Raw genomic sequence first — 72,089 nt, 5'->3', positions numbered from 1 at the left:
GTATGAGAACAATGTAAGGTTCTTTGACCTTTTGGAGTCCCAAGCGTATTGTAACCTTCTAGTGTTCTAAGCCTAGTGTAACATAGTTAACCTTGGTGGGCTGAACTGAAAATGACATGGTCCTTGTTGCTCTGGTAATGACATCAATCATTGCTTTCACTGACATAATTTGTCAAAGACTGAGGCTGACTGACTGTTGAAGCTTCCCTTTATGAAGATGTCCTTGCCCTGTTGTCAGGGAAATGAAACACGGTTGTCAAGGAAATGAGACTGTGTGTGGTTGACTACGGTGTAAAGTTCGCCTTGGCAAGACTTTATTTTGATGCAAAAGTAGACCCACATGCTTGGATGCAGTGTGCAAAAGCCATCAGTATTCATTTGGAGATCCATTTTTCCCATTGTTATCTGATTATGCATGTGAATTAGTGGCTTTTGACATTTCCACTCTGTAATACAATTAACCATCTCTCTGTTGTTTTTTTGCTTCTGAATGCAAGAATAAGTGGGGTTAATCAGTTCCTTAAATGTGCTTTGTGTGTGACTGTGAGAAAAAGAGAGAGCGAATGAGAGACAGAGAAAGGGGGGAAAAAGAGAGGCTTTGTTGCAAATTAAGTTTGCTCAACCTTGGTTGCCTTGATGCTGTTGTCTGGGTTTCTATGTTTTTATATTAGAGGCATTTAAATGCTGTCAGAACCACTGCCAGGTAATCCACAGGTGGTTGAGAAAGGGAGAGAGCGAGGGGGAGAGATTTATGTTATTACAACTCATACAGTATGTACATACCTCAATCTTTCCATGACATCACTCCTACTGTAGGCATGGTTTTCATTCCAAACAAGCCCTACTTATGAGAGGTGATAAAATTAGGAGGAGGACTATAACAACTGTATTGAGGGTAATGTATGCTACTGCTCTGGTGTGTAAATGAATGCCATGAGAAGGATAACACCCGTTTCTAAAAAGGAGAAACTGCTAAATGGCACAGAACCCTCCAAATTAAAATCTGAATTTTGAAGCCAGTTCCACTGCTTTTTTCATTCTTCCCCTCTAATCAGGCACCGGGACACCAGGTGGGTGCAATTAATTATCAAGTAGAAGAGAGAACCAGCAGGCTCCGTACCTCGTAGGGTAAGATTTGAATACTCCAGGCATAGAATAATGGCTTTTTGTGTGCCATTTTCAAGTCAGCATCCTGTTTTTAATTAGACAGATCTGTGAAGCGAAAGAGTAAGTGAGCATGTGTGTGTTTTCGTAGTTATCTAACACCAGCCGGTAAGTGAACCAGTGAAGGTTCTGGACAATGGAGCTGTGGAATCCTGTGAAAGGAGGAAATTCCTGTGGCGTTCAGGCTGACCAAACCTCCATCCTCTGAGACTTGGCTGCTTTTAAAGTGAGCTTGGTTGCTCATTGATATACTATTGCCTATTTCCTGGAAAGATGTTTCATTGGGACACTCCATTGTGTCCTCCTCCCAGAGTGCAAAGAACCTTGGCGTGACCCTGGACAATACCCTGTCGTTCTCCGCTTACATCAAAGTGGTGACCTGATCCTGCAGGTTCATGCTCTATAACATTAGCATAGTACGACCCTACCTTACACAGAAAGCAGCACAGGTCCTAATCCAGGCACTTGTCATCTCCCGTCTGGATTACTGCAACTCGCTGTTGGCTGGGCTCCCTGCCTGTGCCATTAAACCCCTTCAACTTATCCAGAACGCTGCAGCCCGTCTGGTGTTCAACCTTCCCAAGTTCTCTCATGTCACCCTGCTCCTCCGCACACTCCACTGGCTTCCAGTTGAGGCTCGCATCTACTACAAGACCATGGTGCTTGCCTACGGAGCTGTGAGGGGAACGGCACCTCCTTACCTTCAGGCTCTGATCAGACCCTACACCCAAACGAGGGCACTACGTTCATCCACCTCTGGCCTGCTAGCTCCCCTACCTCTATGGAAGCACAGTTCCCGCTCAGCCCAGTCAAAACTATTCGCTGCTCTGGCACCCCAATGGTGGAACAAGTTCCCCCACGACGCCAGGACAGCGGAGTCACTGACCACCTTCCGGAGACACTTGAAACCCTACCTCTTTAAGGAATACCTGGAATAGTATAAAGTCCATAATCCTTCTTCCCCCACCCCCCATAAAAATAAATCATAAGTTGAATGCACCAATTTGTAAGTCGCTCTGGATAAGAGCGTCTGCTAAATGATGTAAATGTATCTTATCCTCTAGTGCAGGACTGCCCAACCCTGTTCCTGGAGAGCTACCGTCCTGTAGGTTTTTGCTCCAACCCTAATCTAGCACACCTGATTCTAATAATTAGCAGGTTAATAAGATGAATCAGGTTAGTAACACCTGGGGTTGGAGCAAAAACCTACAGGAGGGTAGCTCTCCAGGAACAGGGATGGGCAGTCCTGCTCTAGTGATTTAACAGCACCCAGTCAAGGTCATACCACTGAAATTAGTCATTACCGTGTTGATATGGGATACTACTAGAAGTAACACTTGGAGTGTACACTTCACACTTGTATGATTTTGGCTGAGAAACACTGAGGAAGGACATCTGGCAATGACTGGTGTTGAGGCGGAGGAGTAGGCTCGTGCCACCTCCATTCTCCAGCCCCACCACGGTCCTCAGTACACCAGACACACCCAGCTATAGGGAGTAGCCTCTCCTTTAGCTCAACTCTCTACCGCATTAGGAAACTCTCCACCAGGAAGGGTGCTGGTCGCTTCAGACATTCCTGACTGTGTGGTTTCTAGACTGAGTCCTTTTCGGTCACATTCCTTGGTACATGGTAGTGAATACAGGAGGAGCTTTTTAAAAAAAAAAACTGTAACCCTAGCTCTGCACATATGGGCTGCCCGCTGGCCCAGACAAGGGGTGCATTGAGATCTGTGCGAGACTCCGTGGCGACAGGAGACATAAAGTAGTGTAAGGCTCAAGACCTGCGAGGAAATCTGGATATATTTGTGTAGATACGAAACTCCATCCTAGCATCCGGATGTTCAGTGATAATTCACTGGCAGGCACAACGAAGGACACAGATGCAGACAAAAGAGGCTGTGCCCTAATCAACAATGATGACAGGACTCGTGCACATTGGGGATGGGGAGGAAAGGGGGATGCATTAGGCATTAGTCTTCTCCCGGCTCCATCCACATCCACTCCAGTGGTCCTCAGAGGAGGCATTCAGGGTAATGAGAGCTCCCTGTGGTCCCTGTGGTCACTGAGCTGCTCCTGCGTCACTCCTGCTGTCTGGTTGGTTGTTCTCCACAGCACAGCTGTAATTGAGAGCTTAACAGTGTGCGCTCTCTGCTACACTTAAGGCACATACAAAGTTGCCCTCTCCAACGTCGTCTTTTGGAGCTATTGTCATCAGCAGGAGATCACAATTACAGTAGGCTGATTCTGGTCCACCATTTCACAATTTCTCTATGTAATCCACTCATCCCCACAGTAGCTATGAGAGCCTAGGCTAAAGCCTCATCGGGGTGAGACTGGGAGACTGGGAGCCCTTGAGTGTTGACATGGATCCTCTTTGGGCGCTGTCATCTGTCCACCCCTGCTCCCTTAGCCCTGCTCTCTAGCCCAGCCCTCTGGCCCTGTCTGGAGGGTGTGTGTTGGAATAGACTCTCTGGTCTGGTCCTCAATGGCTGGGACTAGAGAACTGGAGTTGGGCCAAACAGCTGCTGCTAGCTTTGAGTGTTCTGGCTCTCTGGCAGACAGGGTGACCGACGATCACACCCTGCTGTCAAATCCCCTCCACACACGACACACCCACGTCACATAGTTTTTAAAGACTCCCATGCTGCATACACACATAAGCTGCCATTTACACACTCCTTTCAAACACACGCATATACACACACAAATCAATGCACTGACATGTTTGGCATCAACTGGAAGTAACTATTCTAAGCACTGAAATAAAGATAAAAACATATTCTTTAAAATATATATTTTTAGGGGTACCAATATTATTGACCCCACTACAACAAAGAAATGCTTAAAAATGTAATGTTGGCCTTGAGAATTACTGTAGAATTCCATTAATTCCTATGGAGGACTACTCCTTCTGGGGAGTGCCAATGTGGTGGCCGGAGGCCTCAAAGTCTCTCATTGGCCATTTACGTAGCATCCACAGTCCAGGATTTCTATACATCATTGGTTCAAATACTATTTAGGGTATTTCAATTACTTTCAAATACATTTCAAAGTAAGTATTGGAATATGTTTTTTCCTTTGAAAATATAAGTAGTTGAATATTGGCATGTATTTGAAAATACTAAAATACACAGACAAGTGTATTTTCAAATACAAATATTTAAATGCACTATGCAGAAATTGCTCCGCCATTTCCTGGTTGCTAAAATTCTAATAGCCTAATTTCAGTTTGAGACAAAACAAGCAGTCATTGTGTAGTGTATCATTGTACCATCTAATCCGCTGTGAAATATATTTTCCATAACCAAAAATATTGTATTTTCAGCTGTTTGAAGCTGTTGTTCAAAACCGAAAGTAAAAGACGCAAAAACTAAACTTAAGAACGGGGAGTATAGAAATAGCGCACATAGAACAGATCTACCGCTTCTTAGACTTACTTTCAATGAGAATGAAAGATCTGTAACTCTCATTCCTATGGGAATTTGGCCGGGTCGCCCAAAAAGTTACATATTGTAGCTTTAAACCCTGGACTGTTTGGTCCTAGGGTAATATGAAATAATGTATTTGGAGTATTTGAAAATAGTTTCAAATAGTAGGCTATTTATAGGCCTACTTCAAACAGAAGTGTTTGAATCGCTCAAAAATACTCAAATACACAGAAAATAAATATTTCAAATGCACATTTATTTGAACCCAGGTCTGCCTGGTGATAAAATGTTTTTTTTCCCTAGCGCTTTTCAAGCACCGAAAGACGCTTGTACGATAAGCCCACCTCTTCTCACGACAAGGCACCATTTAACTGATGTGAACTGTCTGTATATGTAAAGCCCCAGAACGAGGACAGATGTGGCCACCAGACCCACCCACAGGCAGCGTCTGCCTGACCCAGAGCCCAAAGACCCTCAGCTGCTGCTGCTCTGGAGGAATTACTGGAGGATTACATTTTTTGATTTGTGGTGAAGCTGTAATCCACTAGCCTGGCTAAACCAGACTGAAAACTACAGCGGCTGAGTGTAGTGGCGTCATAGACTTAGGAATTGGAATACTATAGTAATTTAATAGGATCTCAATGAGCGGCGTTCTGTCTGTTTTAACCAGGCTAGTAGGTCTAATCCACATGCAGTCTCTATTAGAGACTAAACCTCAGGACCGTCTGTGGAGAGGCTGTGGGGTGGCGGGGCAATGAGAATATGAGCTGTGTGTGTGGAACCTTTTCAAATGATGGGCCTTGTGCACTAGTACCTGGAATTAAATAGTATGGTGGGATGGATGAAGTCAGTCTGTGCACGGACTCACAGGGGGAATTTTTATCCTCTGATCTAAAAGCTTTAGTCTATTGTTACAGTAATGAACTGCTGCATCTGAACATTAGATTGGTCAGTCTTTACTGATTTGATATTTGTGAGGCTCAATGGATGCTTTGTGGTAACGGTTTGTGGGTGTGTTACCAAGTGTTGCAATAGTAATCAAGGGCTCTTCAATTATTGCGTAACAAACCCTTTGTTAATGTGATAAAGAAATCACATCTGTGAAAGACTGGCTGGCCTTAATTTGATATTGATTACAAACGATCTCACCACCCTGTTCTACAAACACTATATCTAGGAGAGAGGTTATTTAAAGAAATATAAATGGCCGCGGAAAGATGTGCATTTTTCTCCCCGCGCTGCTGACGGCTATTTTGGTTCACTCATACAGGAGTAATAAATACTTTGAGATTATTTATTTTTTCAATACATTTTTTATTTAATCCTGGTTAATCTGGGTGCTGCCTCAGCACCCCTACTTCCTGCGGCTATGGCAGTTTTATTTCCAGCTGTGGGTTTTAGTAGAGCTGGGCAATATGGACAAAAATCCATATCCCGATACATTTACTGAATTATCACGATAACGGTAAATTAAACGATAAGTTTATATTAATGTGCACCACAGTTAGTTTTTTATATTACTTTTTTATATGAGTAGTTATTGAAACTACTACTACTTTTAATGTATCTATCAATTGTCCCATTAACAATCACCCATATTAGGAAACTTATTTCATTTAAAACCTAATTGTTTCTCTAGAAGGGCCCTATATGTTATTTATCATAATCAACAAAATCAGCCAAATGCCCACGATAAGTGGTCGGTATCGATAATGTTCGGTTTATTGTACCAGCTCTAGGTTTTAGGTCAGCCTAAACTTAGTGTTAGTATGGTTTCAGTTTCCATGCACAGTAGGTTATGTTTAATGGTCCCAGAAGAGCATTTTTGTTCAATGCAACACTAAACATCATAGTTGGTCATAAACACAAAAAACATTCCAGTATTCTAGGACCGGAGTATAGTCATATATTATGAGCCTGGCTTCATGTTCAGGAGAGAGCAGATATAGGCCTAGACGTTACCCACACAATCAAAGTGCTGCTGCTATAGTATGCAGTGGACTCCTATATGCTTATGGAAAGTCCCGCTTGCCCAGTTTGCAGCTGTGTAAAAATAGTCTATACAGTAGAAAGCACATACTGTATGCATAATATTGATGTCAGGTATATTCGTTCATGTACTCTTAGTTCAGTTGTGACTGGTTCACTGACTTACTGACGTATATATGACTCATTCAACACTGTATAAAATAGTATATTGTCAGGTATGTTCATGTACTCTCAGTATTTGGCATTAATCATTTAGACTCTGAGGAAATAGGATATAAAATGCTTGCTGGAAAAGAGAGATGAGTTGTGACTGGTTCACTAACTGACTGACTCATATGAGTCATTGGAACATTTACAACAACCAGGTTATGACTGATCAGTGTTCAAAACATGGACCAGATGGCTATGTCAACTCCCTTAACTGTATGGCACTATGGAAAATGACCCTCATTAAGCCTAGCTGGTGCTGAAGCTGGTGTCTCCCTCCCTCCCTACAATACCTCAGTAGCAGAGGTCAACACTGTCTAGATGTCAAATCTACTTAAGTGATAATGCCAGAGAAGCCGGTGTTGTTGCAAACCGTGCCAATATATCCTCTAAAAACCGGCTTCGAGGCCATTATCACTTTTATACAAGGGTTACCAACATAATCAAATAATGATTGACTTATTTTCATTAACGTTATTTTGATGAATTTATTAATACTATTTATTTATTCATACAATGTTTGTCGGTTCAGTTGCCAGAGACGCAAGCCAGTCGTTAAGTCTTTTTGTTCTAAATGTTCCGTTGCCATGATGGCTGGCAACGTTCTTGTCGCTTGCTAGCTAGTCAACTTTGGCTAACACAGTCACGTCAAACAGTGCAGCCAGAATAAAGTAGCTGCATTTGCGTTTGTTTAAGCTGTTTTCTAGTGATTTTTTTTGGGGGGGGTACATCCATAACAATGAGCTAATGATGTGCGATTTCGCCTGGCATAGAACTTTTGCTCTGTTGCCAGGCCACTGTTCAGAAGAGATAGCCAACAACACAGCTAACACAATCACTTCAAACTGAAGCTGGAATGACACCAAACTAGCTGCATTTCGTGTTTTTCTATTGACGTTTCTTTGTATATATCCATAAAAACTATGCTGATTCATGATTTCGACTGGCTGAGAAAAGCTGCCTGTCTGTCTCGTCCCGACTCCTGACACGTTCATTACCATAGGACAGCTGGAGATTGTTTCGATATTGAAATTCAATGTTGCAAATGTCGGAGAGACAGACCGCAAGGTTATTACAAATCTCCGCTGTTGAAACTCAAATGCTAGTCTAAAAGAAATGGGAGATAATGTCTTGATGCTTTTTTACAATGTATATCTAGAATATAAATTGCCTGGCTGAGCTGATGAGACAGTGGATTGCACAGTCAGATGGAACAGAGTAAATAGGTGTTTCAACATCATAGATTTAGCCAGTGGTATCTTGTGGAATAGACACCGGCTGAAATGCGGTTTTAACCAATCAGCATCCAGAATTAGACCCACCCGTTGTATAATCTACGGTATTGTACTGCAATGCACTCTGCTCTACTCAGTTGGGATTATTTAAGGGTTTTGAGTGTGTAGTTCATAACAATATTTCTATTTCTATGATGTACTCACTGAGATTTCTCTGAGGCGGTGTCAGTAGTTCATTGGCTTGCGTACTGAGTGATCATTATGGCTCCATGATCTGTGCCGTGGTGGTGGAGGCAGGGCCAGGGAGGGCCATGAGAGAGGCCCAGAGCCAGACCCTAGAAGGCTGCTGTGATGGGAGGGCCTGGGTTGGGAGGTCCTGGGCTGGGGCACTTTGCCAGCTCGCCACGGCCTGGCCTGGCTCGGCTAACAGAGGGGTTATGAAACCAGAAATAGGGATGTGGTTGGCTGCACTGACTGGAAACAATGCTCTCTTCTTTCCTTTTCATATTCTTTCCTCCTCCAGTGTTTTCTTTTTGTCTCCATTTTAGAAAAATGCTTTACTCGCATGCACAGTGAGCTATAGATTATTCAGTATGGGAAGGAGGCACACTGTTATGATGTTGTATGTGCAGGCAGTGGTTCTCATCATGACCATAACCAGCTACTTCTTGAGAGAACAGGAAATGACCCAGTCTGATTGATTGAATCTAGATATTGGCTTTTCTGTGTCTGTTTTTTAAATTATTTATGTTCTATTAATATCACTGTCCAGGACCATTCATTGTGTTTGTGTCATGTAACAAAATGGATGGCTCCACTTGTGCCAATGTGACACAGCGTTTGTGGAAGTGAATGTGAAACACTTGTGTGTGACAAGGGCCCAGCTTCCGACCCACGCTTTCGATCTCGCCTGCACTTCCTGTGTTTATCATAAACAAGCTATGATAAAGTAAAGAGCTGAAAACAGCCTGAGATAACATCCTGTTAATGTCATTATCTTTCAGCAGCTCTCCCTGCTGCACCAAGTTAATTCAATACCACTGGATGATGCTACTGGGGGTGAGGGCGGAGAGAGGGGGGGGGGAGAGAGGGGAGATGGGGAGCCTGATCTAATTTGACAACAGTGCATTACTGTACATATTTCAGTCAGCTGTGAGACAGTGCAGACAGGGTCCTGTTGGGTGGTGAGTTGGTTGACTCTGGTAGTCTGGTTAAACGAGACTGAACACAGTGCCCTGAGTGAAATGCACTTATTTGCTTGATATACAGTGCCTTCAGAAAATATTCACACCCCTTGACTTATTCCACATTTTGTTGTGTTACAGCCTGAATTTAAAATGGATTAAATTGAGATTTTGTGTCATTGGCCTACACACAATACCCCATAATGTTAAAGTGGAATGATCTTTTTAGAAATTTGTACAATTTAATAAAATATGTAAAGCTGAAATGTCTTGAGTCAATAAGTATTCAACACTTTTGTTATGGAAAGCCTAAATAAATTGAGGAGTAAATATTTGCTTAACAATTTGCATAAGTTGCATGGACTCACTAGTAATAATAGTGTTTAACATGATTTTGTAATGACTACCTCATCTCTACCCCACACATACAATTACATGTAAGGTCCCTCAAAACAGATTCAATTACAAAGACCAGGGAGGTTTTCCAATGCCTCACAAAGAAGGGCACCTATTGGTAGATGGGTAAAAAAAGCAGACATTGAATATCACTTTGAGCATGGTGAAGTTATTAATTACACTTTGGATGGTGTATCAATACACCCAGTCGCTACAAAGATACAGGCGTCCTTCCTAACTCAGTTGCAGGAGAGGAAGGAAACCACTCAGGGATTTCACCATGAGGCCAATGATGACTTGAATACAGTTACAGAGTTTAATGGCTGTGATAGGAGGAAACTGTGGATGGATCAACAACATTGTAGTTACTCCTCCACTCCTCCTCCTTACACCTAATTGACAGAGTGAAAAGAAGGAAGCCTGTACAGAATACAATTTTCCAAAACGTGCATCCTGTTTGCAACAAGGCGCTAAAGTAATACTGCAAAAATAAATTGGCAAAGCAATTCACTTTTTGTCCTGAATACAAAGTGTTACGTTTGGGGCAAATCCAATAGAACACATTACTGAGTACCACTCTCCATATTTTCAAGCATAGTGGTGGCTGCATCATGTTATGGGTATGCTTGTAATCGTTAAGGACTGGGGATTTTTTTCAGGTAAAAAAGAAACGGAATGGAGCTAAGCACAGGCAAAATCCTAGAAAACCTGATTCAGTCTGCTTTCCAACAGATACTGGGAGATTAATTCACCTTTCAGCAGGACAATAACCTAAAACACAATGCCAAATATACACTGGAGTTGCAAACCAAGACGACATTGAATGTTCCTGAGTGGCATATTTAGTTTTGACTTAAATCGGCTTTAAAATCTATGGCAAGACTTGAAAATGGCTGTCTAGCAATGATCAACAACGAACTTGACAGAGTTTAGAGAATTTTATAAATATTGTACCATCCAGGTGTGGAAAGCTCTTAGAGACTTACCCCGAAAGACACAGCTGTAATCACTGCCAAATATGATTCTAACATGTATTGAGATAGATTTCTGTATTTCATTTTCAAGATTCTTCAAAGAGAATAAACAAAGAGAGAGTACATGACATGAAGCAAAAACAATCACACACAACATATTACAGAAGAGTCCAGGGCTAAATAGGGGTGGTGATGAGATGATGGTTTCCATTCCAGTGTTGCCGAGGTGGTGCGCTCAGACCGGTGGCTCAGTAGACCGGTGAATCAGAGCGCCGGAGGGGAGCAACGGGAGGATACGTGACGTCAGTTTCTTGCAGGGCAGGCGGAGAGGGAGGTTCTTTGTGGACAGCCAGACACGATCCCCAGGCTGGAATACAGGGGCCTCACTGCGGTGGCGGTCGGCTTGGTCCTTCTGCCGACTAATAGCTCTCTGGAGATGGACATGGGCGGCGTCCCAGACCTGTCCTGCCCTGTGGAACCACTCGTCGACAGCGGGCGCATCGGTCTGGCTGGGTGTCCAAGGGGCCAGGGCTGGCTGGTACCCCCAGGACACACAGGAAGGGAGTGAGCCCCGTGGAGGAGTGAACGAGGGAGTTCTGCGCATATTCTGCCCTGGGAAGAAACCTCGCCCACTCACCCTGCCGGTCCTGACAGTGGCAACCAAGAAACCTCCCCAGCTCCTGGTTCATGCGCTCCACCTGCCCATTCGACTGAGGCCTATACCCGGAAGTGAGGCTGGCCGTGGCGCCGATCTTCTCCAGGAAAGCCTTCCACACTCGGGAGGTGAATTGGGGGCCACGGTCCGAGACGATGTCCTCCGTAAGTCCATAATGCCGGAAGACCTGTTGGAACAGGACCTCAGCGACCTGGAGAGCAGAAGGAAGACCAGTTAATGGCAAAAAATGGCATGATTTGGAGAACCGATCTACGACCACCATGACTGTGGTGAATCCATCAGAACGTGGAAGGTCGGTGACAAAGTCAATGGACAGGTGTGACCAAGGTCGCGGAGGCACTGGGAGAGGAACTAGTTTGCCTGCTGGGGCGTTCCAAGGTGTCTTCGTTTGGGCACATACGGAACAGGAGTTGACATAGCGGGACACATCAGAAGCCACCAGTACTTTTGTGCTAGAGAATGCAGGGTGTGCGTAATACCGGAGTGCCCTGCCGTAAGGGTGGTCCCCGCCCAGATCAGCAAGTGTCCCGGACACTGGTGGGTACACACGCGCCCCGGAGAGCGTTGGCAGGCGCCGGGTACTCCTGAGCCGCCAGGCGGATGTCTTCGTCCACATCCCAAACGACAGGGGCAACGATGAGAGACGAGGGCAGGATAGGGCCTCCCAGATCCTTCCTTTCTCCGGTATGGTGCATCCTGGAGCGTGTGTCAGCTTTCACATTCTGGGATCCTGGGCGTTAGGACAGAATGAATTGAAATCGAGTAAGGAATTGGGCCCACCTGGCTTGACGAGAGTTCATCTGTTTCGCTGCCCGTATGTGCTCCAAATTCCTGTGGTCAGTAAGAATCCGGAATGGATGGACTGCGCACTCCAGCCAGTGTCTCCATTCCTCCAGAGCGAGGACCACCGCCAACAGCTCCCGGTCTCCAACTCCAAAGCTTTTTAGAGAAAAAGGCACAGGGATACATTTTTCTCTGGCTTACTGTGCCGCTGGGAGAGGACCGCACCCATGCCCTCCGATGCGTCCACCTCCAGGATGAAAGGACGAGAGGGATCTGGATGTTTTAGGATGGGCGCTGTGGTGAACCTCTCCTTCAGCCTCTTGAAGGCATCGTCAGCCTCAGGGTTCCAGGTCAGCTTCTGAGGCCCACCCTTAAGGAGAGAGGTGAGCGGGGCGGCTATGGAGCTGAAGGACCTGATGAAATGCCGGTAGAAATTGGCGAAGCCCAGGAAGTTCTGTAGGCCCTTGATGGTGGTGGGAACTGGCCATGACCTGACGGCGTCCGTCTTCACGCCTTCCATGAACACCCCCTGAGGACTGATCCTGTATCCTAGGAAGGAGATGGCCTGTTGGTAGAATTCGCATTTCTCCCCTTTCACCAACAGGCTGTGTTCCCGGAGGCGGAGTAGGACAGTTCGGACGTCCCTGACGTGCTCCTCGAACGTAGCCGAGTAGATCAGGATATCGTCGATGTACACCACCACCTGTCTACACAGCATGTCCCGGAACACGTCATTGACGAAGGACTGGAACACAGATGGTGCGTTGGCGAGGCCGTAGGGCATGACGCAGTATTCATAGTGGCCTGAGGTAGTGCTGAATGGCGTCTTCCACTCGTCTCCTTCCCGGATTCGGATCAGGTTGTAGGCACTCCTCAGGTCCAACTTGGTAAAGTACCGGGCCCCTCATAGCTGCTCGACGGCCGACGGAACCAGAGGGAGGGGGTACCGGTACTTGGTGGTGAATGTGTTCAGCCCCCTGTAGTCAATGCATGGTCTCAGTCCTCCGTCTTTTTTGGCCATGAAGAAGAAGCTGGTGGAGGCAGGAGAGGTAGAGCGTCTGATGAACCCCTGTGTCAGGGTCTCCACCACATACTTCTCCATGGCCTCCGCCATGGAAAGGGGGTAAATGCGACTCTTAGGGGGGTGTTGTCCCTCCAGCAGGTCAATGGCGCAGTCCCAGGGCCTGTGAGGAGGGAGACACGTAGCCTTAGATGAAGAGAAGACATCGGAAAGATCTGCGTACTCACATGGAATGTTGGGCTGGAGGGCGGACTCCGGACTCTCCACTGACAAGGAACAACAAACCACCGGCAGGCAGGTCTTCTGACATGAGGTAGTCCAGGCTGTGATCCTCTTGGTGATCCAATTGATGGTGGGGTTGTGTAGTCTGAGCCAGGGCAATCCCAAGACGATCCGGTGAAGGGGTGACGTGACGATGTGGAATGACAGCTCCTCGTGGTGCTCCGGTAGTGTGGGAATGGTGATGGTGATGGGAAGAGTGACGTGCGTAATGGTGCCTGACCCAAGGGGTTGATTGTCCAATGAGGTGACATGTAGCGAAGATGGCAGTGGCACGGTGGGCAACCCCATTCAGAAACCAGCTCCCTATCTATAAGGTTCCCCGCTGATCCGGAATCTATCATTGCAGTAGAAATGGAAGATGAGGAATAACCAGTAACCGTTATGGGAACTAAAAACAATGGTTTTGTGATAGATGACGTCACACTCACGGAGTGGCGACGGGAGTCATACCCCCTACATAGGGAGCCGCCAGGAGATCTGTGTGCCGCGGTGGTGCTGCCCACCTCCATGGGTGAGGACTCGGAATCAGGGTGGCTTCCATAGCTTAGATGGGGTGAGCGTCGAAGCTCCGGGAGGTGTTGGGAACGCCGTCTCTCTCGCAACATGTCGTCAAGACGGATGGATGTGGTGATAAGGGTATCAAGGTCCATCTCATCGTCCCGACATGCGAGTTCTGTCTTGATGTCCTCCCGTAAGCCTCTCCTGAAGGCCGTGCGCAGAGCACGCTCATTCCAGCCGGAAGACGCTGCCACCGTGCGAAAGCTCAGAGCATACTCGGACGCGGGCCCCTCTCCCTGTTGTAGATGGAGGAGACGCTCACCCCCATCCTTTCCCTCCGTGGGATGATCAAACACCGCCCTGAACCGAGCGAGGAAGGTGGGGTAGGGTTGTGCCACTGCCTCCTCTCCTTCCCAGACTGCCGTGGCCCAATCCAGCGCCTTCCCCTTAAGAAGCGAAATCACCAGCGCTATCCTGGCTTGGTCAGATGGATATGCCCCAGGCTGACGCGCCAGATAAAGTGACACTTGTAGCAGGAAGCCTCTACATTTAGTAGTTTTACCGTCAATGCGCTCCGGTAGGGTGAGGGTTCCCGCAGAAATGGGTGATAGCCCGGGGACAGGTGGATTGGAGGCACTCGCCGCTCCCTGAGGTAGAACCGGAGCGCTGGGCAGAGTTTGGAGTATGTTGGCGACTTCAACTGGGCAAGCTGGTGCTGGTCGAGGCACTGGGAAACTCCTGCTGCATCCATTTTCGTTTGGTGTGTGATTCTGTGACGAGTACTGAGGATACGAAGAGGCAGGACGCAGACGCAGGAATTAACAAGGTCAAGGTTTACTCAAACAATGATAGAGAATAAACAAAGAGAGAGTACATGACACGAAGCAAAAACAATCACACACAACATATTACAGAACAGTCCGGAGCTAAATAGGGGTGGTGATGAGATGCAGGTGCGCTGGAGGTGATTAGGGTGCGTTGGGTTTCCCTTCCAGTGTTGGAGAGGTGGTGCGCTCAGACCGGTGGCTCAGTAGACCGGCGAATCAGAGCGCCGGAGGGGAGCAACGGGAGGAGACGTGACATCACCAAACAGTCGATAGCGATCGACTGGGCCATCTCCAAGGCATTCCTAGTCGATCGTGAAACATTTCTATCGAGACACATTTCTATAAAAAACAACAATGATAAAGCCTTGCATTCCTACTTTTTTCTGTCTCGCGCCGTTGGCGTTAGGTGCGCAGGGTAGGCAAAGTTTTCCCATTTTGAACCATTTCATGTGTTTGCAAATTTCTAAAAACCTGTTTTAGTTTTGTCATTATGGGGTATTGTGTGTAGATTTCTGAGGATTTGTATTCATTTAATCCATTTTAGAAAAAGGCTGTAACGTAACAATGTGGAAAAAGTCAAGGGGTCTGAATAATCTCTGAAGGCACTGTATAACTCAAGTTTTGAAATATACTTTTTTAATGGTCTGAGAAGAACAACATTGGCAGGGCAATTCAAACAGCCAATATGCTGTGGTAATGTATTGGGCATATAGCCTACTACAAACCTCATTGCTACAGAACTTTTTAATAGGTTAATTTTGCATAGGCTTACGTCTTGTAAGTCATGTAAAAAAAATTAGCGGTAGATCTCGGTCTTCATTTAGACTCAGAAAGTGATCTCGGCTCAGAAAAGGTTGGGGACCACTGATGTAGCAGAATTTGCTTGGGTGAAGTGACATAGTCGACCACAAACCCTAATTTGGTTCTGGGAAGCAACAGATGGGGTTTTTGTATAGCACGTTTTAGTTAGTAGTCTGTTACAGAAGCACAAACTAAATCCAACAGTCACGTTATGAACTCTGCGTCAGTCTACTGTCTATAAACAGGTAGCCTATTCACTGATACACACCTGGTCACACAGAAGATACACGCACAAAAGTCTCTTATCTCCCAACAGACCATCTGGTATGTGTGTAATAAGCGGGTCTATAGATTCAGTTGTTTTCAGGGAAACATACATCCCTTGTTTCCTGTGCCCTTTTCACTTTTGTCCTACAGAGAAAGGTAACTCTACTGCAGATTTCACATATACACTACCAGTCAAACGTTTAGACACACCTACTCATTCAAGGGTTTTTCTTTATTTTTACTATTTTTTACATTGTAGAATAATAGTGAAGACATCAAAACTATGAAAAACACATGTGGAATGATGTAGTAAATCAAAATATATTTTATATTTGAGATTCTTCAAATAGCTGTCACGCCCTGGCTCTGGGGACACTGTTATGTTGAGCCAGGGTGTGGAGATCAATGTGTTTTGTTTCTATGGGTGCTATTTCTATGTTGGCCAGAGTGGCTCCCAATCAGAGGCAACGAGTGTCAGGTGTTGCTGGTTGTCTCTGATTGGGAGCCATATTTAAACAGTCTGTTTTTCATTCGTGTTTGTGGGATTTTGTTTCCAGTCGGTGTGTGTTAGACCGTGAACTGTCACGATATCGTTTTGTTGTTTTGGTCATTTGACGCTAAATAAAGAGTATGTTTGCCTGCAACGCTGCGCCTTGGTCCTCATCTGTTCCTGACGATCGTGACAATAGCCACCCTTTGCCTTGATGACAGCTTTGCACACTCTTGGCATTCTCTCAACCAGCTTCATGAGGTGGTCACATGGAATGCATTTCAATTAACAGGTGAGCCTTCATAAAAGTTAATTTGTGGTATTTCTTTCCTTCTTAATCAGTTGTGTTGTGACAAGGTAGGGGGTATACAGAAGATAGCCCTATTTGGTAAAAGACCAAGTCCATATTATGGCAAGAACAGCTCAAATTAGCAAAGAGAAACGACAGTCCATCATTACTTTAAGACATGAAGGTCAGTCAATACGGAACATTTCAAGACCTTTGAAAGTTTCAAGTGCAGTTTCAAGTGCAGTCGCAAAAACCATGAAGTGCTATGATGAAACTGGCTCTCATGAGGACCGCCACAGTTCTGGGAAGACCCAGAGTTACCTCTGCTGCAGAGTTACAGCTCCGTTATCAGTTTGGGTTTTTAGGTTATGATGAAACAGACATTATGGAAGTTCTTGTTTGTGAACTCATGACAACTGTTGTCAACTCGTAACACACTGGTAAATGGTTTTGTCTAATTTTCAAAAAACAACATTCATATGATTTGCTCGGTGTAAAAGGTCAGCCCTCATGAGCATCAACAATGTAATATCAAGAAAATAAGAGCATATCATTGAGTGAGGTGTTGACTTGAATACCTAATTAAGGACATCATGAGAGGATTATTCAGCTCCTAGCCTACCTAGCTCGTGTATGGAATAATCTAGAAAGCCTGTGGGTTGGACAGTTCAGCTGACCTTTCAACTCGTAACCATTAAGCCTAATATGGGCTTAGTCTGACCTGTGAATAGCAGTTATCTGCTTTCTTTGTTCTTTACCAGTCCCATTGTCCAACCATATGAATAACAACACAAAAACCATAGAATGACAGCCTAAAGGTAAAGACCTGCCTATTTACTCTCCATGAAAGCCTAAAATACCATGTTGGTTTGTTTAAGGCCTGATGGTGGACATTGTGTATTTACTGTAGATATTCACAAACAATGGTTCATTATTATGTCACTATTACACCACAGGGATGTGACTGCATTATAAACCTTGATGGTTCCTTCCAACATATTGTTCAACAGTTGAATGTTTGCAGGATGAATCACACCTGACTCATAAGGACTCTCCTTATTCTCTCTGTCACTCAGGTGTGGAAAGTAGCATCCACCATGTACAGCTGGGCAGTTCCATGGTAACAGAATTATGCTGAGACTCACATTTTAAAATGTATACCAAACAAAAAACATTGATTACAAAAAAATTGAACACACCATAGAACTCTATGCACAAGGACAACTTTTAACAATTTCCATTGAAAATATTACAAAAACACAGAATACAACTGAGGGAGATTTTACTTTAATTCTGTTACCAAACTTTGCATCTGCACAATTTTCCCAGTAAATGTTTAATTGTATTTTTTAACTGTGTAAATTGTTCAAAGTAGTTATTGTGCATAGAGTTGTATGGTTTGTTAAACTTTTGAAATCAATGGTTTTTGTTTGGCATATATTTAAACGTGAAAAATCATAGTCTTTGTGTAATTCCCTTACTATGGAATTGCCCAGCTGTGGCTTACTCGGCCTCATAAAAATGTAGTACGGATGGTAGTCTTCTTCACTACAATCCCACCAGGTCAAATATAGTTTGCTCCTCCTCAATTGTAGTGGCAACTTTTTCATTTCCTAACCCTCACCATGTCGAGAGGCCAAAGAGAAGACCACATCCAGTCCCTTGAACTTCACGTCCTCTATTATCTTGCATTAATGCACGTTGCCAGTTTGTGACAGCAGCCATGTGCGTTCCTGATCTCAGTGGCTGGGCTCTGGGTTGGCAATGACGACAGTAGTTTTGTGTTGCGGCTGCTCCAGGAGTCACATGACGCCAGTTTGCGAGGCCGTTGTGAGAATGCCTCGATTTGCCTCAGCTCTTTCAGAGAGAAAGGCCTCGCAGACAATGCAGTGCAGTTACTGCTATTCATCCTGTTCTTGAGAGACTCCAGCCTATTCAAGCCAGGCTGTTATTCCAGCACTGCTCCACATGACTCCACTCAGCAGCGGAGACAGACAGAGATCCGCTGGCTCGGTCCTTTGCCATGGCAACTTTAGAATTGGAACATAAAGCGGTTGTCGGGCTAGGAGCTGTAATATCAAGCCGTTGTCTCACAAACAAGCGCTCTATGGCGGTGTCAAATGGCTGCCTCGGGACAAAACATCCTGGAATGCTCAGTACTAGTATCCTACTGTCCGACTGAGACAGACCTATTCACTGATCGTTAACATCGAGGGGAACTGAGCCATCTGCCCTAGTATGAGGCTGCTCTCAAGATGTCTTCATTACTTCCTCACTGTCCTCCTAACATTGGAATGCACACATACAGTATGTCAGACAATGAAAGTGATCCAGGTTTAACTAACAGACCGAGTAAGACAAAGTAGGCTACAAAGCCACTGAAAAGCAAGAAAAAGCGATCGCGAAAGAGCATAGAAACTGTTTTATCACCACCCCCTTGTTGTGAGTTTCCTGGCTTAAGTGAATAGGAAGATGCGCCAATTGAAAGGAGAACCATCGTCCTGTGTTCCATTGATAAGCAGAAGTTCCCTGGAGCCTTCTAGATAAAAAGTCTCCCCTCACTGCTCTCTCAGAGATAGATACTGTCTCAGTGCCGTTTCACCGTCCCTTTGTCCCAGAACCATTCTCTAACAGTACCACTCTTAATGGTCTATTTGGACTTCCCTCACAGTTGTGGCTCATTGTCTATCTCCATCTGTCTATCTCTGCCTCTGTATATCTCACTGCGGACTCATAACTTACTCTCTAAGTCTCCCTGTTTAAGGGTGATAACACTGACCTACCGTGCTGCATTATCCAGGAGATGAGTAGCCATGACAAAATGGGACCTTTGGTCCTTTACTGTCTGCCATTGGTGTCTGGTCATCCTCACATTCATTCATCCTCCTCCCTATTGTTTACTCTGGTCGCATGCATGAGCAGTCATCTAGTCTATGGGTTGATTGGTCTGAAGGAGCTAAATCAGAGAAATTATCTCATATTTCGCAACATGTCTAATGTAAGGCATGTAGTGTTTTGTGTGAGTGTTCTTTTTGAAGGAGTAATTTCCTTCATCTGAACCGTGTGTATATCATAGATCTGAGAGGCCCTGACCTCTTCAGGGCCCCAGCTGTTTTCTAATAGAGAAGACGGATCCCCTACCAGTATGTGCCTTACCTCGTCCTCTGTTTAACTACCCCCCAACTCTGTCTGTTAGTCAGACTCTGCAGGATAGCCTGGGTCGTACAGGATGGGGGCTGGGTAAAGGGTTGTTGGTTGCTTGGCTGTAATAGTCTTGTAGTAATAAAAGGAACAGTTAAACAGCCAGGCTGTAAATCGCTGACTGGGCCTCCATCAACACACGGCCTGCTGTGACAGAGCAGGTTGTCATTATGACTGGAGCATCCTGACTGGTTGACTGGCTGGGACCCCATTCTCCTATTCACACAGCCCAACAGGTGTCCCTCCCTCTCTGGCCTTTAGGTACATAACCTCATCAGCCCCTATGTTATTTTATGGCACATAGCAACTGTTGCAGTTGCCATGCGAAAAGACAAACAGGCAACAATGCTTTATGCTGTTAGTACAAGTCCAGGAGTCAGGACTATTAGCAACTGCTGAGATTAGGTTTATATTAACTAACTATATGTGAGGTTCATTTCATATCGTTTCAACCTAGAAACATCTAGCCTCTCCCAAACACACCAGCCTGTTTATGAAGGCCAGAATGTAATCCCTTCTCCGAAATGACAATGAGAGGTGATATCATAATCAGGGTTTACGGTCACGCCCGTACTGTAGCTGTGCTGTTGTGTTGTGTGGTCTTATTATCAGGTGAGACAAAGACCAGTCGCTGGCCCCTCTTTAAACCAACCAGATAAGGATGCATAGTACTTCCTACTGCATGCTTGAGACGAGAGCCTCCTGAATTTATTTTCCATTCAGCCTTAGATTTGTAAATACAGCGTAGCCTCTGATTCACTGAGCAAACTTCCTGTGTGCCAGGGAGCCAGCCAGTGAGGGCAGGAAGACTAAGGGGAATCCAACTCCTCATATACTGACTGGCTTTAGTGGCCTCTGCTCTGTGCTTATTAAGACAGGAGCAAGGTACACACACTGCCCAGCCAGTGGATCCTAACAAAACATAGACCTGGTTTATTTTCCTACAGGTTAATACATCTTGATTTATTGATTTTTAATGTAACTCCTAAGGGGCTGCATTGATGTCCTTAATCATTAGCGATACTGCAGTTTCACGTAAAGAAGAACGGTTTGGCCGTATCCCAGTGTGGCAAATGCCGGAGATTTAAATAATGCTTCTTTCAGAATGGACCAGTTATTTCTGTCCATCTTTTAAATGTGTTACGTATTAAAGTGATGAATGACAATCTCCTTAAACTCTTGTGAATAATGGGTTGCTATGGTAAAATCCTTGGCAGACATAGACTGAGACTCTTGGCTAGCGTTTTAAACTCCACAATACTGAATGTGTTTTGTCAGAGTAAAGTGAAGTAGATAGAAGTAAATGAAGTAGAGACCAGTGTGGTGTTTAATGATGCAAGAGTTCATCCCTCGATGGCGTATTCTTGAGTAAAGCGCTCCATGGAGAGTTTATTCATTAGAAGGGCTAGGCGTCATCATGGCAGTTCTCCATGGAGCTGTGGCCAAACCGGAACAGAGACTGAGGACTGGGACTGGGACTGAATACAGACAAACCAGGCTTTCTTAATCGTGGGAACAACTGCAGGGCTTGGGTTGAATGAGGATTGAAGATTCACTCACTTGTGTATAAATATTTACACCCTTGGCTAAAACAACACAGTCTAACTTTGTCATATGAAGGGACTCACTCTACTGTACTCTCACTGTGTACAGTTTGGCAGACAGTAATGTAGTTTCAAATCACATCGCTAAACTGTTATTTTTTAAAATAAAAAAATTTCTTCTCAATGCCAGATAATGTAATCTGTTTATTAAAACATAAGCTTAGTGAGTGCATCAACATTTTCTGACGTGTCAACAAGAGAAAGTGCTTTGAGTAGCCATGACCCTCTCAAGTGTTGTGGATTGCTATTTCACTCCTGTCTTTATCAGTGGTTCCAGCAAACTCACCCAGTCTGTCTCCTCCCCAGGCCTCTGACTGTGGCAGCTCCAGTGGGTGGCGCTACATTGGGCCCCTCTCTCTGCCCGCTCAGCACTGATGGGACAGACATCCTGGAGGAATCCTTGACGACCCCTCTGTCTTCCTCCGCCCTCCGCCCTCCCTCTTTCTCCTCCTCCTCCTCTTTCCTTAGACTCTCCTCCTCCCCCGGTCTCTTCTCTCAGCGCTGGGATCATTACTCAACCCTTCTGAAGAATGGAACACAGTAGCTGGCATGGATGAACTGGGTCTGCCTGCCAAAGCAGAAAGGGAGAAAGAGAGAGTGAAAGAAAAGCGAGCTAGAGCAAAACCTGTGAGCAAAAGAAGAGAGCAACATATTAAAAATGCCCTTAAGGGAGAAGATCGACAACTGCACTTGAGCAGTATGAGCTAGAAGACCTCCGCAAACCTGCCCACCTGGATCTGTGGATCTGTAAACACACACACACACACGTCTGTCTTACAGTTGCAGCAGAAGAAGGCTCCTACCCTGCCCTACACTTTGGGGTGTTTTCAGCGTTATTCCCTGCCGTAACATACCTTTGTGAGGAGGAGTGGACAAAAGTGGAGAGGAAATTCAGCAACTCTTAGAGGACAGTGGAAGTTGATAAAAATGCTTCTTTGTTAAAAACAGCGTGTTTCGGCCCATAACCTTTATCAGGGTTTTAGTAGTGAACAGGACACCACCACCATGCCGGCTAAAAGGAAATACCTGTTGAATGAACAGGAGCTGAAACATGAGGCCCTGTACAGGAAGTTCTCCTGTATCAGCCAGTACCAGCCTCTGGTGCTGCTACTGGGCCTCTCCATGCTGTCCTGCGGAGTCCTCATCATCCTCTTCTTCGCCCTGCAGCTGGTGAGTCCCTGTGTGTGTGTGTGTGTGTGTGTTTAGCTGATGTGGAATCGCTAGCTAGCGGCCATCGTGTAAGTGACGTCGCCTACCGAGACCTAGAAGTGTGTGTGCACCTACCCAGATGGTTGTTGAGACCGTCATGGCCATGTATGACGTGACAGTATGTTACACATCAGAGACCAGCTAATTACAGCTTTTTTGAATGACTGAGTAATATCCGCTGAGGGGGCGTGATGTCCTCACTGGATGAGCTGACAGCTAATGGACGGAGATACGGAGATTAGCACATTAAAGACACTATTGTAGTATGTTCTCTTTCTGTAGTACATTGAACAATTGTGCATAGACATACTGAATTAGATGACAGTTCTTTGTTTTTTTTCTCCTCGACACGACAGTCTGTGGCAAGGCGTAGCAATATACTAGAGATTATGTTATTGGTGTAGACTTCAGAGTTTAAGAAGCAGGTAATCACTGTATTAGTGTAGCAGGTAAATATGTCACTAGTCTAGAGTTTTAGTAGACATTTTAGGTTACATGTACACGTCTGTGTAGAGCAGTAGGTAATCACTCTGAAACATAAAACGTAAAGCAGCACTTAGGTTCCCTCAGTGTAATAAAAGAGGAGTGTAATCAAATCAAATCAAATCAAATTTTATTGGTCACATGCGCCGAATACAACAGGTGCAGACATTACAGTGAAATGCTTACTTACAGCCCTTAACCAACAGTGCATTTATTTTAAAAAAAAAAGTTTAAAAAAAAAAAGTCAAAATAAAACAACAAAAAAAGTGTTGAGAGAAAAAAAAGAGCAGAAGTAAAATAAAGTGACAGTAGGGAGGCTATATATACAGGGGGGTACCGTTGCAGAGTCAATGTGCGGGGGCACCGGCTAGTTGAGGTAGTTGAGGTAATATGTACATGTGGGTAGAGTTAAAGTGACTATGCATAAATAATTAACAGAGTAGCAGCAGCGTAAAAAGGATGGGTGCAAATAGTTTGCAGTGCAAATAGTCCGGGTAGCCATGATTAGCTGTTCAGGAGTCTTATGGCTTGGGGGTAGAAGCTGTTGAGAAGTCTTTTGGACCTAGACTTGGCACTCCGGTACCGCTTGCCGTGCGGTAGCAGAGAGAACAGTCTATGACTAGGGTGGCTGGAGTCTTTGACAATTATGAGGGCCTTCCTCTGACACCGCCTGGTATAGAGGTCCTGGATGGCAGGAAGCTTTGCCCCAGTGATGTACTGGGCCGTACGCACTACCCTCTGTAGTGCCTTGCGGTCGGAGGCCAAGCAGTTGCCATACCAGGCGGTGATGCAACCAGTCAGGATGCTCTCGATGGTGCAGCTGTAGAATTTTTTGAGGATCTGAGGACCCATGCCAAATCTTTTCAGTCTCCTGAGGGGGAATAGGCTTTGTCGTGCCCTCTTCACGACTGTCTTGGTGTGTTTGGACCATGATAGTTCGTTGGTGATGTGGACACCAAGGAACTTGAAGCTCTCAACCTGTTCCACTACAGCCCCGTCGATGAGAATGGGGGCGTGCTCAGTCCTCTTTTTTTTCCTGTAGTCCACAATCATCTCCTTTGTCTTGGTCACGTTGAGGGAGAGGTTGTTGTCCTGGCACCACACGGCCAGATCTCTGACCTCCTCCCTATAGGCTGTCTCATCGTTGTCGGTGATCAGGCCTACCACTGTTGTGTCGTCGGCAAACTTAATGATGGTGTTGGAGTCGTGCCTGGCCATGCAGTCATGGGTGAACAGAGAGTACAGGAGGGGACTGAGCACGCACCCCTGAGGGGCCCCCGTGTTGTGGATCAGTGTGGCAGATGTGTTGTTACCTACCCTTACCACCTGGGGGCGGCCCGTCAGGAAGTCCAGGATCCAGTTGCAGAGGGAGGTGTTTAGTCCCAGGATCCTTAGCTTAGTGATGAGCTTAGAGGGCACTATGGTGTTGAATGCTGAGCTGTAGTCAATGAATAGCATTCTCACGTAGGTGTTCCTCTTGTCCAGGTGGGAAAGGGCAGTGTGGAGTGCAATAGAGATTGCATCATCTGTGGATCTGTTGGGGCGGTATGCAAATTGGAGTGGGTCTAGGGTTTCTGGGATAATGCGGTTGATGTGAGCCATGACCAGCCTTTCAAAGCACTTCATGGCTACAGACGTCAGTGCTACGGGTCGGTAGTCATTTAGGCAGGTTATCTTAGAGTCCTTGGGCACGGGGACTATGGTGGTCTGCTTGAAACATGTTGGTATTACAGACTCAGTCAGGGACATGTTGAAAATGTCAGTGAAGACACTTGCCAGTTGGTCAGCACATGCTCGGAGTACACGTCCTGGTAATCCGTCTGGCCCTGCGGCCTTGTGAATGTTGACCTGCTTAAAAGTCTTACTCACATCGGCTACGGAGAGCGTGATCACATAGTCATCCGGAACAGCTGGTGCTCTCATGCATGCTTCAGTGTTGCTTGCCTCGAAGCGAGCATAGAAGTGGTTTAGCTCGTCTGGTAGGCTTGTGTCACTGGGCAGCTCGCGGCTGTGCTTCCCTTTGTAGTCTGTAATAGTTTTGAGAGTGTTATTGCAGGTCTGAGCTGTGGGGGAAGTACATAAAAAAATAATAATTATATATATATATATATATATATACACAGTGGGGAGAACAAGTATTTGATACACTGCCGATTTTGCAGGTTTCCCTACTTACAAAGCATGTAGAGGTCTGTAATGTTTTATCATAGGTACACTTCAACTGTGAGAGACGGAATCTAAAACAAAAATCAAGAAAATCACATTGTATGATTTTTAAGTAATTAATTTGCATTTTATTGCATGACATAAGTATTTGATCACCTACCAACCAGTAAGAATTCCGGCTCTCACAGACCTGTTAGTTTTTCTTTAAGAAGCCCTCCTGTTCTCCACTCATTACCTGTATTAACTGCACCTGTTTGAACTCGTTACCTGTATAAAAGACACCTGTCCACACACTCAATCAAACAGACTCCGACCTCTCCACAATGACCAAGACCAGAGAGCTGTGTAAGAACATCAGGGATAAAATTGTAGACCTGCACAAGGCTGGGATGGGCTACAGGACAATAGGCAAGCAGCTTGGTGAGAAGGCAACTACTGTTGGCGCAATTATTATAAAATGGAAGAAGTTTAAGATGACGGTCAATCGCCCTCGGTCTGGGGCTCCATGCAAGATCTCACCTCGTGGGGCATCAATGATCATGAGGAAGGTGAGGGATCAGCCCAGAACTACACGGCAGGACCTGGTCAATGACCTGAAGAGAGCTGGGACCACAGTCTTAAAGAAAACCATTAGTAACACGCTACGCCGTCATGGATTAAAATCCTGCAGCGCACGCAAGGTCCCCCTGCTCAAGCCAGCGCATGTCCAGGCCCGTCTGAAGTTTGCCAATGACCATCTGGGTGATCCAGAGGATGAATGGGAGAAGGTCATGTGGTCTGATGAGACAGAAATAGAGCTTTTTGGTCTAAACTCCACTCGCCGTGTTTGGAGGAAGAAGAAGGATGAGTACAACCCCAAGAACACCATCCCAACCGTGAAGCATGGAGGTGGAAACATCATTCTTTGGGGATGCTTTTCTGCAAAGGGGACAGGACGATTGCACCGTATTGAGGGGAGGATGGATGGGGACATGTATCGCGAGATCTTGGCCAACAACCTCCTTCCCTCAGTAAGAGCATTGAAGATGGGTCGTGGCTGGGTCTTCCAGCATGACAACGACCCGAAACACACAGCCAGGGCAACTAAGTAGTGGCTCCGTAAGAAGCATCTCAAGGTCCTGGAGTGGCCTAGCCAGTCTCCAGACCTGAACCCAATAGAACATCTTTGGAGGGAGCTGAAAGTCTGTATTGCCCAGCGACAGCCCCGAAACCTGAAGGATCTGGAGAAGGTCTGTATGGAGGAGTGGGCCAAAATCCCTGCTGCAGTGTGTGCAAACCTGGTCAAGACCTACAGGAAACGTATGATCTCTGTAATTGCAAACAAAGGTTTCTGTACCAAATATTAAGTTCTGCTTTTCTGATGTATCAAATACTTATGTCATGCAATAAAATGCAAATTAATTACTTAAAAATCATACAATGTGATTTTCTGGATCTGACTTTAGATTCCGTCTCTCACAGTTGAATTGTACCTATGATAAAAATTACAGACCTCTACATGCTTTGTAAGTAGGAAACACTGCCGATTTTGCAGGTTATCATATACTTGTTCTCCCCACTGTATGTGTCTCTAATATGGTCATACATTTGGCAGGAGGTAAGGAAGTGCAGCTCAGTTTGCACCTCATTTTGTGGGCACATAGCCTGTCTTCTCTTGAGAGCCAGGTCTGCCTATGGCGGCCTCTCTCAATAGCAAGGCTATGCTCACTGACTCTGTACATAGTCAAAGCTTTCCTTACCTTTTGGGTCAGTCACAGTGGTCAGGTAATCTGCCACTGTGTACTCTCAGTTTAGGGCCAAATAACATTCCAGAATGCTTAGTTTTTTGGTTAGTTCTTTCCAATGTGTCAAGTAATTATATTTTTGTTTTGTCATGATTTGGTTGCTGTTCTGGGGCTCTGTGGGGTCTGTTTGTGTTTGTGAACAGAGCGCCAGGACCAGCTTGCTGAGGGGACTCTTCTCTAGGTTAATTTCTCTGTAGGTGATGGCTTTGTTATGGAAGGTTTGGGAATCGCTTCCTTTTAGGTGTTTGTTGAATTTAACGTTTATTTTCTGGATTTTGATCATTAGCGGGTATCGTCCGAATTCTGCTCTGCATGCATTATTTGGTGTTTTACGTTGTACACAGAGGATGATTTTGCAGAATTCTGCATGCAGAGTCTCAATTTGGTGTTTCCCATTTTGTGAATTATTGGTTTGTGAGCGTACCTCACAGCCATAGAGGGCAATGGGTTCTATAACTGATTCAAGTATTTTTAGCCAGATCCTAATTGGGATGTCGAATGTTATGTTCCTTTTGATGGCGTAGAACCCACCACTAATGTTTTTGTGGCAGGTTAGTTAGCATGTGTAGGCTAATGCCTATTGTTAAGTGCACAGGCCGGTGAGGATAAGAGTGTAATAAAGTCACTGTGTTCAACTTGTACAACTTCCCTCTCCACTGTGGATGGATGGACTACCTGTTAGAGACCATGAGCCCACCAGTGAGCGAGAGGAGGGCATGCCAACATATATTTCTAAGTGGTACTTAAACAGGATAGTTGGCCTCAGATTGAACAAAGAGCCTATTGAGAGCCCTGTTGTTTTTAGGTGGATGAAGTCATTTAGATTCTAACAGAGTACTAAGAGAGTCAGAGAGCACGGAGAGGATGCTTTTAGTGGTCCTCATTTTACATAACCGTTAACTTAACCCACCAACGGACACTAGAGAGAGTGTATGTTCTTGTGGGTTTACTTTGGTCATTATTGCAGAATTACGTTTTGCACAGTTTGTTTCCTACCCTAAAGAAGTGATCTGATTTTAAGCTCTACACCACAGAGCACGCAATCTTCTCCACATGATAACAAACAAAACCTGACGTAAATTTCAATGCCCAACAGACGAAAACATTCACTCATGGCAGGCTGAGACTGAGCAGATCCCACCTGGGTCATTGCTTTTCAGATGAGATTTCGAGAGGAGAGGATCAGAACCAATCTGTTCTCTAATTGTATAGACTAGTTTCAGTACTTCCTTCCATCTGAAAATAAATTAGAAAAGGACATGAACAAGTCTGCTATAGGTCGATTTAGTGGGTGTGGCCGTAGTTAAATGTGCTAGTAAAGGCCTTCACTTCTGCTACCATGGAAACCAGCATACTCAATAGACAATGCCGGGATGGCCTTCTGCTCAGGGACCTTTACACAGTCATTCCTGCTCTCCTTGGCATTGAACTCTTTCCCATTCTCTCTTTCTCTCGCTCCCTTGCTTTCTCGCTAACTGGCATGCACACAAGTGTATACACACACACCAGAAATCTATATCTGAGCCTCCTCTGTGTAATTAAATCAGGAAGATGCTGTGGCCTCTAGCAACAGGACATGACGCAGAGACAGATGTGCAATAAGCCTGGATAAACCACGATGCTGAATTAGATAGTGGCCGCTCTCATGTGTAGACAGTACATAGGCATAATAAAGGGACTGGAATGATGTTGAGGGAATGTTGTTTAGGCATATCATTGTACCTGACTATATAACACTTCAAAACCTGCCCTCAGACGGAACATATATTATAGCCAGTTTTTTTATCATAGTCTTTTCATTAGATGAGTATAGCATTGTGTGTCTGTGTAGGGCTGTGTGTAGATGGATATGGCATCAGTGTCTATGACTGTGTGTATATCTCAATGTAGAGTATAATGTAAATTCCATGATTGTGATTCAGTGTGCGTTATGTTCTCCCTCCCTGTTTCAGAGTGCGGAGGAGCACTGTGCATTTGTGAGCGTGGTGAGCTGCAGCCTGTGCGTGTTCCTGGCTGTGTTTGTGCTGGTGTGTACAGAGACCCTGACCCAGCGCTGGAGGAGACTGCTGGGCCTGGTGGTCTGGGCCACTCACCTCACCATGGGATTCACCTTCATCTTCAGCGGACCCCTCATCCTGCCCTGGGACCAGGTATACGCACTCACACACACGCACACTCTCTTCTCTAACCCTAAAGAAAGGTTACACGACAAAGCCTGTTGGCTTTAATAATAAAAATAAAAGCCCACTTCCTTTGTCCTCTTACTCTCCTCCATCTTCATACCAGCCAGTTTATTAGGTACACCCATCTAGTACCGGGTCGGACCCCTCTTTGCCTCCAGAACAGCCTGAATTCTTCGGGCATGGATTCTACAAGGTGTAGCGTTCAAACGTTGCACAATTGCTATCGAGGGACCTAACGTGTGCCAGGAAAACAACATTACACCACCTCCACCAGCCTGTACCGTTGACACCAGGCAGGATGGGGCCATTGACTCATGCTGCTTACGCGAAATCCTTACTTCATTATTGCAGAATTACGTTTCACACAGTTTCTGTTGCCTTCCCTAAAGAAGTTATCTGATTTAAGATCTACATCACAGAGCACACAATCTTCTCCATGTGATAACAAACAAAACCTGATGTGAATTTCAATTCTGGCACACATTAGATCCCTTGATACCAATTGAGCAACTTTTGAACGCCAGACCTTGTAGAATCCATGCCCCGACAAATTCAGGCAAAGGGGCACCGACGATCATACCACGCTCAATGTCGCTTAGGTCACTTATTTATGCCCTTTCTAACGTTCAATCGAACAGTAACTGAATGCCTTGATGCCTGTCTGCCTGCTTTATATAGCAAGCCACAGCTACGTGACTCGCTGTCTGTAGGAGCGAACCATTTTCGCGAAACGGGGTAGCCTACCTAATAAACTGGCCACTGAGTGTACATACATTATATACACACATGAACAGAAGCATCAAAAAGTTATGTTTGTCTAGTTATAGCATCTCTTGCCAGGACACTGAGGTGACAGTTGTCCAGTAAAGCCACTTGTTCTTTGGGTAGTGCTGCCAATCCGAGACTCTTTCCCCACAGTATTTCATGTCATATCAGTCTGACCTATCTCTCGATCTCATTTTCTCCTGTAGGTTCCCTTCTTCTTGTTCATCATCTTCACAGTGTACACCATGCTGCCTTTCCAGATGTGCTATGCTGTGGTGCTCAGTGTGATCTCCTCAGTCTCTCACATCATGGTCCTCACTCTACGCCTCACTGTCTTCAACATCCAAGACCCCAGCCCCTTTCTGGCCAATCAGGTGTGTTATTAGTTATGCTGTTAGTAACACTTATACATGTGTTACATGATCTCCTGGTGATGCATGACGTTATGTATGTTCACGATGTTGTGCTTTAGATAGTTTTCTATAAACAGGAAGTATCTATAAACAGGAAGTATCACAGCATATGTGTGTGTGTTAATGACTCATGTGTCATGTATGTTTCAGCGAGATTGTGTGCTATAGTGTTGTTGTTGATGTCCTGTAAGGAGTTTCTAAGGCGTAAGGCACATTTCTCTGAAAACGGACAATAAAATGCTTACGCTGTGCAGCTAGGTTTTAATGTCTGTCCCTCTGTCCCCAGCTGCTGTCCAATGCGGTGGTGTTTCTGTGTGGCAGTGTGGTGGGGGCCTTCCATAAGGTCCTGATGGAGAGAACACTAAGACAGACCTTCCAGGATACACTCCGATGTCTGGGCATCCGCATGAAGCTGGAGATAGAAAAGAGACAGCAGGTGACAACATCTCCTTATCAGACACTACGCTATCTTTTTGAATTTAGTTCTTTAACTTTTATTTAAGGAAGGACGCTTGAGATTAGGAACCTCTTTGGCGAGGGCGACCTCCCAGTGTATTAGAAATCCTGTTCTGGTTGAATAACATGCTTTTGGTGTCTCTTTCTGAACAGAGGCTGACCTGACTGAAAGACAGGAAGTATGAAAGACTAATGAAAGTTAATAAATTGTGTTAGGCTAAAATTTTTGTCATAATAGCACTGGTTAATTGTTTACTTAATTTAAGACCATCAGCCTTGTTGTTTTCTAGCTTGTATTTTTCATTACGATGATCAAATCCCCCTCAAATTAAATGTTATTGTAATGATCTTTTAAGTAGATGTCTGTGTGTGCTCCGTTAGTAAAAACGGGTGTCTGTTTCAAATGGCTTTTTAACCATAAATTTTTTTCATTTGTAATGATAATTACTTAGGAAGTGACACCACACTCTGTGAGAGAGAGGAGGCTGCTGGCTGCTCTGTTGCCTAGCAGGACAGAATGGAATGATATAATCGTTAACATTTGAGCTGCCTCTGTTCTACTCTGTTGTATTGAGCCCGAAAAAAGGAGCAGTGCCACAGGGGTTAGCCAAAGAGAACAGGCCCCATAAAGAGAAGAGGGAAGGGAGGGTTTGAAATGGGTCCCAACGCTGAGGTGAACAGTAACTCCCCCCCGCATACACAGAGCACTCTGCCATTGTTCTCTAGGCCCAGTCAGATAGAATCTGCCAGATCAATTACAGCACAGAGCTGAGCTGACTGTACCAAATCAAGGCCACTTTGTGCAGAATGACTTTCCATGCTTTACGGTTTACTGGAAAACCTGCTCCAGTCATTTGAACCAGGAGGTGGTAATCTATCTGTGAGAGCATGTAGGCCTAGCCAGTTGCCCCATGACACTAGTCTTGGGTCAGTTTAACATTTCTCCCACTAATGGTTAAGGTTAGGATTTCATCCTAGATCTGTACCTAGGGGCAAACCCCCCCCCCCCCCATGGATGCAGCCAAACCAGTGGAGAGAGAAAGGAGAGGAGTCAGGTGCCTCAGTATCACATCATAAGGGTGAACAGGAATTATGGGGTCAATAGGGATTGAAGAATAATGATTTCCTGAGACATCTCCTTATGAACTTCTTAGATTCTCATCTCACCTGACTCTATTCCATCCCAGAGGCTCTCAATGTGATGTTCTCTCTGTCTGTTGACTGGCTGTACAACCAGACTGGCAGCACAATGATTATAAAGCTTTTAACAGTAATCTGAGTGAATGGGGACCTTGTTAGTGCAGTTACCAGATCAGCAAGACACTCTGACAGCTGGTTGATACTCAGACTGGGTTTCTCCCTGATTGGATGGGTTCATGACCTTTTGTCTATCGGACAGTGTGTGTGGTTGGGTGGGTGTGGTGTGTTGATGCTAACGTGTGTGTGTGTGTGTGTGTGTGTGTGTGTAGGAAAACCTGCTGCAGTCTGTGCTGCCGGTCTACATCTCCATGAAGATGAAGCTGGCCATCATGGAGCGTCTGCAAGACTGCAAGGACAAAGAAGAGCAGCAACGACTCGTCAAAGACAACAACTTCCACAGTCTCTACGTCAAGAGACACGAGAACGTCAGGTACAGTACAACAATAGCCTGTCATGTACTAAGAATATCACTGAGAAACATACAGCATGTTCAAATAACCTGTTATGTTCTAAGAATATTACTAAGAAACATACAGTAGAATCCAATCCTTTGCTGTCAATCATTGCCTGTCAAACTAAGCATGGTTTTCAGTCTACCAAACGGCACACATGGGGAAATATTTCCCCAACCCAAATGTTCTCTTGAACGAAACCCCGCTTGTGGCTTTAGCCTTTGATTTTCTCATTCCCTGCCTTTACATTTTGGCTTCACTTCTCTTTTGCTGCTTTTTAGACCTGGGTGCCGGCCCGCATATATGGAAACAGAAAGGTCTGAGCCTTGGGTAAAACACTGGGTTAAATCCTAAATTATTCTGCTTCATATGTTGCATGTGTGCTTTGAATAGTTAGTATAGTTTGTGTTCTCTAATTTCATGATTTTCCCCTGATTCCTCTGGGACAGGGATGGTCGACTCCAGTCCTCAGGGGTGTGATTGGTGTCACACTTTTGCCCCAGATAACACACCTGACTCCAATAATCAACTAATCATGATCTTCAGTTTAGAATGCAATTCGTTTAATCAGCTGTGTTTGCTATGGATGGAGAAAAAGTGACACCACTCCGGCCCCGAGGACTGGAGTTGCCCATCCCTGCTCTGTGAGGTCTATTTACACTCACAATGCCCAGTCAGTTCTCATGGAATTTAGCAGGACAGTGTTAGCTGAGCATTGACCCAGATAAGGCCTTTTGTTTTATGGGCATTCATTTAGAAAGTGCTGACAGACATTGGCTTTGTAGCCTATCCAGTGAACCTTAGTAGATAGCTCAATAGATTCCCTAAGTTTTAGACTCTGTAATTGTTACAGACTGGACTGTACCTTCTACCTTCCTGGAGAGAGAGGGAGCCCATTTGTTGCCCAAATGAAGGTCAACACATCAACACTCGTCGATCTTCTCAGTAGCCTGACAAACTGACATTTGTAACTACCTGGTTGATTTGTTGATATCGCACTGCTTTGCTTTATCTTGGCCAGGTCGCAGTTGTAAATGAGAACTTGTTCTCAACTGTCTTACCTGGTTAAATAAAGGTGAAAAAAAGTAATAAGTTTAGGCCCGTAATTAATATGATTTCATAGAAAAGGAGGGACATTTAAACTGTCTGATCTGAGAAGGCCTTGTGAAAATCAAAGACCGTATCATGTGCTGCTGTGGCTCAGCTAGTGCGTGAATCCTCATTTAAGCCCTTTGGTGTGTTACTGTGAATTATAGCCCAAGCACCTCCCCATTTGATCCTTGTAATGACACGAGACATGCTTGTCATTAGACATGTTCTTTCAGAGGAAACGCCTGGTCGTTGTCAGTCAGAGTTACTGGGCGGCCATGGTTCTCTGGTCTGGTCTGGTCTGCCGAGCAACAGGCTAACGTTAGCTATTTTAATGAGGACTGACCTTGGCAGCAGTTAGTGGGACACTGACCTTGGCAACAGTTAGCCCTCTGATCCCTGGTAATGAGCCAGTGATTAGGCAGTGGCGGCTGGATGTGTGGTGGCCCGGGTCAGGTGCTCTGTGTGGAGGACAGGGCTCACAGCAAGCTTATCGCACTTCCAATCAGTGTACTGTACAGTGCTTCCCCTAGGATCTTTTTCAACAGCTGTGGCAAAGTTAGCGGGGTGGGGGGCGGGGGGGGGTTAGTGGACGTGGCCAATGGCAAACATTTTAGAGGCCGTCCTCTTGGCTGCAGACAATTCATTTGATGTTTTAAAGCTGATTTCATGCAAAACATTTTGCCATGGGCGGAGAAAACATTTTTACACTGAAAACATTTCACCATCCCGGAAAAAAAATAGCGGTGGCCCGCCGCTGCTAAATGAATATAGGGTAAACACTTCTGTAGTTTAAATCTTAGAGCCAAACCCCTTATCACAATCTCCCTTCTACTCAGTCTTCACCTCTCCTTTCTAGCCCCATAGGATTACTGCTCACCCAGGATAGGACCTCCAACTGTAATCAGTTGGCCCCACTCCATTTCAACACCCCAGGAGTCAACCTTTATCTGACAATGACACCGTTGTTTGGTGATGCAACAACATTATTTTAATTTAATTTTTTTGTCGTTTAGCAGACGCTCTTATCCAGAGCGACTTACATCAGAGTGATTAATCAGTGTAGTGCCAGCTTGGTCGTATCCATGCAGACGACAGATTTCTCTACACGTCATTATGACACTGATGTCTTGACTCCAAATGTCCTGAGCCGGTCGTGATCAGTAAGCATGAAATGCAAGAAAATGCTCGGAAACTATGTGCAACAGGGAGGGACTATCTAAACTTCTTGTTTTCTTTTGCAAAACGCGTGTCTTAATGAACACACCCTTGGCTTTTCTCTTTTTGCAGTATTCTGTATGCTGACATTGTGGGCTTTACCCGATTGGCCAGCGACTGCTCTCCGAAGCAGCTGGTCATCATGCTCAACGAGCTGTTTGGGAAATTTGACCAGATTGCAAAGGTGAGTTAATAATTTGTAAGATTTGCACCTTTAGTTAAATTAACACTGACCTTTCAGCTTTATTAAATATTTAGCTACACTTTTATGTTTATTATGATAACACGACAGTGTGGTAATGCATAATCCACTTGTTATGTGTCATAATAGATTTATTTTATGTATATATAGATATATTTTATTTCAATATACAGATCATCTCAGACACTTAAAAAACAAGTACATGTAGTTCTTGGGCTGGACATGCATGGATGTCTTGTGTGTTTGGTTCTTCAGGAGAACTTCTGATACCTAATTTGTGTTAATGCTAAATCCAGTTGACATGTCTGCTTCTTGGATGGTCTTCATGGTCTATGTGGTATTTTTCTGTTTTATTCTTCAGGAGAACGAGTGCATGAGAATCAAGATTTTGGGAGACTGCTACTACTGTGTGTCTGGCCTGCCTGTCTCCCTGCCCATGCATGCCAAGAACTGTGTGAAGATGGGTCTGGACATGTGTGAGGCCATCAAGTGAGTTCAGAGGAGCCCCAAGGCCTTCTGGGGGGAAAACAATTACTAAAACGTGTGATCCTTTTGGTTAGTTCCAAGACTTTAGCAACACATATTCTCATTAGATTGTGAGATAAATAGCGTATATTGTAAATCAAAGGTGTTAAAGGATAGTAGGGAGGGTAGTGTTATTGTATAATGCAATAGGGACTTTCTGGCCTAAGTAGTAGGTGTTGATGTGAGTTGTCTGGGTCGATGGTGGTTATGGGAGTGAGTTAGTTCTCGGGAAGGTGTTGGTCTATAATCAGGTGTTGTGGAGGACTGGAGGGTCTGTCAAAGGAAGGCTTTATCTTGGCACCTCTCTGCCCTGCCAAAATAGAGGTCAAAATCTCAAAGCTCCATGTTGGAAAATCAAATCAAATGCTATTTATCACATGCTTCGTAAACAACAGGTGTAGACTAACTGTGAAATGCTTACTTATGGGTCCTTTTCCAACAATGCAGAGTTAAAGATACATTTTAAAAATAGAAATAGTGACACAAGGAATAAATACACAGTCAGTAACAATAACGAGTAAAAATAACATGGCTATATACAGGAAGTACCAGTACCGAGGCGATGTGCAGGGGTACGAGGTAATTGAGGTAGCTATGTACTGTACATATAGGGAGGGGTAAAGTGACTAGGCAGCAGGATAGATAATAGACAGTAGCAGCAGCATGTTATGACAACAAATAAATAGTTGATTTGTTCAGCTGGCTCTGACGTCAAAGCAATAAGAAGGAATCCCAGTGAAACCTCAATGAACACACACACACACACACACACACACACACACACAGCTGACAGGTTCTCATCCCGCCCCTCAGACTGGTGCGCGAGGCCACAGGTGTGGACATTAACATGAGAGTGGGCGTGCACTCCGGCAACGTGCTCTGCGGTGTGATTGGCCTCCGCAAGTGGCAGTTTGACGTGTGGTCACATGACGTCACCCTGGCCAATTATATGGAGTCTGGAGGCTTACCTGGGTATGTTAGTAGTTGAGTTAACCATGTATGATAAACATTAATTTACACTAACTTTAAACCTTATAGTGGCATTTATTATTAAGTTACTAGTAGTAACCTAGTCCTAGTAAGTCCATTTTACTAATAGTAACCCCCCGTCTTTGTCATGATCAGGCGTGTCCACATCACTGAGGCCACCCTGAATCACCTGAACAAGGCCTATGAGGTGGAGGAGGGGAACGGTGGGCTAAGAGATGCCTACCTGAAGGAGCTCAACATACAGACATACCTTGTCATCGATCCTCGTGTGAGCTACCTCATTAAATGTATTACCTCCAGAATCCCTGACAAGGGCCTTATCTGTATATGTGAGACTGAGACTGTACTCCTCATTAACTTGTGTGTGTCATCAGTCTAAGGACCAGGCTCTGAACAGCCGCATTTTGCTTAAGCCACGTGTGAATGACGGGCTGAAGATGCGGCCATCAGTGAGAATGACCCGTTACCTGGAGTCCTGGGGCGCCGTCAAACCCTTCGCCCACCTACAGAGCAGAGAGGGGTACACCACAGACCCCATGGTCAATGTAAAATCACGCTGCAAGGTGAGTGACGGGTAGAGGGCCACTGCATTATAACTGATGAAAAGATTACCAGGCATACTTCCTCTAACAGAAATAGTCCACCTCATCAAATCAAGCATAACAGGTTGAAATGTATTGCTACAAGCATCAGTATTTCCTGTGGAAGACTGTTGATGGCATATTTACATGCTGCTTTACTTCTTGTTGTTTTACGCACGATTTGTCTAACAATTAAAATTATTTTTTAGGACATCCCCCTGCGCACGAAGATCACTGAGAGGTAAGGAAGGCCAAGTCTGAGAACACAGAGAGGATGGGTTAAATTGTTTATATGTTAACAAGAGCCCTGAATTGGCATCATGTCAGAGTGGTGACGTCAGACTCCCCTTACTGGAGTGGTACTCATGCTATGCGTCAGTCTGTTGATACAGTGGGTGTTTATGGTTGTGGAGGTGTATGCAGGAAGCCAGTTATTTTTTTGAATTACCAAATGCAAACGACAGATCAGTGACTCTTAATTAAATGTTAAGCGATTTGTAAGTCCATTTAATGTTACACATATTGTATATAAAAGCACAAACGCATTTACTTTTTATAAGGTCATCAAGTTTGGTCGCAAAGGGCATGGAAGTCGTCTCTTTTTCCCCATTACTGACAAAAGCTGAATCACTTGTGAGTGCAGTAGACAGGACAGGGAAGTAAGAAAATTGCCCTGTAAAACCTTTTTTGTCTCGGCTGTGGTTCTAGTGGACATCGATACTGTGAATGGACACTTAACAGGAACCGGCTGTATTGCTTCTGATGTGGTCGGTGGCCCTTCCTATGTTCTTTCATTTGGTCATGAACCTCTTCATGTCATGTTTCATCAAAACAAAATAGTTTCTTTATTCAGGTACAATGTAAGCTTCATTCATATTTGATCCATTCTACAGAGACAATAGACATTTGTTGTTTTAGCAGTCACAGTACTATACAAAAACACAAGGACACAAATGAATCCTCACATACAACACACAACAGTCCCATACAGCGACAACAATGTCACCATGTTAAATGTGTGTGTATCTCTCACTGTTGGTCCCTGACAGCTTTGATGAGTCTGTAGAGGAGCCCTTCTCCTCGCCCGCCCCTCCGCTCAGCACCTATAAGTGAGTGGAGCCAGCCTGGCTCACAACGCAAGTTCTCTCTTCTAAGTGGAGGAGGAGAATCTTGATGTTTCACCAGCACCATTAACCTCCAACCCTTCTTTCTGGGTTAACACTTCTCCCTACCCACCATCCTGCCTAGAGCTGCCTCCCTCTTCTGTATAACAGGGCATCACAGGGATTCCCAAGCCTTTACAAAGCAAGCAGGGCATAGTAACCACTCCCTACTAAGTGTTTAAAGTGTGTGTCTTTGTTTTCCCACTGGAGTTATGTGCTGTTATAAACACTGTGTGTGTCTCTGTCTGTGTGTGTTTCCTTCCTGGTGGGGCAGGGGGCACAGAGCAGGGGTACTGCTGGGAGACTCCTGTTCAGTCACCAGAGTTCAACTAACACACGACATCCTGCACACACACACACACACTATAGAATGAATGACAGACACACACCCCTTCTCTCTGTTTCCACTAATGCTGAGAATGGCCTAAACCAGTTGCCTCCCTGCACAGCACACTGAGACTGAATAACCTGCATGACCTTGGCTGGTTTACCAGCATCCATCCATCTGTCTGTCTGTCTGTGTGTCAGTATGTCTGTCTGCGTGTCGGTCTGTCTGTCTGCGTGTCGGTCTGTCTGTCTGCGTGTCGGTCTGTCTGTCTGTGTGTCTGTCTGTCAGTCTGTGTGTCTGCTAGTCTACCTCTTCCTTATTGTCTGAGTCTTTTACAGGAACAAGTCCCAGAAGAGCAAGTTTGATGAGGAGCTGCACAATGAGATGACCACCACCATCGATGAGCTCAGCAGCAAGTGAGTCTCAATAGTCACTAAATAGTCAAAATACATTCTGAGCATAGTCACTAGGTAGGACCACAAGCTTAAGCCTAAACTCAGAATTAAGGGTCTAATGTTATCTAATCTTCCTAGCCACCAACATGTCACTTGAGAAAAGTATTATTTGGCCAATTGTGAATAATATTGACAAAGACAAGTCAAAGCTATCTGAAAATTCATTTTACATATTGAGTTGTAGAAATAGAGAGCTCGCTCTCACACACACTCTTCCTCACGCTCTCTCCCTGTGTGACCTCCAGGCAGTGGGTGAAGTCTGAGGAGATTAGCAGTCTGGCTGTGTGGTTCCCTAAGAAAGAGCTGGAGAAACAGGTGAGTCTGTCTGTCTGTCTCAGAGCTGTCTAGACACTGTTGAGAGGAGCATTGCTGTCCTAGTATGTACTGTAGTAGGTACATCTCCACAATGAAAATCTCTAGAACCTTATAGATACAATATAAAGAAAATAATTTTGTCTTTGGACTGACTACATCAGCAAGTCTAGACCAATTTACAGACTCACTCAAATAAAATAATATTTGTCACATGCGCCGAATACAGGTGTAGACCTTACCGTAAAATTCTTACTTACAAGCCCTTAACCAACAAGGCAGTTTTAAGAAAATAGAGTTAAGAAAATATTTACTAAATACATTTGAAAAAATCATAAAAAAAATAATAACAATAAAATAACAATAACGAGGCTATATACAGGGGATACCGGTACCGAGTCAATGTGCAGGGTTACAGGTTAGTGGAGGTAATTTGTAGATGTAGGTAGGGGTAAAGTAACTATGCATAGATAATAAACAGCGAGTAGCAGCAGTGTAAAAACAAAGGGGGGGGTGTGTCGATGCAAATAGTCTGGGTGGCCATTTTATTAATTGTTCAGCGGTCTTATGGCTTGGGGGTAGAAGCTGTTAAGAAGCCTTTTGGACCTAGACTTGGTGCTCCGGTACCGCTTGCCGTGTGGTAGCAGAGAGAACAGTCTATGACTTGGGTGACTGGAGTCTTTGACAATTTATGGTCTCTATACACTGTGGAAAGGAACCTTACTGTCCTAATAAACTGTAGGTACATCTGTACAATGGCAACCTTTATCTAAGATACAGTATAAAGAAAAACATTCCTACTTGACATTTGAGTTCCTAACCATGACAACATGTTCACATGTTAAATGTTAGATTAGAATCTATCTCTTGATATGTCCGATTAGACTACACAGACCACACGTGTTCTTATATAATGTAAAACAGATTTTCTTAGTATTTGTGAGAGGTTCAAACATGCCTCCTTCTTTCCTCCCCAGTACCGAGCCATTGATCTGCCCATGTTCAAGCACTACATCGGCTGTGCCACCTTCATCTTCTTCTGCATCTTTGTGGTTCAGATGTTTGTGACAAAAGAGTGAGTGATTTACCCTTGTGGCTATAAGAAACACATTTCTTTACCGCTATTGACTGGTACAGTAGTAATAAGTTGTCCCTCTTAAACCATGGCAACGATAATGGCATGACAACCAATATTGGAACTTTTTGGATTCAGTGTTGGATCTTTCCCTTCTTCGTCCCTCAGTTCCAAAATGTTGGGCATTTGGTTTGGAGTGCTGGCCTGTGTCCTCCTGTTGACCCTGGGCATCTGTTTCGCAGGTCACCTGCAGGTCAGTGGGAGTTTTAGGCTTAGGTCACAACAAGCCCTATTTCTAGACAGGGAAAGGCTTACTTTACTGTGTGTGAGAGTGGGGGGTGGGGTACGCAGTGTGTGTACTGTGTGTATTTCTTACTGTGACAGTGGAAACACGCTTTCTGCATAGCTATTCCATCTATCCCCGGGTCTTTTCCTGTGAAGCTGTACGTTGCTGTTATGTGGCCATTGACACCTGGTGCCTACCATCTCAATGCCATGGTGTAGACAGACAGGCAGTGTAGTTATTACATTCACTAGTCAGAGATACACAGAGTGTACAAAACATTAGGAACACCTTCCTAATATTGAGTTGCACCCCCCTTTTCACTCAGAACAGCCTCAATTCGTCGGGGCATGGACTTTACAAGGTGTTGAAAGCGTTCCACAGGGATGCTGGCCCATGTTGACTCCAATGCTTCCCACAGTTGTCAAGTTGGCTGGATGTCCTTTGGGTGGTGGACCATGCTTGATACACACAGGAAACTGTTGAGCGTGAAAAACCCAGCAACGTTAGTTCTTGACACACTCAAACCGGTGCTACCATACCCCATTCAAAGGCACTTAAATATTTTGTCTTTCCCATTCACTCTCTGAATGACACACATATACAATCCATGTCTCAATTGTCTCAAGGCTTAAAAATCTTTCTTTAACCTGTCTCCTCCCCTTCATCTACACTGACTGAAGTGGATTTAACAGGTGACATCAATAAGGGATCAGAGCTTTCACCTAGATTCACTTGTTCAGTCTATTTCATGGAAAGAGCAGGTGTTCCTAATGTTTTGTACACAGTCAGTGCTGCTGTCTTAGTCAGTCACACATTGTCTCAACATGGATGACTTCAATGTCACATGCTCACTCAGCTTAATTTCCTCTTGTCCCCCCCCCCCCACACACTTATACACACTCACCCTGTCTTTCCATCCTATGCACCTCTTCTCTTCCATACATTCCCCCCCCCCCCCACATACACACTCATCCCTTCCCCTCTCCCCCTCCTATCCACTCTTCCTCTCCCATGCCTGGATGCCTCGCTCCTCCACCCCTCAGCGGTTGTTTCCGGAGAAGTTGTCGTCCTGCCAGTGGCTGCCTGCTGTGTCCGAGGCGGTGGTCAGGAGGCCGTGTGTGCGCCTCCCTCTGGTCACTATCACCACTGCGGTCATCATCATCCTAGCAGTCTTCAACCTGGTAAATTAGTACGGCGACTCACTAACTCACAGCTCACTGATTTAAACAGAACATAATGCCATCACGTGTACATGCAATTACATCAACTTTTTATAGCAACAAGAGCATTAGCTTCTTATTGTAACAAGTACATCAAGTCATAAACAGACATGCCAATAACACATGCTTTACAGCCTTTGTGTTCTCAGAGTCAGACCCACTTAGTGGTTGACTGTCAATCAAATCTTCTTGTTCCCTCTAGTGCTTCATCCAGACGAAGTCACCGTGTGATATCAATGGTAACCCTGATCTGATTCGGTGGAACAACTCCAGTGAGCAGCATCTAGACAGCCTGTTCTACCTGCCGGTGAGAGATGCCTACAATATCCCTCACTAACAGGTTTTCTGTAGCTCAGTTAATAGAGCATGGCGCACTTGCAACGCCAGGATAGTGGGTTTGATTCCCGGGACTACCCATACATAAACATGTATGCACACATTACTGTAAGTCGCTTTGGATAAAAGCGTCTGCTAAATGGCATATTAATAGAACAGTTATGAAATGATACTTTCCATTTCAGTGTTTTTATTGTTGTTTGCAAATATAAATTACAAATAATAAACAATGAAATGAAGAACTGGCACTTTCCATTGATGAAGGTTTTCCTCGTCTCCTCACTCATTCTCTCTCTCTCTCTCTCTCCATCTCTCTATTTGTCTCTCAGTACTCTGTGTTCAGCTGTATCCTGGCTCTCATAGCTTGTGGAGTGTTCCTGAGGGTGAGCTTTGAGCTCAAAGTGGTCTTCCTCACCCTGGCCTCCACAGCCTACTACATCATCATCCTCAGCTCCAAGGCTGATCTCTTCAGCTGCTATGAACGCATGCTTTACAACCAACTCAATAAAAACAGGTACTATAGCAGGTCTTGTGTACCAGGGCAGGGGTTGATTCAGTCAATTCAGGAAGTGATTCAGGAAGAAATTAAACATTTATATATTATTAAGTCATTTCTGAAAATTGCCCATTTGTTTTCTATGAAGATTGTTTCAATTCAATAATTGAATTTCAATCCACTTCCTGAAATGAATACTGAATTGACCCCAACCCTGTTCTGTACTGTGCATCAAATACCTGGTACTATATCCTGCCTGGTTTATACTGAGCTTTACTTTAGATGACCTCTAACCCCTGAGCTCTGTGTTCTAGCACTGAGGACTCTGGGACCATTCTGAGGGCATTGGGGCTGGTCAAACACCCTGAGGTGATGAGCTGCATATACATCACCTTGTTCCTGGTCACCATGCTCATCATCTCACAACAGGTCAGGACATGTTCCCTCCTTTTCTTTGTTCTGCTCTCCTCTCTTCCCCTGCCCATCTTCCCCCTCTCTTCCCCCGCCCCTCTCTTCCCCCGCCCCTCTCTTCCCCCGCCCCTCTCTTTCCCCACCCCTCTCTTTCCCCGCCCCTCTCTTTCCCTGCCCCTGCCCCTCTCTTCCCCTGCCCCTTTCTTCCCCTGCCCCTTTCTTTTTACTACTAATTGACCATATCACTTCTGTCCCGTAGAATGAGTCATGCTTCCGCCAGGACTTCCTTCTGAAGAACAAGAACCGTACGGAGCAGGATGAGATCGAGACCAGGGAGAACCTGAACCGCCTGCTCCTGGAGAACGTGCTGCCGGCCCATGTGGCCGCGCTGTTTGTCGGGGAGAATAAAAAGAACGAGGTGGGATTCCTCACAAACACTTTACTTACTGAGAAGTACAAGGTAGGGGTCCAGGATGGATAACTGGTAGTGGACTGAGCCCAACTCATCCTCCCCTCCTCCTCCTCCTATCTGCACTGGGGTCCCATCTCCACTGGCCTGCACTCACTAAAGCTTAATGGGAAACACTTAGTAGTGGAATTGATTGATTGGATTTACCCGTAAATGGTTTGTTACGATTTCCAGTAGGAATGTGGTTAGTGGTTAAGGGATGGAACCCCCAGGGTAAGGACGGTCCCACTTCTATGGATCATTGTACAGTATATCAGTGCCTGCCTGACCCCACCTACCAACCCACAGCTCCATGAATCAGCCCCTTCATAGGAATTGTGATTTGTGATGTCGTCTTTGGCAGCATGGTAGAGACAGAGCCACTGCATTCTTACAGCAACGTCCTCAACTCCTACTGCCCCTACTCTCAGCCACTATCAAATAGTCCACATCAACGTCCTCATCTCCTACTGCCCCTACTCTCAGCCACTATCAAATAGTCCACATCAACGTCCTCAACTCCTACTGCCCCTACTTTCAGCCACTATCAAATAGTCCACATCAACGTCCTCAACTCCTACTGCCCCTACTCTCAGCCACTATCAAATAGTCCACATCAACGTCCTCAACTCCTACTGCCCCTACTCTCAGCCACTATCAAATAGTCCACATCAACGTCCTCAACTCCTACTCTCAGCCACTATCAAATAGTCCACATCAACGTCCTCAACTCCTACTGCCCCTACTCTCAGCCACTATCAAATAGTCCACATCAACGTCCTCAACTCCTACTGCCCCTACTCTCAGCCACTATCAAATAGTCCACATCAACGTCCTCAACTCCTACTCTCAGCCACTATCAAATAGTCCACATCAACGTCCTCAACTCCTACTGCCCCTACTCAGCCACTATCAAATAGTCCACATCAACGTCCTCAACTCCTACTGCCCCTACTCTCAGCCACTATCAAAGTCCACATCAACGTCCTCAACTCCTACTGCCCCTACTCTCAGCCACTATCAAATAGTCCACATCAACGTTCTCAACTCCTACTGCCCCTACTCTCAGCCACTATCAAATAGTCCACATCAACGTCCTCAACTCCTACTGCCCCTACTCTCAGCCACTATCAAATAGTCCACATCAACGTCCTCAACTCCTACTGCCCCTACTCTCAGCCACTATCAAATAGTCCACATCAACGTCCTCAACTCCTACTCTCAGCCACTATCAAATAGTCCACATCAACGTCCTCAACTCCTACTGCCCCTACTCTCAGCCACTCTCAAATAGTCCACATCAACGTCCTCAACTCCTACTGCCCCTACTCTCAGCCACTATCAAATAGTCCACATCAACGTCCTCAACTCCTACTGCCCCTACTCAGCCACTATCAAATAGTCCACATCAACGTCCTCAACTCCTACTGCCCCTACTCTCAGCCACTCTCAAATAGTCCACATCAACGTCCTCAACTCCTACTGCCCCTACTCAGCCACTATCAAATAGTCCACATCAACGTCCTCAACTCCTACTGCCCCTACTCTCAGCCACTCTCAAATAGTCCACATCAACGTCCTCAACTCCTACTGCCCCTACTCAGCCACTATCAAATAGTCCACATCAACGTCCTCAACTCCTACTGCCCCTACTCTCAGCCACTATTAAATAGTCCACATGATACAGACATAAACACACTAGCCAAACCACTGATAAGCAGAGTCACTTAATCAAAACGGTGTAATTAAAGTTAAAAGAAATTCACAATATTTATTCAAAACAAAAATATATTACAGAGGATTGTCCATCTTGTCTTACTTCATAAGATATGATAAACTTACAGAAATTCAGAGCTTGGCCTACTTTTACCTCTACCGCTGAAGGCCATGGACATCCCCTCCACTATGTCTCCCTCACTCCGGCCCTCCACAGCCCAGTCACAGGGTTATGACCAGTGTTAACGCTAAATCACCATGGAAATAATTCAGCCTTTTAATACATCTGGTTGAATTATTTACTCTTGACATGTTTTTCTGGGAGCACAACACAACAGAACAGCTATTAGTGTTTGACATGTAGGTTACAACCTGAGAAGTACTGTACTGAAGCCACTTCAGTTGTTAAAGATGAGTGCTCATCAGCTTAGCTTGAACACTGCATCTACCTGAACGGTAATCCCAATGGATGGCACAGTGTCAACAGTGTCAAATCAAACAACACAACAAAAATATGCTTTGAGGTTTACCTCAGAGATTAGGAGCAGAAGGATGGGACTTCGACAGCCTCCCACTCTCCCAGATAATGGGTTTTAGAGGCCCTGTTTAACATTGGCTCCCCTTGTACAGTCTAATCACTGGTCATTTCCTTGCCAGACGTAAACACAGTGAAAACAGTTAGGAACATCTGGCACTTGAGGAGCTGTTGTGGTGTCTGTCCCTCTCATCATTCTGAATTGGCTTTCTTTCAAAGATGTGGCTCTGTGCTCTGTCTTTTTAATATTTGTTGTGTGAACCTGAAACTTCCCTCTATCTCTGTTGTGAAGTGTATGTCTATGTTCTTCTGCTTAGTGTTACTACATGGCATTGCCTCTAAGTTGTACCCCTCCTTCCTCAGGATCTGTACTACAAGTCATATGACTGTGTGTGCGTGATGTTCGCCTCGGTACCGGACTTTAAAGAGTTCTACACGGAGTGTGACATCAACAAGGAAGGTCTGGAGTGTCTGAGGCTCCTCAACGAGATCATAGCAGACTTCGATGAGGTCAGAGAACCGCTGGCAGCCATCAACAATCTAAAATTACATGTCCCAGTCATACAAATAAGAAAACTAACCCTGGCTCACACATCCACTTGTTTTCCCACACACAGCTGCTGTCCAAACCCAAGTTCAGTGGAGTTGAGAAGATCAAGACCATCGGAAGCACTTATATGGCGGCCGCAGGGCTGAGTGGCACCCCAGGACAGGAAAAGAACCAGGTAGCTACTAACTATTTGACCCAGGTCATGTGGAAGGGGAGGGGTTACACAGCATGCAACTGTGCATACCTTTTGATTTTCTAAACTATAGAACTTTACCATAAAACCTGGTTAACGACACAGTATAGATAAAGTACTTGAAATAACTGTCATTATGTAACTAGTAGTAGTATCCTGTGTGTGGACTTTATGATGAACCTGTGTTGTTTCAGGATCGAGATAGGCAGCAGGCACAGATAGGGAACATGGTAGAGTTTGCCATTGCCCTCATTGGCAAGCTGGACGGCATCAACAGACACTCCTTCAACAGTTTTAGGCTGCGTGTGGGTGAGTAAAGCTTGGGCACTGGCCTGGGCATATATTAACTATATTAATTAACTAGTACCATATACATTAACTACACATTACGTCTGCAATGCATCCGGTTCTATCCATCTTTATTAGGGTTTCATTGGTTGTTATTCTAGTGCTAAGAGTTTTTCCTGAACAGCTGCGCCTGTTGGGAGCCCTAGTTATAGAAGAAAACACTCCTGGCCCTACGATACCATATCTATCTAATCACGTAGGAGGACATTCTTTCCAACTGTCCACAATAGCTAACATTGACTCTCCATGATACCGCTGGTCTCCCTGTGTACTGTTGTGACATAGTTCTCAGACAGCTTATTCTGAGCAGATCCCCCAGGCTTTAGGAAAACATTTATAATGCTCGAGAGATAAAAGCACGCATTACGGTTTTACTACATAAACACAGAAAGCTGGCATGAAATACCAGATTTTTTTTTTTTGGAAAGGTCTGGTGCATCAAAGGATCTGTCCCCCCCAAAAAAATCTAAATATCTAAATAACAAATGAAGTCCACATAATTCTCCCTGGAAGAAATGTTTTGTTAAAATACAGAGTCCAACATGAACAACTGGCAGATGGTCTGGCTGAACAACTGGCAGCGGTGGCAGGTAGCCTAGCGGTTAAGAGTGTTGGGCCAGTAAACGAAAGGTTGCTGGTTCTAATCCCCGAGTTGACTAAGTGATACATTTGTCGATGTGCCCTTGAGCTACACTAATTGCACCTGTAAGTTGCTCTGGATAAGAGCATCTGCTAAATGACTAAAATGGAAAGCCATTTTACAGCTTTGACTCCCTGTGGTTGACTCGGTCAGACAAGCTGATGGTACTTGTTAGACCCTGTTACTGTATATCACTGAATTGAGCATGTCAATTATTTTTCCAGTTTTCTGTGTCGTCATGCTCTCCTCAGGCATAAATCGGTCAGTCTAGCTGATAGTCATCGTCTTGGACATCACATTCTAGTGGCTTGTTAGACTGGTGGGCTACTCTACAGTATGCGACTGGTTTAGCCCCAGCAGGTATCTCGTTATGTGTGCCCTGTGTCACTGTGTGCCTGCTTTTCACAGGCATTAACCATGGGCCTGTAATTGCTGGGGTGATTGGAGCCAGAAAACCTCAGTATGACATCTGGGGCAACACTGTCAACGTGGCCAGTAGGATGGAGAGCACTGGAGAGCTGGCCAAGATTCAGGTTCAGTACAACAACCTAGTCTTGTCAGCCATACTCCAGTATTGTCCTAGCTAGTCTGGCTGGAGAGATGAACTATAACCACACAAAAAGCATGGCTGCAGCATAGTAATGTTTGTCTATGTTTCTTTTTTCCCTTGCTTCGTGTCTGATGTTTCTGCTCCAGGTCACAGAGGAGACGTCGGACGTGCTCCAGAAGCTGGGCTACTCCTGTGAGTGCCGAGGCCTCATCAACATCAAGGGAAAAGGCGAGCTGACGACTTTCTTTGTGTGCACGGACATGAGCAAGCAGCAGGGAATGGGCCTGAGCTGAGGTCTAAGGTGAGCACACTACTGTGTGGACTCTGGGCCTGGAGGCTCATACGTGTGCTGGGTCGGTCGCAGGACATCACAGGACACAGTCTAGCATTCAGCACAGACTAATTAAACGAATGCACACAAGTTAACATTCTTAGAGTAAACCTACCAGAGCACACAACTATAATCCATCTCAGTGCTTCAGTCAGCGATGATCCTGACCGGACCAGAACAAGACATGAGAACATGACCTTGTGGTCCTAGAGGTTATATTTAGGATTGTTCGTGTTTCCAGGAATCCCTTTGGGATTTTTGGAGATCCAGTTCAAATGTGTGCATTCAATTGGACTGACATGGAGGTTACGTAAAGCACTGGTCGTCAGCATACTGGATTCTATCACCTGATATTCGTAGAACCTTGCTGGAATCATGAGATGCACAAAAAACATCTTCAGTCCGCTCTTAAAACTGAGCTGTTTATCAAGCAAATGGTGACAAAAACAATGGAGTGAGTGCTGCTGCATGTTGAGTGACAGAAGTGTACATACTCTCTGTCATGGTTTTCTAGACCTTAAAAGGTAGACTAAGCGAAATAACGTTGTCACAAGCTGCACCGCAGATATTGCGATGAGTGAGATGCAAGACGTTCTCTCTCACAGTCAAACAGTATCTGCACGGAACCAAAACAGCGGAGAAGTTTAACCTTGCGCTTCAACGCTCTGTTGTGGAAATTGACCCACTATGCTGTTTACTTTGCATCTACATCGTATCGCTGAGTCTACCTTTAACACAGTTGGTGTTCGTTGAACAGTCACCCTTTAATAATTTCTTATTTTTCAGTTTGGCTCATATGACCATGGGACTAAATGTAAATATTGTAGCCAAATATCTTGCCTCCTGAAACAGCTGTGAGACCGATGGACAGTCTGTTCTATTACTGTGTAATGGACAGTTTTATATGGTGTGAGGTGTACGGTTTACCGATTTTGTCTTTCAAATTATCTTAGAACACACGCCTGATGACGACTAAGTGTTATATGCACAATATAATCAATTCTGAAGAGTAAAACTAAACATTCTGGTGACTTGTCATGTATGAAAAGTTATCTTTAGGAGAGCCTAACTCAGTGCTTCAGCCAGATTCAGCCATATTAGTTTTAAATGTATAGATTGCATTGACTGGCCAACATGAACCTTATATGCTGCCTGTCTGCACATGCTTTCTGGGAATCGCCTGTCAAACTGACATTCTACTTGGTGTCCTTTGTTGACCTGCTGTCAAACAATCAACTGTCGCTTATTGTTGCAGTTAACATTATCAGACGAACACACAGGTTATAATAATGTGAAAATGACAATGCCGTTTTAGTGTAAGCGCCATTTTGAAAAGACCACCTGAAATCTCAGCCTGTTTGGTGGGATAGAGTTTTGGCCTGGCAGTAAATTAGTTAAGACCAATAAGAAAGAGTTCCAATCCTCTCGGCCAATAACAGCTTGTTTTCAGTTCTCCCCTCCCCAATCACACCACTGACAGTCCTAGCAAAGAGCAAATTAGCTAATAATCTGTTTGTTTGACCATTGTTTAATTGAAAACAATCACAGTAACATACTTGTTACCCAGAAATGATTTGATAACGTCAGCATTGGACCTTTTAAGATACATTCTTCTCTGTGCCTCAAAACTGACTTGTTCTGTGGCCTTACTCAACGTCTGACTGCCAAACGAATGTGTCTGTCGTGTTGCTTTCATGTTATGCTGTCTGAGGAATGTGTGAGTTTGCATTTTGTACAGTTGCGATGTAATAAATTGTTTTGCAAGTCAGTGTTTTAAAAGCTGAATCCCAACTTGATTTACGAAGACACGGAATAACAGATTGGATAAGGTAGATGACAAATCAATTTTTTTGTATATATAAAAAAGGTTTATTAAATGAAATGCAAACAAAAAGCACCTTTTTGGACACTACAACAGATGGGATGTTATTAGGAGGATGGTTGCTGTGAATTCTGTTATACTGCGACGACTGGAATCTGCTGAACTTCAGGCAAGGTATCCATAGGCTCAACAGCCACTGGAATCAAGATGACAGACATAAGGGAATAGCTTTGACATTCCACAACATGTAAAAAAGTTAATTACATTCTAACACAATTAAATAAAACTTTACCCCCTCAGGGGGCAATTAAAAGATAAGTCAGTTTTGCAAGTAGGCCTACCACTTCACTGAACACATTCACAAAATAAACCAGTATATGGTTAGAATGTTTATTACCCATAAACTAAATGTTAACCAGGGAAACAGATTCTGGGTGGTTTAAGACTACCTGTGGTGAGGTCTATGAGTGGTTCATCTGCCTCTAGGGGTATAGCGATGCCCATGGCCCTCCTGATCCCATACACACTGCTCACATCTCCTGGAGCCACCTGACTGGTCAGTTGGGCTAGGTTACCAGTCACCTTCTCAGCTACAGGGAGACAAATGAGAAATGATATTAGAGCCCAACTTCAAGCCAAAGGTGGAGTCCAAATAAAGATCACTGGCAGTAGTGTAGCTGAGAAATCGAGGGCCCAGGCATTTCTTCCACTGGAATTAAAATTGAAAAGAAATTCATGTTTAGTCAGAACTGTTTCTGGTTGCACTATTTTTAGAGTTCAAACCAAAGCTTGAATCCAAATAAAGACTGTTGCTGTGGGGGAAAGAGCATATCTGGTCAGTTGCACAACAATGACTTCAACCAAAATGTGTCTTCTGCATTTAACCCAACCCCTCAATCAGAGAACCCCCCCCCCCCCAATAAAATACAGAGTGGAATTCTGTTCTCCTTTAAAAAGAAAAGGAAGTGTTACCCAGCTGCAGCTCCTTGGTTGTTGGGGCTAGCAGACAGATGATGTTGGGGGGCTGCTTGACACTCAGGCGTTCCCTCTGCGCTTCCTGCAGCTCATGGAGGAGCTTTGTAGTCTCATCCAACTTCTGCTGGAAGATTTGGGCCTCTGATGCACATAGACATATACACACTTGATTACTTAAATATCCTAAGGAAGCTTACATTGACCTGTGCAGGGTCATCTACAATGGGTTCCATTTTCCCTCTTATCTTCATAGACTATATTCAACTGGGGCTGCATATGGCCTACAACAGCCCAGGGAGGCTACCTGCAAGGCTGTAGTAGTAACCAACCACTGGATCTGTCAGAAACACCTCAATTACCTTCAGGAAGGGTTCAAGCCTAGGGGATTTAAAATGTAACTCTTTGGCTCTCAGTAGCTTTAGAGAATGAACTGGCATGCTGTTGGGGTTTGCCCTTTGGTCAGTTAGAGGTGATCTATACCCTCAGAGAGGAGGTCCGGTGGAGTCTGGAGGTCCAAGCCCAGGCCGATCACAGAGCCCAGGGAGGCTAGCCTGCTTTCAGCCTGCTTGCTGGCCTCTGGTTCAACCACCTGAGAGAAAAACAGAAGGGTTAAAGAAAAGTTAGATTAGTAAAAGCATTTTTGTTTGGATTCCAAGTCACCCAGCGCTGCAGTCAGTGAATCTTTGAAATTGCATTCCTGAAAGGAGAGGCGGCAGCTAGGCCAGATCTTTTCTAGTAGCTCGAGTCGATACCTCTGCCAGTCCCTTTCCAATAAAATCTAATGAAACAAAGAGCAGCAGCAACACCCAAGCAGGGATAAACTGGACATTGGCCAAGCACAGCAAACAGCCGGGTACAGAGAGCTGCTGTGTGCTGAACAGGTCTGATGCTTTTCTTTCCTCCCTCTACACTGCTGTGACTGAGGAGCCATTCAGCCGCCCAATGAAGGGAGCGCAGAAAGAAAACACAGACATTTCCACATCCCTGACACAGAGAGTGCGTGAACAGCCCTGGTCTCAGGGGCTGGTGGAGAGAGGCAGTGTTTTGAAGGGGAAATGTTATTTCCATGTGTTGGATCTAGCAGCTAGCTAACGAGCCTGCCATGTTGTTGACACAGCTGGAACACAACAGCTACGGCATGTGCAGAAGCTGTTAATATTATCCAACACTGTTGGTGGGGTGTGGGGGTTAGCTGGGGTTCACCTCAGGTGGGTGTCGTTGAGACCTAGGGTGTGGTGTCTCTCCTTTATCTGCTGAGGTTGTCCAGGTTTAGTGTCCTAGTGTAGCTGAGACTTACCTCCATGTCCTGGTCTCTAGTCTCAGAGGTTTCTGTTGGCCCTTGCTCATCTGGACGGGTCTGACGGGCAAGAACGCATTAAGTTAGTGTCCAATCTTTTCCCCAAAATAACTGTAGCCATATAATTCCCATACAGATAAATGCATAGTGGTTCTACCTCTCTCAGGGTTTTGGAGTGCTCCCCGTTAGTCAACGCATCCAGGAGGTTGTCTGCCAGTTTGTACATGTGCTCCTCCGATTTGGACAGGAACTCCGAGAGGCTGCAGACACAATGACAAACACATTACATCAGTGTGTGTTTGTGTATCCTAGTCACATTTGCTCTCCTCTCAGAAGCAGCAGTAGGGTCGTATCAGGTTTACCATGTGTTCTTAGCCTCCACCACAGTGAATCTCATCCACGCCAACAGAACCATAAAACGCCTACTCTAATATACAAACCCAATGAAATACAGGGACATCTGGACTGTTATGCGCATGTTGGAATACTCAAAGCTTTGTTTGCAATAATTTACAGTAAAGTAGGCCCTTGTTATTGTAAATGTCAGGTCCTCCCATAATATTACAGCGTAATGTTGGGGGAGGATGAGGAGCCACACATGCATACCTCTCAGATCCCTGGAGGCTGGCCTCCTCTCCATAGAAGGAGTAGATCAGGTCAGAGTCCTCTTTCCCGATGTTGGCGAAGCTCGAGTCGTAGGCGGGTGCGTAGGAGGTGTACGGACCGTAGTTCATGTACGATACTGCGAGAGCGGAGATTGGGTTACATTACAGCTCATAAACACAGATGGAGATACATTTATATGACTATGAAAAACTGATTTTTATAGAATCACAATCTGACATGGCTACATGGCCTTATCAAATCTTAGGGAAAAACAATGTTGCCCATGATTGGATTTATAAATGGATAGATTAAGACTGGTATTTATGTTGGTTTAACATTTGATTTATACATGTGCTTCTATACAAGCTCTGGGTTCAGTCCCTCAGGTGAGAAGAGGATATTCAGCCACTCTTGGGAGACGATGGAAGTCGATATGAGAAATGCTTTTTTATTATTAAACTGTCACTAAGGCCCCTTCAGCTTACCTGGTGTGACCATGTTCCTCTTGTCCTCCTTGAAGCCCTGCAGGGTGTTGATGCCACTCTGCAGCCGGTTGGACATCATGCCCAGCTTCACAGGGCAGTAGCCCACATCTGTAGAGATAACAGAGTTGATTGAGAAATAGAGGCTCATTTACAATTAAAAGCTGATGATTTTATTATACTTGTTAGGTTAAAAACATGGCATTTTGGCCACCAACAGCCTTCATCAGAAGGACAGAGTGAATTACATAGTTGGAATCAATCATGGATTCCTGTTTTCCCATGTTGCACAAATAGAAATGGATATAGCACAACTAGCTAACTGTGGCCGTGACTATGACTGGACCTACCTCCAGCAACAAGGTCAACTGGGTTCAGGATTGCCAGTGTGGTGGAGCCATCAGACTTCCTCCTCTCAAAGTCCAGCTACATAACGAAATAAAACAATAGTCATATTATTACATTAGTGGACATAATGAATATGTTCACTAAATTAGACAATACATTTCCTATATTATAGATGGGTTAAGAGAGCTTGGTTGGCCTAAACAGATTGATTAAGCCAATTCCATAGCCCGTAGCTCTCTCACCTCACTCTCCAGCCCTCTGTTGGACAGTTTGCCTCCTGAATCTTCGATGAGCTTGCGGATCTCTTCAAGCTCCTGCTCTGCCTGACTGACAACCTTGGACACTTCGTCTTTGGAATCATTGTCTTTCCTGGAAGTATTGGAGAACACAGACAAAGTATAGACGAGTAAGAGACTTTGGAAAGTGATTCATAGGGCTTCATTGTTCCAATACCAAAAGGATCACCAGCAAATAGGAATTTATTTTGCTGGCATTCATTGGTGATTACAATACGTTTTGAAACACTATCATAACATCTAAATCTAATAGAGAGAATCAATTTAATACTATAGCTACATGTTCCCAATGAATATGCTGCCAATATACTTTCAAACAAACTTCACATCAAATCTTATAAGTCCTCATGCTGTAGTCTGTTATTTGCTAAAGCATTTTCTACCCATTACACCTCAGTGGGGTTTACTAGGACAACAACTCCTAGGTTTCAGAGACTGATTGGTGTGAAACGTGCTGCATAGTGCTGACTGAACACAAGACCTGACACGCTCAGTCATTCCTTTCATTCTCTCTCAGCCTCTAGCCAGAGTCTGTGGAAAGAACTGATCCACCAAACACTTGGGAGGAGAACAAGCCCACAGCACTTGGACACTACCCAAGGCTTATTAACATTAGTGGGCAATACTGCTTCCTTGCTTCCTGGTTGGGATCTGTGTTGGGTAAATGGGCGAGAACAGCTTCTCACAGTCTAATCTATGAACGAGCACCTTACCCCCTATCTGAAATCTATATATTACAGTGGCTTGTGAAAGTATTCACCCCTCTTGGCATTTTTCCTATTTTGTTGCCTTACAACCTGGAATTAAAATTGATTTTTTGGTGGTTTGTATCATTTGATTTACACAACATGCCTACCACTTTGAAGATGCAAAATATTTTTTGGTATGAAACAAACAAGAAAAAAAAAAAAATAACTTGAGCTTGAACTATTCACCCCCCCAAAGTCAATACTTGATAGAGCCACCTTTTGCAGCAATTACAGCTGAAAGTCTCTTGGGGTATGTCTCTATAAGCTTGGCACATCTAGCCACTGGGATTTTTGCCCATTCTTCAAGGCAAAACTGCTCCAGCTCCTTCAAGTTGGATGGGTTCCGCTGGTGTACAGCAATCTTTAAGTCATACCACAGATTCTCAATTGGATTTAGGTCTGGGCTTTGACTAGGCCATTCCAAGACATTTAAATGTTTCCCCTTAAACCACTTGAGTGTTGCTTTAGCAGTATGCTTAGGGTCATTGTCCTGCTGGAAGGTGAACCACCGTCCCAGTCTAAAATCTCTGGAAGACTGAAACAGGTTTCCCTCAAGAATTTCCCTGTATTTAGCGCCATCCATCATTCCTTCAATGCTGACCAGTTTCCCAGTCCCTGACGATGAAAAACATCCCCACAGCATGATACTGCCACCACCATGCTTCACAGTGGGGATGGTATTCCCGGGGTGATGAGAGGTGTTGGGTTTGCGCCAGACATAGCATTTTCCTTGATGGCCAAAAAGCTCAATGTGTGTACGGCTTAAAGTGGTCCTATGGACAGATAATCCAATCTCCGCTGTGGAGCTTTGCAGCTCCTTCAGGGTTATCTTTGGTCTCTTTGTTGCCTCTCTGATTAATGCCCTCCTTGCCTGGTCCGTGAGTTTTGGTGGGCTGCCCCCTCTTGGCAGGTTTGTTGTGGTGCCATATTCTTTCAATTTTTTAATATTTGATTTAATGGTGCTCCGTGGGATGTTCAAGGTTTCTGATATTTTTTTAATAACCCAAGCCTGATCTGTACTTCTCCAAAACTTTGTCCCTGACCTGTTTGGAGAGCTCCTTGGTCTTCATGGTGCCGCTTTCTTGGTGGTGCCCCTTGCTTAGTGGTGTTGCAGACTCTGGGGCCTTTCAGAACAGGTGTATATATACTGAGATCATGTGACACTTAAATATAGTCCACTTGTGTGCAATCTAACTAAATGTGACTTCTGAAGGTAATTGATTGCACCAGATCTTATGTAGGGGCTTCATAGCAAAGGGGGTGAATACATATGCACGCACCACTTTTCCGTTATTCATTTTGTATAATCTTTTGAAACAAGTAATTTTTTTTCATTTCACTTCACCAATTTGGACTATTTTGTGTATGTCCATTACATGAAATCCAAATAAAAATCCATTTAAATTACAGGTTGTAATGCAACAAAATAGGAAAAACGCCAAGAGGGGTGAATACTTTTGCAAGGCACTGTAGTTTATGGTTTATGTAAATTGTGTCTGAGATCGATATCCATATATGATGACTCTCCAAGCAATTAATAACTAAAAGCATATTGTCTGTTCATGTGCAGGGTAAAGTTATCACTGTACCTGGGAGTGTTTGGTGCAGACTGGGCGGTCTCACTAGGATCTATGGGGCTGGGGCCGTCTTTACACTGGTCCATGCTTGAGTTGCCCACCTCTCCCGTCTTCCCTGACTGGTTGGCTGGGTTCTCCAGGTCAGCCATGAACTCAATACTCTGCCTCAGGCTCTCAAGCCTCTCCTGTGGGACAGAGAGAGAGTTGACACAATTTACGCCACAATCCCTTGTTATTCCAATCTAGTGGTCTTGTTATTACAGACTCTTCTTGGGCCCCAATAATTTAAACAAATATAAAAGCATTGTGGTGAAGATGCATTTCTAAACATTCAGGGGTATGAGAAGTCGTATGGCGCCCTCTGCTGTTCATGTGGCCACAAGCGATTATTTCATCCAAGCACAAGTTTAGTGCCGGTTTCCTAGACACAGATGAAGCCTTATCGAGGACTAAAACGCATTCAAGGGAAGATCTTTTTTTTTTTTTTTTTTTTTTTAGTCATTTAGCGGACGCTCTTATCCAGAGCGACTTACAGGAGCAATTAGGGTTAAGTGCCTTGCTTAAGGGCACATCGACAGATTTTTCACCTAGTCGGCTCAGGGATTAGAACCAGCGACCTTTCGGTTACTGGCACAACGCTCTTAGCCACTAAGCTACCTGCCGCCTTCATATGTATGTGTGAGATGTATGTGTTAAATTTCCTTCTGTAGACGCACTCTCCTTACCGGGCGGAGGATCTTCATGCCAGAATGGAGCAGCTTCCTGGCAGCTTTGTGGTAAATGGTCTCTGGCTTGTTGTAGATCATGGCATTCTCACACATGATCCTGAAGTCCACCTGTATCAATGGAGACACATGGCAGTCAGTCACTGGACTCTGCATATGTTAAACATTGGTTTTCTATTTAAATCAACACTTCAAGCTTGATTGTCAATCAATCCACTGCTTTAGAATGACAGATGACTAAAGAAAGCTATTCTGAAAGAGTTATTCGGCAAGAAGGTAGTGCAGTTGACAGGTGTACCTTGAGCTCCTCCAATGACTGGTAATACTCATTCTTGACTTTCTCCTTCATCGCGCCGAAGTCCATGGGGCGCTTGATGATCGTGGAGTAGCCAGGAGCGATGAGGTCAGTCACAGGGAACGAGAAAAACGCACTTGGATCTTTCCTACAAGAGAAAGTCAGTTGTTGCTTTGTTAGGCCTCAATGCAATTTTATTTTACCAGATAAGTTGACTGAACACATTCTCATTTACAGCAATGACCTGGGGAATAGTTACAGGGGAGAGGAGGGGGATGAATGAGCCAATTGGAAGCTAGGGACAATTGGAAGCTAGCTAGCTAAGACCTGTAAAATCTTCCCTAACAACAAGCCTTGGGTATCAAAACATCTAAAATCACTACTTGATAGGAAGAAGGCAGTTTATGCTGGGGGTGATAGACAGGCTTTAAGAGATGTACAACGTGAGATAAAAAGACAGATACTGGTGGACAAGGAGGCATACAAGCAAAGGGTGGAGAGGACCCTCTCCTCAGGAAACGCAAGGGTGGCCTGGCAAGGGATTAAATCCATGGCTAGTGCCCCCCATATAGGCAGGGGAAAAACCAGTGCTGACCTTGGGGGATATGAGGGCCAGAACATGGCTAATGAACTGAATGTTTTCTTCTCAAGATTTGAATCAGACAACTTCGTGTCGGAGGTAAAACAAATGAAAGCATCATTACAAATGTTTGAGAGAGTTGTTGTTCAACAGTCTGATGTTCTAAAGTTGTTCAGGGGATGTAACACATACAAAAGCCCAGGCCCAGACAAAATAAGTGGGCATGTGTTAAAGCACTGTGCTGAACAACTGGCTGGTGTTTTTACAGACATTTTCCAATCTTCACTCAACCAGCAACACGTTCCAGTATTGTGGAAAAAATCAATAATTATACCAATTCCTAAAGTATCAAATCCCTCTGTGCTGAATGACTATCGCCCTGTCGCTTTGACATCCTTAGTTATGAAATGCCTTGAGAAAATTGTGAAAAGTCATATTCTCAGTGTCACCCAGAAGCTCCTCGACCCATTTCAGTTTGCCTATCAGACCAGCAGAGGAGTTGATGATGCCATTCTTACCCTCCTTAACATGGTCTATAGACATCTAGAAGGTGCCAAATCTCATGTCAGGGTTCTGTTTGTTGACTTTTCTTCTGCCTTCAACACAATCCAGCCTTACATTCTGGCACAGAGACTCATTCGGGACTTTTCCTTAGATGGGGGGCTGGTTTTGTGGCTGTTGGACTTCCTGAGCCAACGCTCACAGCGAGTCAAAATAGGTCCCCATGTGTCAGATATACGCAATACCAACACAGGCTCTCCTCAGGGATGTGTTTTGTCCCCACTTCTGTACATCTTGTACACTAATAGTTGTACTAGTTCCCATACTGACAGACACCTCGTTAAGTTCGCTGATGACACTGCCTTGATCAGCCTGTTGCATGATGACGAGGAACATCATGGCCCGGTCCTAGATGACTTTGTAGAGTGGTGTGAGGAATCACACTTGGTCCTCAATACTAACAAGACCAAAGAGATGTGCATAGACTTCAGGAAGCGTACAACACCTACCTCTGCAACATCTATCAGAGGCCAGAATATAGAAATTGTAGAGGAATATAAATATCTGGGTGTCTTTTTGGACAGTAAGCTTCAGTGGAGTAAATGTACAGACCAGATCTACAAAAAGAGCCAACAGAGACTGTACTTTCTAAAAAAGTTGGGTTCTTTTAATATAGACTGTACTATATTGACTCTGTTTTACAAATCCTTTATTGAGAGTATTTTAACTTTTTGTATTGTTTGTTGGTTTGGCAATGCCACTGTCAGTCAGAGAAACATGCTGAGAAGGATTATTACCACAGCAAGTAAGGTACTTGGAGTCAAACAGACAGGCCTGGATGAGATCTTTAAGGTCAGGGCCCTCCGTAAGGCTCACAAAATCATTTTAGACCCAAGTCACCCCCTGTACCTGGACTTTGAATTACTCCCCTCTGGGCGTAGGTATAGGGCACCCCTCAGCAGGAAAAATAGAACAAGACAATAATTTGTGCCAGGTGTGATATCCCTCTTAAATAGCTCGGGCAAATGTTCCCATTGACCCCGTAAGGCCAGCAGGCTAGTCTTTGTTTTAATGTTTTAAATGTTTTATTTCTTATTTCTTACTTTTATTGGTGCGTGACTGTTATTGAAAGTTGTATTGTCAATCTTGTTTTGTATTTAACGCCACTTTAAATGTGTACATGACACTGCAACAAAATTTCCCCATGGGGACAATAAAGTAAGTAAGTAAGTAAGTAAGGGATGATTAGATGGCCATGATGGTATGAGGGCCAGATTGGGAATTTAGCCAGGACACCGGGGTTAACACCCCTACTCTTACGATACGTGTCGTGGGATCTTTAGTGACCACAGAGAGTCAGGACACCCGTTTAACATCCAATCCGAAAGACGGCACCCTACACAGGGCAATGTCCCCAACCACTACCCTGGGGCATTGGGATATTTCATTGGGATATTTTTTTTAGACCAGAGGAAACAGACTGATAATCAATTAAATGTCAATTTCTTAGTAACAAGCTTCACCTTTGGAGCTGTCTGATGAGCTGACTCAAGGCTTCCTGCAGTGGGGTCAGTTCTTTCTCTGAGAATGAGAGTGAGAAAGCACGCAAGAGAGAGGTGGGTAAAGAGAAGACAAGAGTAAGAAAAAAAGATAAATAATGGTTAAAATGTTTCCATATATTAATAGAAATTAAAGGCCAAGAAAGGATTACGGAAAAGTGGCAGCCATTGTAGAAACTGAGGAAGTAACTTACCTTCCACTTTATTCAAGGAGGATGCCAGATCTGAACGGACAGGGGTCCTGCTCGCCTCCCTATCATCCCAGTCTGTATCAGCGTCCTGTCCCTTCTTCTTCTTTGTCATCTAAATGCACCATATAAACATGTTCGTTGACACTTAATTTTCATTTGTGATAGTAGATCACCTACCCATCACAGTCTATGGGCCAAATAAACCCCTTTTTGAATTCCGAAAATCAAAAGACACCTCAAAGTTTTTGAAGTATTGCTCTTGGGCGATTCAATGTAGTCAGAGCTGAATTCCCCAAAGGCTGGTATCTGCTCCAGTCAGTTGGTGGAGTTCAGACACTTACACATGAGTGGAGTTTAGTCAGCTAGCACCACCCATGCCATGGAATGAAATGGTAGCTACTCTCCCCTAGAGATTTCCCTCAAAAACAGTACAAAGGTAAACAGGGGCTGTAATCAAAATATGGATTCCCAAACTCACCTTTTTCTTTTTCTTGTCATCAACTGGTGACATGGTATCATTCCTTTCCTTATCCTTTTTCTTCTTCTTTTTCTTGTGTTTCTCTACATCTGGATGTTCGTCATAAGTGTTTTCAAAGCTCGAGCTCCCAGTCGTCACCTCATTTCCAGCAACCTTCAGAACCAATTTCAGTGGTCTCTCCCCGTACTCTGTAGATGGGACACATTGGGTTAGCTGTACGTACACTACCGTTCAAAAGTTTGGGGTCATTTAGAAAATGTCCTTGTTTTCGAAAGAAAATCAATATTTTTGTCCATTAAAATCACATCAAATTGATCAGAAATACAGTGTAGACATTGTTAATGTTGTAAATGGCTATTGTAGCTGGAAACGGCTGATTTGTAATGGAATATCTACATAGGCGTACAGAGGCCCATTATCAGCAACCATCAGTCCTGTGTTCCAATGGCACGTTGTGTTTGCTAATCCAAGTTTATAATTTTAAAAGGCTAATTGATCATTAGAAAACCCTTTTGCAATTATGTTAGCACAGCTGAAAACTGTTGTGCTGATTAAAAAAGCAATACAACTGGCCTTCTTGAGACTAGTTGAGTATCAGCAATTGTGGGTTCGATTACAGGATCAAAATGGCCAGAAACAAATAACTTTCTTCTGAAACTCATCAGTCTATTCTTGTTCTGAGAAATGAAGGCTATTCCATGCGAGAAATTGCCAAGAAACTGAAGATCTCGTACAACGCTGTGTACTACTCCCTTCACAGAACAGCACAAACTGGCTCTAACCAGAATAGAAAGAGGAGTGGGAGGCCCCGGTACACAACTGAGCAAGAGGACAAATACATTAGTGTCTAGTTTGAGAAACAGATGCCTCACAGGTCCTCAACTGGCAGCTTCAAATAGTACCCGCAAATGGGATGCTGACCTTCTAGGCAGAGTTGCAAAGAAAAAGCCATATCTCAGACTGGCCAAAAGAACACAGACACTGGAAGATTGGAAAAAAAGGTTATCGACAGACAAATCGAAGTTTGAGGTGTTCGGTTCACAAAGAAGAACATTTGTGAGACGCAGACCAAATGAAAAGATGCTGGAGGAGTGCTTGATGCCATCTGGCAAGCATGGTGGAGGCAATGTGATGGTCTGGGGGTGCTTTGGTGGTGGTAAAGTGGGAGATTTGTACAGGGTAAAAGGGATCTTGAAGAAGGAAGGCTATCACTCCATTTTGCAAAGCCATGCCATACCCTGTGGACGGCGCTTGATTGGAGCCAATTTCCTCCTACAACAGGACAATGACCCAAAGCAAAGCTCCAAACTATGCAATAACTATTTAGGGAAGAAGCAGTCAGCTGGTATTCTGTCTATAATGGAGTGGCCAGCAGTCACCGGATCTCAACCTTATTGAGCTGTTGTGGGAGCAGCTTGACCGAATGGTACGTAAGAATTGCCCATCAAGCCAATCCAATTTGTGGGAGGTGCTTCAGGAAGCATGGGGTGAAATCTCTTCAGATTACCTCAACAAATTGACAACTAGAATGCCAAAGGTCTGCAAGGCTGTAATTGCTGCAAATGGAGGATTCTTTGACGAAAGCAAAGTTTGAAGGACAATTATTATTTCTATTAAAAATCATAATTTCTAACCTTGTCAATGACTACATTTCCTATGCATTTTGCTATATTTCCTATTCAAACTCATTTCATGTATGTTTTCATGGAAAAACTTTTGAACGGTAGTGTACAGTCGTGGTCAAAAGTTGAATGACACAAATATTAATTTTCACAAAGTCTGCTGCCTCAGTTTTTATGATGGCAATTTGCATATACTCCAGAATGTTATGAAGAGTAATCAGATGAATTGCAATTAATTGCAAAGTCCCACTTTGCCATGAAAATGAACTTAATCCACCAAAAACATTTCCACTGCATTTCAGCCCTGCCACAAAAGGACCAGCTGACATCATTGAAAAATGTTTTACATTATATTTGTCATTTAGCAGACGCTGTTATCCAGAGCGACTTACAGTTAGTGAGTGCATACATTTTCATATTGGCCCCCCGTGGGAAACGAACCCACAACCCTGGCGTTGCAAGCATCATGTCAGTGATTCTCTCGTTAACACAGGTGAGAGTGTTGACGAGGACAAGGCTGGAGATCACTCTGTCATGCTGATTGAGTTAGAATAACAGATTGGAAGCTTTAAAACGAGGGTGGTGCTTGAAATCATTGTTCTTCCTCTGTTAACCATGGTTACCTGCAAGGAAACACGTGGCGTCATCATTGCTTTGCACAAAAAGGGCTTCACAGGCAAGGATATTGCTGCTAATAAGATTGCACCTAAATCAACCATTTATCGGATCATCAAGAACTTCAAGGCGAGAGGTTAGATTGTTGTGAAGAAGGTGTCAGGGCGCCCAAGAAAGTCCAGCAAGCGCCAGGACCGTCTCCTAAAGTCGATTCAGCTGCGGGATCGGGGCACCACCAGTGCAGAGCTTGCTCAGGAATGGCAGCAGGCAGGTGTGAGTGCATCTGCACGCACAGGGAGGCGAAGACTTTTGGAGGATGGCCTGGTGTCAAGAAGGGCAGCAAGGAAGCCACTTCTCTCCAGGAAAAACATCAGGGACAGACTGATATTCTGCAAAAGGTACAGGGATTGGACTGCTGAGGACTGGGGTAAAGTCATTTTCTCTGATGAATCCCCTTTCCGATTGTTTGGGGCATCCGGAAAAAAGCTTGTCCGGAGAAGACAAGGTGAGCGCTACCATCAGTCCTGTGTCATGCCAACAGTAAAGCATCCTGAGACCATTCATGTGTGGGGTTGCTTCTCAGCCAAGGGAGTGGGCTCACTTAATTTTGCCTAAGAACACAGCCATGAATAAAGAATGGTACCAACACATCCACCGAGAGTAACTTCTCCCAACCATCCAAGAACAGTTTGGTGACGAACAATGCCTTTTCCAGCATGATGGAGCACCTTGCCTTAAGGCAAAAAGTGATAACTCCCGTTTTCCTTGCACACAGTCAGCCTCTGGGAATGTAGTTCTTCCCCATGTCTCACATTACCTTCTGTTAGATCTGATCAAACCTATCAGATAGAAAGACCAACAAAGCAGACCATTTTAGTATCTGACAGTCTAACTCACATTTTCTTGGGGAACTAGTTTTTTATTTGCAGACAGTGATACGTGAATGCTTTCCTCTGCTGTTATACCATGAATACTATCCTAGTGACTTTTAACTGGTCTAAACGTAAAATGGAGATGTGGAAAGCCCTGCTGGTGGCAAGTGCATGCAGAAGGCTTCCTTCAAGCATGCCTTTCAGGATCTGAGGGCATTCAACTGCCATTTTGGGCCTCACCTTCTTTTCTCCAAAGGATAAAAACTAGTGGGCTTTTCACACACAGTACATTGTGTGGTTTTGACTGTGTACAGGACAAACATTTGACGGTTTTATTTTTCTTTGTTTTCTGTTGGTTGAAGTGAATTTTCTGTGCGATCGTGGTAGTCATATTCTGTAAGCGTATTTACTTAAATTGGACCATCAAATTCATGAACTGTCTCAAATGGAATGTGGAGCCATTAGGCTCCCCAGGTTTGAGCGAAACATATTTGTTCCTATTATTGAAACGTTACCACTCAGGTCGGCAGGTAGCTTAGTGGGTAAGAGCGTTGCGCCAGTAACCGAAAGGTCGCTGGTTCTAATCCCCGAGCCGACTAGGTGAAAAATCTGTCGATGTGCCCTTAAGCAAGGCACTTAACCCTAATTGCTCCTGTAAGTCGCTCTGGATAAGAGCGTCTGCTAAATGACTAAAATGTAATGTAAATGTATAACTAAGTGGTTCGGGGAACAAAACATCGACATTTTGGGTCCATGGCCAGGACACTCCCCAGACCTTAATCCAATTGAGAACTTATGTCCAATCCTCAAGAGGCAGGTGGACAAACAAAACCCCACAAATTCTGACAAACTATACGCATTGATTATGCAAGAATGAGCGGTCACCAGTCAGGATGTGGCCCAGAAGTTAATTGACAGCAAGCCAGGGCGGATTGCAGTGGTCTTGAAAAAGAAGGGTCAACACTGCAAATATTGACTCTTTGCATAAACTTAATGTAATTGTCAATAAAAGCCTTTGACACGTATGGAATGCTTGTAATTATACTTCAGTATACCATAGTAACACCTGACATATCTAAAAACACTGAAGGAGCAAACTTTGTGACGACCAATACTTGTCATTCTCAAAACTTTTGACCACGACTGTATATTCCCAAATTTTTGAATGTAACCAACTCAAGTTGCTGCTGACAGTTCGCTGGCCTCAACTGTAAGGTAGCCAACTAGCTAGCTAACTTAATAACTAGTTATGTTGCAAACAACAACAGACCACCAACATGGCGAGTTAGCGAACGTTAACGTTACCTCGCTACCTGGCTAAAATATGTAAATGAGTAGATAGCTAGCCATTTCAAAGTTCAATCTTTGGTTCAATGCATATAGGATAAAAGATAAAGCGGACAGCAATCTAATTAGATAGCTATATTTTAACATCTGTCAATTAGCTAACGTTAATGAGCTCGGTACATAGCATATGGCTAAGCTAACATGCAGTGAATTCAAATGGGTGATTATGCGCTAACTAACGTTAGCTAGCCTGGCTGACCAAAGCTCGCGCGTAGACCGCTATGAAGCGCGAGCATTTTAATGGTCCAAGAAATTCAACCAATACCAGCGCATTGTCTATTTAAATGTGTCTTACCTTCATATTTTTCAGACTTGTGCTTTTTATGCTTCTTGCCCATTACTTATATGGTTTGAATCTTTACGCTAGCTAACAGGCAGGTTGTTCTTTGTTTTCTATCCTGGAAGGGATAGCAATCGATTGCGGAGTGCTGGTTTTCTGCAGCGCCGCATGTCGGCTGGAGGTAAAATCACATTATTTTATAACCATGTTCAATGTTTATTAGTAGACAAGCCAAACCTACCTAACATGTCCAGTGTCCATGTTGTATGTTTTTACTGTAGTTATATATCTTTTTTATTGTGTCAGAAATGGTCCCTTCAAAAGGATATAAGAATGTATCAACTTTAGTCACCTGTAGGGGGCGTGATTACCACAGGATTGGTCTCAAGGTTTTCCTCAACTTCTAAACTGGACAGCAGATTCAGAAGCAATGTAGGCCTATAGTCCATAATGAGGTGATTGTCCTATGACGTCATCTCAGCCTCCTACTGAGTCATTTTGTATAATAATAAATGGACACTTGCTTTAGAAAGGTGAAGCACTCTAAGGTTATCAGATGCCCCTGGCCCGAACAGTCAGGCAGACTGGTTAAAACAGACGGAGCCGAAACAACTGAGCCATTGTGTGTGAGAGGGATCCCAAACACAGAGGAACGGAGGGTCAATGTAGCCTCTGATGTGTGAGTAACAGGCTTCCCCTCCGTGCCCTCTCTGGAGCCAACTAGGATAGACAGCTAGACCACTGTTTCTCACCTCTTTGTTTTTGGGGCCTCCACCCCCTCACTTCGGAGACACGATAGGGAGTGAATAAGTCAATTTACTCTGAGTAAATGTATAGAAATAAATTAGGTCCAGAGACAGTAACTTTGACCCACTAACTTCCACATGGCGGTTGCCTGTCCCACTTTCCATTTCCCTCCTCTGTGACTTTTCACTTTGACCAGCATGAAAGGCCAACTGATCCAGGACACATTTGTACTGTATGTTTAGCTTTCCCTGAGGCAGCCCCCCCCCCCCCCCCCAGGCCATTCACTACATTGTTTACTTTACATTTCCACCAGTCCAGTCTGCCTTTAGTCCTCTGTTGGACTGTCTTTGTGTGGATGCCCACACTCTACAACAGATAGATAATAATACTCTAACGTGAGCTTGCTTTGAAACATTGCATTTTTTCTCTATCATATAATAACTCCTATTGTCATTATGGATCACAAATAGGCGTTTTACTTGCCCTGGCCTGGGCCCAAGACCAGCAAACTGTGAACTGTCCAAAGGGAGAGATAGCCCAAGCTAACACTTGTACATGGCTTATTATTAGGACACTGCACAGGCTTCTGCTCTGCCTCTATCCCCTTCCGAGCTGTTATGCTCTGTTAAATCGGCACATATTTTGCAGGCCTATGAATGACAGATGTTTTATTCATGGAGGGAAGAAAGTGTGCATTCTTTGAAGCACATTCCAGGTTTTATGAAGAGGCAGAGGATGGCGGCCGAGAATCCAGTTGCTCATAATCAGAATCGTTGGGAACGAAAAGAGACAGAATCGGCCTTTCCGGCCATACCTTCCTTTCAGATGGAAAGGTGATTCTGAGGCTCTGATGAATGTATAATTTTTAATCTATGGCTAGGCAAAACAATCCTCAATGAATTATAATTTATCTGGATATCAACTCCACTACATTTATGTGACATGATCACATTTTTACATTTCAAAGTTGATCATTGAGGATTCTTGTTGTATTCTATCTGTACAGCAAAACAGCTTAGTGTTATCACTGTCTGGCCCACGCAAGCAAATACCATTTTTATTTTGCCCTTAAGGATAACAGTTTTAAGCAGTGAGGTAAATCATGTCAGTTGATTTAAAACCCATCACATTCAGAGCTCAGGTTCAGCTCAGGCTTAATACTGTTACTGTCTGGTGAGTTCTGATACAGAAGCCTAAATGAGGAGCATCGGATCCAGTGTCGCAGCTTCTTTATCAATAGTCTCGACTATTATCTGCCTGTGTTGTCACTCTCTATCCCTCACAAGCCTTGGGGAGAGAGAATCACTGTCCAGTACTCTGTGTCCCTTGAAACTGAGATAAGGCTCAAAACCATTCAAAACTGACATGTCAAATCTTCACTTTTCTTGAGGCAAGAGCTTGAATAAGCTAACATTATGGCTGAAAATCACTACCGCTACACTGAATACCTATAAACATATGACCGAGGTCCTGTAATTTCAGGGCATTTGAAGGGAGGTACTGTAACTTAATAGAAAGCTGGATAGCGTGTGTCCCAGCCTGTGCCCCTACTCCCCAGCCCCAGCCCTTATTCCCAGCCCCATCAGCTGCCTGCTTGCCTGTCTGTACTCTGTACTCTGTACCCCTACTCCCAGCCCCAGAGAGGCCATGGGATCCATCTGTTTCATTTCATCTGTAGCTGCACACGCTTTGGAAGTCCATGGACGTCTCGGGATTAAAAGGAGATCGGTTACACCGAACAGGGCTAACAAATGGCAGATGTTGTGAAATTCATTATCCCCTGTCACAACAGAGGGGCTGAGGGGACCCAGAGATTATTTTCCACATGAAAGCATGCAGCATCCTAACAGAACCATGGGAAACCGCTTCCCACTCTGTGGCCTGTATGGAATTTGAATTTTTGCTCCATACATTCACAACAAAAACACAAACAGGGACACACAAAGGAGGGTTTGAAACGGTTTATCTGTCTTGCACATGGTTTGGGTTTGACCAACCCATCAGCACTTGAGATATGCACAGTGTTTATGTGCCACTGTAGGGCCAAAATACTATCATCATTTGAAATTTAAGCCAGTGGAACAATCCAGTTTCTACAGTTTTAGAATACCACAGAACCGTGTCGTAACATTTTTGTACAGAGTAGTGCTTTTTTTATGACCTTGGACAACCCAGTTTTATGCTATTGTCCATAGAAAATTGTCATACTGCCTCTATGCTATTCTCTATAAGCTTTTGCAATGCACTATCATCCAGGATCTCCAGCACATAATAATTGTTTCTAAATGACCTGAAAGCATGTAATCAAATCAAAGAAAATGTTATTGGTCGTGTACACAGAATGAATGGCCCATCAGTTGTTCCCTGACAGAGGTAAACACTGCTAAGCAGATTAACGTTTTCTTCTTTAAACTCAAAGGAAAGCAAGCTGAATCCTATTCAGATGTGACAAAGATGATGGTTTAGGGTCACCATGCCTGTCAACAACGAACAGGGTTTGAAGATGTATAACCAGCCATCAGATAAAAGAGATATAAACATCAAAGAGTCGAAGCCAATCATTCTGTCTCTCCTGCCTGTCTCTCCTGACTGCTGCCAATCTGTCACTGTGATGGCTCCTTTGAGACTCCATCACTCACTCACTCACATTCACTCACTCACTCACTCACTCACTCACTCACTCACTCACTCACTCACTCACTCACTCACACACTCACTCTCTCACTCTCTCACTCACAGATTGACGTTTAACTCTCCTCCTATCTATGGCCCATCACGGTTCCTGTGTGTAGCTTTGGTTTTCTGTTATACTGTTATAAGACTGTATTACTCCTAATGTTCACCATGGCAGATGTCCCAATATCTCTAATACAGTCTTGAGTCGCTGGATGACCTAGCTCTGTGTTGGAAGTTCCAATTTGGAACAGAGCACTGTACATCACTATGGTGATGAAATCATAATCTACTGTAGTCTGTACTTTATTGATTTCGTGATTATTCGCTCAAACTAATGTAAAACTAGTTTCAACAGCCAGGGTACCATGTGCTGCTACAGATAGAGGAGAATCAATGCAGAGAAGTGCTGCATGAAGTCATTTGATGTGCTGTCATTAGCATCTGCCGCTTCCCATCGTCAGACCCAGTCTTCTCTGATCCAATTACTCTAATGTATATTTTATTGGGCATTACTTAATGTTTTTGTAGTTTAAAGTCTTGTGCTTTAAGGTGCTATAATGTATTATTCTGTTTTTGAAAGCTCCATTTCAATGGATGTGGAAGTAATTTTTTTGTGTGAGTGGAGAGTACTCTGATGTGTGACTGCGTTGGAGTCTTGTTGGGGGTTGACAGTGTCTGCGTGTGTATCTGTGTGTGTGTGTGTGTGTGTGTGTGTGTGTGTGTGTATGACAAAGAGAAGGAGGGTGTGTGTGTATGCGTGCAAAAAGGGGGGCAACCAGTGATTTCTGTCGCTCTAGGCCTTTTTTCTCTATAAGCCTCTGAAGACAGTGGTCCTGGGGTGGGGAGAATACACAGGGGACCAGTGTTCAAAGCCTGGTGACTGTCCTCTTTCAGATCCTAAGCTGCTTGAAAAGTTCATATAAACTGCGAGTCAGCCATTAGGAAATGGTCTCTGAGTCTGCAAACACAATAAGAGTTTACAATCCAGACACACTGATTGGTACTGTATGAGGGGGTAACACTGTCTGTGCACTCATTGACATTCCACATTTTATGGGGAAGGAACTTCCAACTTTGGGAGTTAACCTGACATTCCAACCAAAGGTTGTGACTCCCAATTTGACACCCAATAATGAGAGGAGGTAATGACTCATCCCTAATTGTCAAAGATGGCAAAAATCTGTAAGGCCTATTCTATCAGAGTGAACCATGAACTGTCCCAGGGCAGCAACTTTCCATCTGCTATACTTACATCTATATCTTTCTGCAGCACTGACCAGGACTGGTAGAAAATGAGCCTGCATGCTGTCCTCTAATGGTCTTACGGTGTAAAATTCAGTCTGCCGGTAAGGAATAAATAGCCCACATGAATGTGATTTCCAAGGCCTTGGCAGAGAGGGAGAATACCAAGTGGGGACGACTGCAGTAATTGTCTCATTTCTAGACAGATGCCCACAGGTAAGAGTAATTACAGAGGCCCATTACTCCCCATCCCGTCCGTACATCTGGTCTATATGTGTTTGTGTGCTGGTGTCTCGGCCAGGCGGGCCCCGCTGCAGATTCAGATTGCATAGGTGTGACTTTGGTGCGACATCCGAATGTGACACATGAAAGACAAAAGAGGCCTAGATCAACAGAGGGCGTCTCTGCCCATTCTGCTGCTTCAGCATCAATCTGGCAGATGGCATGGGTCTGCCTGAGGCCCCGGCATCGAGGAGTGCAGCGGCTTCAAAGCGCCTCTGTAATCTGCAGGAACATCACAGGCTGGGTGAAAGTGACTGTCTCTCCCAGACACCCGCCCTGCTAAGAGGGAGAGTGAGACCCTAATGAAAGGCAGATAAAGGGATCGGTGGGATCGCTAGGCGCAGGCAGCCAGCGCCAACTAAGCCTCACACACAAAAAGAACATCAGGTAGAGAGGTAAGATAGTCTTTCTTCTTCTTTTACACTTTTCTTTTAAGAATCTGCAGATAATTGGTCAAGTCAGTTATTTTGTGATACGCCCCCAAAAAACATTAACGCACCGACCGACAAATAATTATCTCCAAAGCTTTCATCCCTGTTAAGGGTGACTCGATTCAGTCGAAAAATGGACACACTGTGAAAGGTAAGGTAGGGGTATGGGGTAAACACAGTGGTGGAAGGAAGCATGATGAATACCACAAGTTACTTACAAGTGTTGCAGTTTCTTTTGATGTGCCAGTCAGGGCTGATGCCTGCTGTCAACCACAGTACTAATCAGAGAGGAACTCAGGTCTTTGTCACCTCCATGCTCTATTCATATGCCACCTGCTGACTGCTGTGTGGATCCCTCACTTCATTTGAACTAATTACATCTGACTTTAAAAGTGACTTCCCAGTTCACTGCAGGTTTATGTCTTATTCCAGGGATACATTGATGCCTGATGATACCAGCAATATCAAAGATGTAGCATAGTATAATTTGGTTTCCTTCTCCCCAGTTGTACGATGGTTTTATGATTGATAAGGGAACAATGTCAAATGTAGACCTACTTTATCTTCCCCTAGTCTCTCCCCACAGCTGCTGTGGAGCGCCGTGAGTCTGACAAGCAAGACTACCTTCCTCCTAATTTGGAATGGGACGGAATCCTTGGAGAATATTGAATGATTATAACAATTGTATGGATGGTGCATTCATATAGGCATTGCTATAGATACTCATAGGGGCTAATAGTCTTTGTGTGAGACTAGCTACACTGTATATCCCATTGATTTATACAGGAACAAGGATCCTCTCCACTTCTCTCTGAAACTCTTTTTGATCCCTAATGTTCCACATGCTTGACGTGGTGTGATGGGGGATGTAGTAGACAGCTCTGTCCCAGGAGACCAGCTCCTGACTGGGGGTAGCAGCTATCGTATGAAGCTGGAGCTGCTCAGTGGGGCTAGATTCGCATGGATGGATCCGTCATAGTCTGCAGCCCTCCCCACTCTGCTCCAGAGCCTGGGGACTTGTTAGCTTAGCTACCGTTTGTCTGGGCAGCTATTCTCCACTCCTATGGGA

General features: G+C 44.5%; 2 protein-coding genes across 2 annotated transcripts; one reads left to right on the top strand and one right to left on the bottom strand.

Moving 5' to 3' along the window:
- Positions 1 to 21,650: 21,650 nt before the first annotated feature.
- Positions 21,651 to 50,193, top strand: LOC311128469 (adenylate cyclase type 2-like). The gene is made up of 25 exons (XM_084160628.1): positions 21,651 to 22,486; positions 28,911 to 29,108; positions 30,113 to 30,280; positions 30,606 to 30,755; positions 32,245 to 32,405; positions 34,807 to 34,918; positions 35,298 to 35,425; positions 36,275 to 36,433; positions 36,587 to 36,719; positions 36,826 to 37,014; positions 37,242 to 37,273; positions 38,862 to 38,939; positions 39,224 to 39,293; positions 40,268 to 40,365; positions 40,534 to 40,618; positions 41,695 to 41,832; positions 42,074 to 42,178; positions 42,537 to 42,721; positions 43,018 to 43,132; positions 43,374 to 43,532; positions 46,177 to 46,323; positions 46,431 to 46,538; positions 46,751 to 46,865; positions 47,953 to 48,077; positions 48,241 to 50,193. Exons 1-25 carry the CDS (start codon positions 22,322 to 22,324, stop codon positions 48,385 to 48,387), a joined length of 3,270 nt encoding a protein of 1,089 aa, XP_084016754.1. The 5' UTR covers positions 21,651 to 22,321; the 3' UTR covers positions 48,388 to 50,193.
- Positions 50,194 to 50,277: 84 nt separating this feature from the next.
- Positions 50,278 to 65,768, bottom strand: LOC311128470 (bromodomain-containing protein 7-like). The gene is made up of 17 exons (XM_084160629.1): positions 65,658 to 65,768; positions 60,907 to 61,094; positions 60,432 to 60,540; positions 60,202 to 60,259; positions 57,601 to 57,745; positions 57,303 to 57,413; positions 56,590 to 56,762; positions 54,198 to 54,324; positions 53,958 to 54,033; positions 53,611 to 53,718; positions 53,126 to 53,261; positions 52,677 to 52,779; positions 52,520 to 52,579; positions 51,703 to 51,811; positions 51,220 to 51,363; positions 50,697 to 50,837; positions 50,278 to 50,443 (listed from the first exon to the last, which is right to left on the bottom strand). The coding sequence occupies exons 1-17, from the start codon at positions 65,698 to 65,700 to the stop codon at positions 50,382 to 50,384; spliced, it is 1,893 nt and encodes a 630-aa protein (XP_084016755.1). The 5' UTR covers positions 65,701 to 65,768; the 3' UTR covers positions 50,278 to 50,381.
- Positions 65,769 to 72,089: the final 6,321 nt, after the last annotated feature.

This window comes from Coregonus lavaretus (assembly GCF_964263955.1).
Source record: "Coregonus lavaretus genome assembly, chromosome: 4".
Lineage (NCBI taxonomy): Eukaryota > Metazoa > Chordata > Actinopteri > Salmoniformes > Salmonidae > Coregonus > Coregonus lavaretus.
The sequence above is the reverse complement of the archived record's forward strand: the minus strand, read 5'-3'. Positions and strand labels throughout refer to the sequence as shown.

What these genes read in the sequence shown, in the direction of transcription:
- LOC311128469 (XM_084160628.1), top strand. Translation starts at nt 22,322, where the DNA reads ATGCCGGCTAAAAGGAAATACCTGTTGAATGAACAGGAGCTGAAACAT. An exon ending in TCATCCTGCCCTGGGACCAG is followed by an intron (nt 29,109 to 30,112) that starts GTATACGCACTC and finishes TTTCTCCTGTAG; the next exon opens with GTTCCCTTCTTCTTGTTCAT. An exon ending in AGATAGAAAAGAGACAGCAG is followed by an intron (nt 30,756 to 32,244) that starts GTGACAACATCT and finishes GTGTGTGTGTAG; the next exon opens with GAAAACCTGCTGCAGTCTGT.
- LOC311128470 (XM_084160629.1), bottom strand. Translation starts at nt 65,700, where the DNA reads ATGGGCAAGAAGCATAAAAAGCACAAGTCTGAAAAATATGAAG. An exon ending in GAGGAACATGGTCACACCAG is followed by an intron (nt 53,262 to 53,610) that starts GTAAGCTGAAGG and finishes CCGCTCTCGCAG; the next exon opens with TATCGTACATGAACTACGGT. An exon ending in CTAGAGACCAGGACATGGAG is followed by an intron (nt 51,812 to 52,519) that starts GTAAGTCTCAGC and finishes TTTTTCTCTCAG; the next exon opens with GTGGTTGAACCAGAGGCCAG.